Source organism: Bidens hawaiensis, unplaced genomic scaffold (assembly GCF_021521415.1).
Source record: "Bidens hawaiensis isolate Kalapana, Puna unplaced genomic scaffold, B.hawaiensis_p1.1 tig00074962_1, whole genome shotgun sequence".
In the NCBI taxonomy this organism is placed as follows: Eukaryota; Viridiplantae; Streptophyta; class Magnoliopsida; order Asterales; family Asteraceae; genus Bidens; species Bidens hawaiensis.
Window position 1 is genome coordinate 1 of NW_027503008.1, and position 50,592 is coordinate 50,592.

At 34.7% G+C, this 50,592-nt stretch overlaps 3 protein-coding genes and 1 pseudogene across 3 annotated transcripts; all 4 read right to left on the bottom strand.

Annotated features, from left to right (window-relative positions):
* Positions 1-3,079: 3,079 nt before the first annotated feature.
* On the bottom strand, positions 3,080-5,723 carry LOC143606479 (receptor protein kinase-like protein ZAR1 pseudogene; annotated as a pseudogene).
* A 10,247-nt stretch (positions 5,724-15,970) lies between these two features.
* On the bottom strand, positions 15,971-21,333 carry LOC143606482 (uncharacterized). The gene is made up of 3 exons (XM_077082241.1): positions 21,170-21,333; positions 20,793-20,998; positions 15,971-16,544 (listed from the first exon to the last, which is right to left on the bottom strand). The coding sequence occupies exons 1-3, from the start codon at positions 21,260-21,262 to the stop codon at positions 16,247-16,249; spliced, it is 597 nt and encodes a 198-aa protein (XP_076938356.1). The 5' UTR covers positions 21,263-21,333; the 3' UTR covers positions 15,971-16,246.
* Positions 21,334-23,178: 1,845 nt separating this feature from the next.
* Positions 23,179-27,928, bottom strand: LOC143606483 (uncharacterized). Its single transcript, XM_077082242.1, has 6 exons — positions 27,265-27,928; positions 25,755-25,963; positions 25,081-25,324; positions 24,921-25,006; positions 24,719-24,810; positions 23,179-23,878 (listed from the first exon to the last, which is right to left on the bottom strand). The coding sequence occupies exons 1-6, from the start codon at positions 27,493-27,495 to the stop codon at positions 23,670-23,672; spliced, it is 1,071 nt and encodes a 356-aa protein (XP_076938357.1). The 5' UTR covers positions 27,496-27,928; the 3' UTR covers positions 23,179-23,669.
* Positions 27,929-34,962: 7,034 nt separating this feature from the next.
* On the bottom strand, positions 34,963-38,852 carry LOC143606480 (nicotinamide adenine dinucleotide transporter 2, mitochondrial-like). Its single transcript, XM_077082240.1, has 7 exons — positions 38,789-38,852; positions 38,040-38,120; positions 37,237-37,349; positions 37,046-37,140; positions 35,935-36,023; positions 35,757-35,851; positions 34,963-35,238 (listed from the first exon to the last, which is right to left on the bottom strand). The coding sequence occupies exons 1-7, from the start codon at positions 38,850-38,852 to the stop codon at positions 34,963-34,965; spliced, it is 813 nt and encodes a 270-aa protein (XP_076938355.1).
* Between the last annotated feature and the right edge of the window lie 11,740 nt (positions 38,853-50,592).

Below are 50,592 nucleotides of genomic sequence, written 5' to 3' on the forward strand. Positions count from 1 at the left end.
TCAAATGAATTATGCATATTTTGACGTGAATTATGTTTGTCTTGACATATGTATAATATCCGATAATTATTTTATATTATATATATCATGCCCGAGTACAAGCCAAGTACTCCTTAATTGGCCGCCTAAGAACCGCCTAACGAGTTTTACAACACTGGTGTCTGGTATACCGTATGCATGACAAATTAGGTTGAGTTCTATACGGAACAACTATTAATTTATGCGACGAGTAATCAGTGAGCTGCAATTTATTTGAGCGAACATTAATTTTAAATGGAGTGAAATCTAATTTATTTATAGAAATATTTTGTAATCAACTATTAAAGAGAAAAAAAGAAAAAGTGTGTAGCATCTATCGATTAAACTACAGTTTTATAACTAAAAATAACTTAAAATACTGTTTAGTGTGTAACATAATTATAATAATTCCTATTAACATCCTTTGGACATAAATGATACAAAATTTTCTATATAATTAGTATTTAAAATTTGTATTAAAAGTATGCAATATAATAGAAAAAAACAATTCTGTAACATATTAAAATCATATATACCATGTTATTGTGAATGATTGTACAATACAACGTAACAAAAACAGTCTTATAAAATTTTTTACACTTCTTCATGTTTTGGCCATTGTTTTTTGCCGCTAGTTCGGTCAATTAACTAACACGATAACTATCTGGCTGAGTGAGGCACCCTACTCGCCCCGAGTAATATGGGTTCACCTGCTAGGTGTGAAATTGTGTTCAAATTTGAATATCAAAACTCATGGGGTTGGTGTGTCGGTGGATGGAGCAAAACGTCAAGCGAGTACAAGAATTGTGTCCTAGCACTTAGGGGGGGGGGGGGGGGGGTTTCTATTATATCATTTTCTAGTTTTTGGGTCAGAATAATTTATTTCTATATTACTATGGGCTTAAATATCATACAACAGTGGAAAGTGGAAACCAAACTTTGTTTTGGACAAGTGTTAGTGGCCCAGTTCAATCAAACAAAATAGGTTTGAAGCCATTTTAGCACATGAGTCTAAATAAAGGTTGTTTCGCTTTAATTAAAAAGTACTAAAGTTTATATACAAATTATTATATGACATACTGTTTTTATAAATATAAAGTTTACGAGTTCCCATTCTACTAGACCTGTAACGTGTTAAAAAGTGTCGAAATTAAAGAAAACATAAATGAGATAACGAAACTCAAACTAAGGTGTGTGATATTATCATATGAAACTTGAAAGAAATGATAAGTGAACAAGCCTTAGTGACACTTGATAAGAGAAAATGTAGTGGCGACCACTATCATTATTTGTGTGAATATAGTGGTGATCACTAACAACACCAAAATATACGCTAATTACTAATTAGCGACAAGAGAAGTTTTCAATACTATCTCTATATCCATAGCGAGAAGTTGTTTGGGTTTCAAGTTTTGATTTTTTTCACTGTGCACAGTGACGACACTTGAACATTTAAATATGGGGTAAAAATATTAAATTTTAGAATTACGAGCATGTTTGGGATTGAGTTTGAAAAGTGCTTATAGCTTTTCAAAAAGTCATTTTAAAAAGCCAGGATTTGGGGCTTTTGGAAAACTGTTTTTTAACTCTTTCAAAAGCTAAAATAAAAGGGTTTTTTGTGATTGCCAAACACCATTTAACTTATTGGCGTTTTGAAAAAGCCAATATATTAATAAGGTGTTTTCAAAACTCAATCCCAAACATGCCCTACATGTGAGAAAATAAAATAGGAAGGGACCAACTCAACAAACATAATATTTTACAAGTTATTGAACTAGAAAGTTTAAACATTAAATAATACAATAATAATAATAATAATAATAATAATAATAATAATAATAAAACTAACAAAAAATATTATTGACTAGTATGATATGATAGTATTTCTTTTTCAAACACAAGAATGAAGAAAGTGTCATAAATAGGTTTCTTGAGGCATGAATGACGGGTTAATTGTGGAGCCTCAACCATTTTCTAATATTAGTTACATTCCGACAAAAATATCAAATGTATTTGAGAATTATAATCAAAGGATATATCATACTAAAGTCGAAAAAGACATGTAGACTAAGGGGGATGTGGCAAAATATTCAACTTTATTTTTATACTTCTTAATGATTATCTTATGGACTCAACTTTTTATCAAGTGATGTTACTTATTTTTATAAGATAACATACCCCACATCAAATGTTTTATATCAATTCACGACTATTTTAGAATAAGACATTTGCCTTACGATTATGAGATTTCATGGATCAAGACAACTAGAAAATCATAACTTAAAGATAACTGGATTATTTTGCACTTGTGTTTTATGATTAGAAGATTTCATGAATCAGGACAAGATAAAACCATAACTTAAGGTAACTGAATTATTTCTTATGGTTTAATTTAAAACGGTAAAAGTGATTAAACATAACACTACTTCCATTCAAGAACACCAATAAAGACACTCAGTTGACTTTCTGTTTATCCTTTAAAACACTAATTTTTTCTTTAATTCTATATCATCACTATTTTATAAAAAGTTAATTGACTTATTATAATAAGTATTAATTTTACGAGTAAAATAACTTATATGATATAAAGTATTTTAGAAACAGAAATATAAACAGTAAAAAATATATAAAATAATGATTTTATATTAAATAAAATACAGTATACAAGTCATTGAAGTCATTAACTCAATAAATTTCACTAAATATAAAATTTAAACGAAAAAAAAAAAAAAACTTGACCCGGCAAACCTTCAGACGGGCCGTCAGCTCCAACCCTACCCTCCCGTGCTTTTCATCTCACTACGCGCATACCTCATGGGCGTAGGGTTAAAGGCGGTCCGTCTAATTAGCCTGGACAGTAAAACTAGAACCATATTAAAAGTTTAAAACCAAATATGGTTTTGACATCATATACATATTCCAAAATATACATTAAAATTAAAGAATAAAAAACAAACAAAATAATAATAATAATAATAATAATATAAAACATAGAAACAAAATATCACACACCCTTCGACTATCCAAACATACCAAAACCACCCCAACACTTTGAATCTTGTTAACACTCTGTTCTTAACATGCATTCATTAGTGGCTTAACTTAACCTGTCCAAAATATCAGCAACATGTCTCATTGATGGTCTCCTTTCAGGGTTACTTTGCGTGCACCCGATCGCAATCTTTAAAACCGCAATCATCTCCTCTTCTCTATCCACATCCTCGGCCAACCCCGGTCCAAAACATCCAAAAACGGTCTCTTTTCCTCGATACACAACTGGATCCACCGAACAATATCCATTTCCTCGAGGCCATCTTGCACAACGGGCTTTTGGCCCGTTATCATTTCAAGTAAAACGACACCAAATGAGTAAACATCCCACTTTTGTGATGGTTTCACCACTTTGAAAGCCTCGGGTGCTTGATAATACGAGGCGTTGGAAGCGGATGCTGACGTAGCGGTTTCTGAGACCATCCGGTTGGATTGGAGTGTCGGTGTGTTGCCACCGGCTATGTTAGCCAAACGGCTAAGACCGAAGTCGGATATTTGAGGCTCCATGTTTGGACCGAGTAAAATGTTTGATGGTTTTAAGTCACCGTGGATGTATTTTTTCGGGCTGAATTCGTGTAGATAGGCTAGACCTTTTGCGGTCCCTCTCATTATCTTTAAACGTGCGTGCCAAGAAAGTGGCACCAAAGATGTCACACCAGGCATCCCTGAAAACGAAGTTTTAGAATTAAACGGGTTTGGGTTGTCATTTCTAGCCCGTTTTAATAAGTGGGTCGGGTTGACCTGTTTAATTCGTTTAATAAAACGGTTCGACACGTCAACCTGTTAACTTAACCCATTTATTTCAAACCCCTAAATTAACATATTTTACAACTCAATTACTGTCCATCAACCCGTTTAATATGTTTAGATAAATGGGTTAAACGGGTCATGTTTAACTAAACGGGTCGACCACGTTTAACCTTTTTATTACAGTCCACTAACCCGATTATCATATTTTACAAGTTGATTACCATCTGCTAATCCTTTTGACACGTTTAAATAAATGGGTTAAACGGGTCGTGTTCGGGTTAACCCGTCTAATTATACAAGTCGACCCACCAACTTGTTTACAACCCGTTTAACGCATTATTACAACCCACAAACCCAATTAAAAAATTTTACAACTTGATTAATGATTACAACCCGTCAATCCATTTGATACGTTTAGATAACAAAAACAGAGCGCGTTAGATCGAAAATTACCGTGAATCGCGGTGCCAAGATTCCCATTCGGGACATAATCATAAATAAGCAACTTCTCGTCCACCGACCAATAATAAGCCCGTAAAGTCACAACATTCGGATGCCTTAATTTCCCGATCGCTTCAACCTCACTTTGAAACTCCTTAAACCGTTGCGAACCGCCTTCACCTAACCGTCTAACCGCCAACGTAATCCCGTCATCAAGCACAACCTTATACACAATCCCAATCCCACTTTTCCCCAACACAAACGCCGACGCCTTCAAAAGCTCATCCAAATCAAACCCTAACCGAGAACCCAACGCCACAAGCTCACACTCTTCGACATTCTCCGACAACGTCTCCGACCCGTCTTTCCTAAAACACAAAACACTCGTTACCGTCACCGCCCCGACCGCCTCCTTTCTCATACCCGTTACTCTTTCTACCGCAACCACAAACCCTCGAATAACAATACGATAACACCAACCCGATCAAACAAATCCCGATCACATCACTCACGATAATCGCCACCACCGTACCTCTACTCAACCCTTTCCGACCCGTAACACCCGTTTGACCCGACCCGTTGACCGGCCGGTTCGGAAACAAAAACGAGTCATTCCCATTAACATTACAAAGATTCTTCAAAGGCGGCCCGCATAGCCCCGGGTTCCTGATAAAAGCGGTCGGGCCACGGTTAACCAACGCGCCGGTTTGCGGGATCGGGGCGGATAAATTATTATAAGTGAGATCAATGTAAATCTTTTCAGGAATATTACCAAGGGTATATGGGATTGACCCACTAAACATATTATGAGACAAGTCAAGAGTGTCTTTTAAACTAGTCAAATTACCTAAATCTTTAGGGATTAAGCCACTAAACATATTATGAGAAACATCAAGTTTTTCAAGAAAATTAAAATTCAACCCAAACCCATCTGGGAATGACCCGGAAATATTATTATGACCCAACACAAGAACCTTTAACCTTTTACAATTAACTATAGAAACCGGTAAAGACCCATTAAACATATTATCAGATAAGTCAAGTTTCTGAAGGTAATTAAGGTTAAAAACTTGATATGGCACTGACCCAGATAGCATATTCCCATAAAGCACCAAACTTTGAAGGTTTTGAGCATTGAAAAGATGAATTGGCAAGTGACCCATGAACCTATTGTTTCTTAAGTTAAGGTGTCTGAGTTGAGAAAGTGCCTAGAGATGGTGAGATGGGGCCCAGAAGGTTGTGTTTTGGGAGGCTTAGTGAGATGACTCTCTGGTCTTTGCATGTAATGCCGTTCCATGTACATGGAGTGTCGTTTGATGGGTTCCAGTTGGTAAATGAGCCGTGTGGGTCTTGGGGATCGAGTGTTTGAAGGTTAAGAGTGTTAGGCCTTCGTTGTTTAAGGAAGTTGTGATGTGGGTGTTGAGTAGAATCAAGAAAATTGGTAGGGTGTGTAAAGGTTGCATTTTTTTTCAAGAAAACATGAATTTTGATGGGTTTTTTGGTTGTTTTTGGGAAGAAGAGTTGCAGGTTTTAGAGAGAGAGAAGAGTTGTGTGAGTATGGATTGAGTTATTGGAGAGGTGGAGTGCATTGAAGAAGGTAAAGTCAAGCTGGTTTTTGCCTACTAGACATTGGGAATATTGTATATAGACTTTTACAATTGTTTTTTATTTTTTTATAGGATGAATTAATGTAAATTTTAACAGACTATTAAGCCATTTGTAATGGGCGTTTAGGAGGGGAGGAAGGTCAAAGAATATATGTAGTTAAAACGTTCTAGGTATTTTATGTCATGTGGTATCCATGTCATCAATCGACAGTTTTACAAAAGTGGTATTTTGCGTCATGTGATATCCCTGTCATAAATCGAGAGTTTTGCAAAAAGTGATGTAGTGGACAAATCGACATAACTCTCCTACAATAATTACATTTATTCTTCTCTCTCTCTTCCCATGCACAATTTTATCAAAACTCGTGCTACCTTCGCATTTTGTAGAAAACGCTCCCCCAAAACGCCTAGGGGGCGATGTTCCTCAGCGTTATGGAGAAAAACGCTTGGGATACCGCCACCACTACGGGTGGTCTAAGAGCACTCTCGTCCAACCCTCTATTTTATGTGAGAGGTTTTTTTTTATAATTTAGAGAGTGATTTAGAGTGTTATAAGAGAATAATTTTTATATTTTATAAAACGTAGTGATTTTTCTGTATATTTGAAAACTACTATTCACCCTCTATAATTTTTGAATATACTTTGAATATGGTTGTGAGTGAAGGAAAAAGAAATGGTAATTATAAATGTATAAAAAAATATTATTTAATTGAAAAGAAGAGAAAGTGTTTTAGTGTAACAAAATTAACTAAAGCACATTACAATTTGTCTCTCATTTTCAATTAAATAATATTTTTTTATACTTTTATTATTACTATTTCTCTTTTCCTTCACTCACAATCACTTTCAACAAATATTAAAAAATTATAGGGGTAAATAATAGTTTTTCAAATATACAGAAAAGTCACTACATTTTCTCTCTCATATACTCAAAACACCCTTAACCACAACCTAAATTTTAAAAACCCCACTCACAAAATTTTGTGGTTTGAATGTGAATGCTCTAAAATGTCCAGGTACACTGTCGCCCCATCATTTTGGGGCGTCTTGTTTCTTAGCATTTTGTTAAAAAAAGTTGAAAGTTAGAAGAAGGTTGAATCATGAGATTGTGAACCAATGGAGAAAAAGAATGAGAGGGGGGAGGGGGTTTGTTGATGAGGGTGAGGTATTCCTTTCCATCATTACGTCTGGTCTAATAAGAAAAACTTATTTTAATAGTTTAATCTAAACGAATACTTCTAAGGGTTGTAAAACTCATCTCACTCACGTAATTGCTATAGATACTTGACTTAACATCAATTTTGTCCACAATAAAGGTGCGTTTACCCATTTTGCAAGCAAATACAAATGAAAGTTTATGACGATTATACGAGTATTTTAGTTATTGACAACGAAAGTGAAAGTTTAATGTTGGAATACAAATTATGAGCATAAGTTATTATTATTTAATAATATTATAGTTTAAATTATTAAAATGAAATGACTACTTTAAGAATATGTCCTTATAATATAAGAAAAAAAATACTATCTATATCATAAAATAGTTAAAACAATAGAGACTGTGTTGTATATATGATTGATTTAAAAAACAGTATAAAGAATAAAAGGTAATAATTTTTTTTTGGGGGGGGGGGGGAATCCAAAAATTAAATAACTATTAATGAAGATAATCATACGTCTCAATCAAATTAAATTTTCTTAATTACACCTTATATATTTATACAGCTGCTAACACTTAACATAATACCCAGCATCTTGATATAGTACCGACACAAAATACAAAATTGCTCATCCGTAAGCAAAACTCTAAACAAATCTAAAAAGTGCATCTTCATTATAAGTATAATGGGATGCTGGGTATCAACATCGACTGGACACAATCGTAGCTGGTACTGATATTTGTTTTCATGTTTCCGATATCAATACCATACAGTTTTGCTATTTTTTAATATTTTCAATGGTATATGTACGAACACATTCTTTTAGGTTGCGTTAGGTAGATACATATTTAGAATTAAATACTTATCACATTTACAAAACAATATATTTAATTTACATGTCGGTTGTAAATCGTTTGCGTTTACTTCAATCTCTGTTTTAAATTATAGGGATTAGAAAAACCAAAAAACTATCGTATATTCTGCCTTTTTAACTGAAAACGAATAAATCACGGCTATCCTAGATACTCAATAGCAAACATTGATCTCATACGCCCATAATCGTAGACATCACATGATATATAGCCTAAGCCCACCATATATACTATTCCATGAAAAACCGCCGCTCAAATGTCCATCGCATTAAAAGTAAAACCCGGTTGAGATCAGATTCGAACTTGAGGCCTTATAATCTGCTGTATAAATCTCACTTTTCCTCCAATACTAGTTGAGCTAAAATATATATGATTCTATAATATTCAAATGGTTGAAACGTCTATATCAAATAGATATTAGATATATTAGCATCAATCTATAAGTAACTTATAAAGCTTATAAAACAATGATAATAATTCATAATAATCACACGTACAATGTTCCCAACTATTTCATGGATTGCACTTATATTAACAACCACCACATTTTTTACTAATTCATGATAACACCAACATCCTTTGTTGAGAGATCAAATGATAAAACAAACAACATTTGGTCATCCAAATAAACGGTCCTGTTCTTTTGCAGCCTTTGGGTCCATGGGCAACTTTTATATTAGTAATAATTTATATATATAGATACAAGTATACAAGCTCACGAGGGATCATAATGAAAAACCCAACTGTGAAAGAGAGGACCGTTTAGCTGTGTGGGCCGGTAGGGGCTCGTGCCATATATGTGGTAATAAAAGGGAAAACATTTTAATAATAATGAGTATAAAACTTATGAAATGTAAGTAACAATAGTCAAGTGTCAATGGATATTATATAAACGTAAAAGTTTAGTCGTTCGATATTATCGTAGGGCTTGACTAGAATTTCTTTGAATGCTAAAAGCCAGGGCCGTTCTTGAGAACGTTTAAAGTTTAAACAATTAAATTTTTAAATGTGTTTTTCGGGTTATGGTTTGGATTGTGTAATTTTTTTAATGATAATTGGCTTAAATGATTTGGTTAATTGAGTTTAAACATTGAAATATACATTTTTTTTAAATAAGATTTAGGGCCTATGGTGGTGGTTGGTTGGCAGCGAGTCAATTGGTGGTGGGTGGCGGTGTCCATGTGGTGTTTTCCGGCAAAAAAAGTGACTTTTCAGAACAAAAAGTTTTTCGGTGACCTGAAACTAACGGCAATAGGACTCTGTTAATCGCGGATCGTTAAGAACAAATAAGTTAAAAGTTGGGACCACCAGTAGCTAATTCGTTAGCTGGGAACCGCAGTGACCAAAAGAAAATAATAATTGAGATTAATAAAAACCAATATACATACTTTTTATCCATCACTACGTAAAAAACATATAAATTTACTCAACAAAGAATTTGATAGAGAGAATTTATGCCGGTTTTACCCACTCTTATTGCCATAAATTTTCCATCAATTTATTTAAAAAAATAATATTGGTTTTTTAATACTTTTAATTTTCACTCGTGGCTAATAACACTCACAACTTTCGATTTGTTATATACCACTCTCAAGTTTCATTCTATTTGTTTTTGTTACTTCCTCACTGACAGACAACTAACGTCATTAGTATAATCTGTCGAAAATCATACAAGAAAGAATTTGATAGAGAGAATTTATGCCAGTTTTACCCACTCTTAAAAACATATAAATTTACTCAACAAAGAATTTGATAGAGAGAATTTATGCCGGTTTTACCCACTCTTATTGCCATAAATTTTCCATCAATTTATTTAAAAATAATAATATTGGTTTTTTAATACTTTTAATTTTCACTCGTTGGCTAATAACACTCACAACTTTCGATTTGTTATATACCACTCTCAAGTTTCATTCTATTTGTTTTTGTTACTTCCTCACTGACAGACAACTAACGTCATTAGTGTAATCTGTCGAAAATCATACAAGAAAGAATTTGATAGAGAGAATTTATGCCAGTTTTACCCACTCTTAAAAACATATAAATTTACTCAACAAAGAATTTGATAGAGAGAATTTATGCCGGTTTTACCCACTCTTATTGCCATAAATTTTCCATCAATTTATTTAAAAATAATAATATTGGTTTTTTAATACTTTTAATTTTCACTCGTTGGCTAATAACACTCACAACTTTCGATTTGTTATATACCACTCTCAAGTTTCATTCTATTTGTTTTTGTTACTTCCTCACTGACAGACAACTAACGTCATTAGTGTAATCTGTCGAAAATCATACAAGAAAGAATTTGATAGAGAGAATTTATGCCAGTTTTACCCACTCTTAAAAACATATAAATTTACTCAACAAAGAATTTGATAGAGAGAATTTATGCCGGTTTTACCCACTCTTATTGCCATAAATTTTCATCAATTTATTTAAAAATAATAATATTGGTTTTTTAATACTTTTAATTTTCACTCGTTGGCTAATAACACTCACAACTTTCGATTTGTTATATACCACTCTCAAGTTTCATTCTATTTGTTTTTGTTACTTCCTCACTGACAGACAACTAACGTCATTAGTGTAATCTGTCGAAAATCATACAAGAAAGAATTTGATAGAGAAATTTATGCCAGTTTTACCCACTCTTAAAAACATATAAATTTACTCAACAAAGAATTTGATAGAGAGAATTTATGCCGGTTTTACCCACTCTTATTGCCATAAATTTTCCATCAATTTATTTAAAAATAATAATATTGGTTTTTTAATACTTTTAATTTTCACTCGTTGGCTAATAACACTCACAACTTTCGATTTGTTATATACCACTCAAGTTTCATTCTATTTGTTTTTGTTACTTCCTCACTGACAGACAACTAACGTCATTAGTGTAATCTGTCGAAAATCATACAAGATTGCCGTATGCACTTCACAACCGTTAGAACACCCTTGCATCTTATCGATTGGCCCTCTCTTTGCGCCAATTGGAACTTGGAGTTGCTGCAGTCGCCTTCGGTAGATGGAGCCACCTTAAATCAGAGGCCGTCGCCGGCTACAACAGAACTCTAACCGTGTCACACCCTTCTTCTCTGTTTTCGATTGTCTACCTTGCCGGAAAATTGGGATTCGACGGTAAATCGAGATTCCACTAACGACAAAAACAAATATGGTGAAAGTTGATATCGGTGGATATCAAATTGAAAGTTGAGAGTGGTATTAATCAGCGAGTGAAAGTTGAAAGTATTAAAACTAATATCACTACAAAACACACTTTTACACCTATTATAAAAAATAGTATTCGAGTTATTAAAATGTTTAAATATTAATAAGAACAGTGAGATAAAAATGGACATGTGTTTTTGGCAAATAGCCGTTTGTAATCAATGTAATGGGAGCCATATAAGGAACCCTACTCATCACTTTTAACCATTTTTAAGCTCCTTCATGGATCTACTTCGAGGGGGAAATATATAAATAAATAAATAAATACTACTTTCTTTATTTATCATGTCGACAATATAGTATTTGAAAGGAGAAATGATTATAATAGTTATTGATGTCTGGCAGCAATTAAATTTGAAAAACATTATTAAACATCAAACTATTGTTTTTTTTTTATGTTTTCAAATCCCATTTTTCTGTTCACTATAATTCAAAACGTTTATTGTTATATAATATTTTTCAATATTTTTTTAAGGAATATTGGTTTATATTAATCCCAACTATTGTCTTTTGATTATTGCCGGTCCCAACTAACGAACTGGCTGTTAACGGTCTCAACTTTTAACGTATTTGTTCCTAACGGTCCGAAACTAACAGAATCCTAACACTGTTAGTTGCAGGTTGCCGAAAAAAGGTTTTTGGCCGGAAAACTCACAGTTTTTCCCGAAAACTCAACATTTCCGTCCTAAACATCTTGGTAACTTTGTATCGGACATGTAGAAACTTTTTTTCAAGTAAAAGCCCAATTATTGAGGTCTCCGGAATCCTAGAATTATCGTCGGAATAGATTGATGGTACTCAAGTGATGGTGGTTGGTTAGCGGTGTGTCAATTGGTGGTGGTGGCGGTGTTCAGGTGGTGTTTTCCAGCAAAGAATTTGACTTTTCTGGCCAAAAACGTTTTTCCGGCAACCTATAACTAACGACGTTAGGCAACTGTTAGTCGCGAACCGTTGGGAACAAATACGTTAAAAGTTGGGACCGTCAGCAGCCAATTCATTAGTTGGGACCAGTAACGACCAAAATACGATAGTTGAAACTAATAAAAACTAATATACCTTAATTTTATCGACTATATGCCTTTTATTTTGCAATCTGAAGTTTCATTTTTGTATTTAACATCGAACATCACTACTCAAAATGACCTAGGAATAATATTTGTTATAACTATAAGTTCCTTTTAAGTTTTAAAGTGCCTATTTTATTAATACACACAATAAGCATAAAAAAAAGTTTTAGTTTTGCAGTCACTCACATGTCACATGAATACATCTAATAAGGTTGTGTAGTGTCTAGCCGGGATCGCCATACTGGTGGTTGCGGCTCAATGCTCAAACCATGATCGACACTATTTCGAACCAATATGCATCATCCGTACACTCTTTGGTTTCTTAATTTTATATAAATTCAAATTAATAAAAGTCTCATAAACCAAATTTTTTGCTGCTATACATATATGATAACTTATTCTGGAAAAATTTTGGTTGACAGGCTGAGCCATACATATATGATTCTCATGCATATACATTCTTAAAAACCCTATTGAAACAAACAAAATAATAATAAAATTTGGACCACTTACTGATTTCCATAAATGAATGACATGGACAACAGATTGATGGTTGTGCAACAATCAAACAATGTTAGGCAACCTTTTTTTTGTCGAGATAAGTGTTCTAAACTTTATTGTTTTATATATTTGTAATATAGTACATATTCTTAATTAAAAAGTTAAGACTAAAGTATACTCATGACTGGTTTAGAAAGGTACATATTATTTTACCGAGTGGTCACTTAGGAATATTTTACCGATGATCACCGATAATGCTTTACTATTTGATTACCGACAGCTAATTCACCGTTGGATCAACAACGACTATTATAGAAGGATCAACGGCTACGAATTTATCACTGGGCCGGAGCCTGGAGGTATATGGGGTAGTTGAAGAGAGGAGACGAAAAGGGTGAGTTAGTCGTGCGTAGAGGAAACCATGTAGAAAAAAAATATGCTTTAGAGACTCGAACCAAAGCTATGGTAGAGCCTCGATAAGATGAGATGTCGATATATAAAGAAAGTAGATGTATAATTAAAGGGTGATATATTCGTAAACCTAAAATTAAATAAGAAGCCAATAAGCTTTTGTTGAACGTGGAATGTAAGTGATGATTTAAGCTGAAAAACAGTTTAAAACTAAAAATTTCCTTTAGCACCATAAACTAGAGACTAAAACAATATCGAAGAATCAAATTATTTTTTATAAGGACTTAATCAATACATCTTTTTAAGTGAACATCTATGCTTTATTTTATAATATGAGTGCAACTTGTTTTCAAAAAATAAGATGATTCTTGAGATTTATAATATTGTATACCATAAGGATAAGGATGATTTTTATAAATTACTTCTAATAATAATACTTAACAAAAAACAGGTAACTTATATCAATATGATAATTATAATAAAAACCATCCACGTTACGAGTTTTACATATCTTCAAACCAATTTAACACATTAGAGCATCTACAACAGGGTGATAAACCTAAGGTTTGGATCTACGTGGCGTACTAAGGACTTGGTTGTTACAAACTTCTTTTAGTTGTGGAACAAAGTCCATGGGCCAAAGTTTGTTCATGCAAACTAGTGGCAAACTAGTGAGGTGGACAACCTTTCCTCTCTCCATCTCACATACACATATATTATATATTATTTTAATGATGTTTGTAGAGGTTTGTTATTGTGAAATAAATGAAAGTTTTTGAGAAAAGTTTAGAATCTGATGTGGAGCTGACGTGACGGTTTGTACAAGTTTGTTGTTGTAGATCACATTTTACCATTTATGAGTTAGTGCATGTTCCTCCATAAAAGCACGTCTGATACTGCAAGTGTACATCAAACTTTTTGTTAATGACTTAATGGTGTCAAAATTATTTTGTTGTTTAATTAAAAAAAACAAGGGAGGGGTGGTAAATGGTATTAGTGTAATGTATGTTAAGTGTAGTTTTGGAGACTTTGTAGAAGCAATTATAGTCCCTATACGTTTTGAAAACTTACATTTTGCACCAACAAAGATCAGAATATAAATAATACACAAATAGTTTTGATAAGAAAGTATTTTCCAACAAAAAGTAGTGATTTTCATGACATCCTTAGAAAAGTAAAAGGTTATTAACTTATTATAATATTCATGGATCATCAAAACTTTAATTTATTAAAAAAGTTGGTCAGTATTGTACAAGGTAGAGTCTTCCTAATTTTACATAAATCATTATTGTTAAATGGGTGTTAAAATTTACATTCTTTGTAATTACTAAATATATCATTCCTAGACACTTTGTTTGTAAAGCTTTTAATGGATAACATGTTATAGATATTAGATACTACACTTTATTTTGGTTCATCTAGGGATATAAGTTTTATCTAAAATTAATATATATCCTATATAAATTCTATACACGGGACATGACTCAAAATTTATATAGAAATTTAACAAAAATAAACAAATCATGAGGTGCCTGAAAATGTATAAAGTTATTATATATTAAAAAGTATAAAACAAAAAAAAAGTTGTACTTTAAATAATAAATAAAATGTGAAATTAAAAAAAAAAAGTGTCACATAGATCCATTTTGTTGAATTTGATATGTTTCTTTGTCTCAGTTTTGTCTTATTTAATTTGTAAAGCAATACCAAATAATATAATACAACATAATAATCATAACTTATAATGCATATGAGAGAACCAATAAACAAAAAACAGCAATATTTACTTTATAACGAATAGTTAGAAATACATATGGTTTAGGAAATACCCTGCCCTTTTCCAATGAATGAATGGAAATATCTTTTGAAGTTTGCCATATTTTGATAGCTTTTGTTGTCATGATCTGAATCGGTAGAAGATATAGCCATTGATAACCAAGTGCACCAAAAACTATATTAGTGACGAATTTATAGTCACAAAAAGTTTGAAGCTTTGTGTGTAAGAAAGGTTTGCAAACAGAAGAAAAGGATGACTTTGGAATGGCTTTTTAGTTCATACCATTTTACTTTTTTTTAATGATTTTTTAATTTTTTAATAAATAGCTAAATGATAATAGTGATTATTATAGAATCTATATTATCATTGTATTAATATCTTTTTATAGGTTTTATACACCTTTAATACATTGTACGCAACTTGTTACAAGTTGTGCTCTGAAATCAGTTGATTTAAGATTAATACGGTTTGATTCTGATGGTTTAGCGGTTTAACGACCATAATGATGATATATAAGTTGGAACTAGGGATGTCAATTTGTTTCTTAACAACTCGGGTTAGAAACGAAGCGCTTAACACAAGTATTTGACATGAATACGACTCGCCTAACTACTTAATATGTCATGGCTATAAGACTGTTTTAAGTTTTATATACCAATAAGGGAAAATGATGATGTCTAGTATATACTAATTTCAATTATTTTTTTAAATAAAATTGCATGCCACATTTTTTGATTTAACAGGTTTTATCGTCTTTATTATTTATATTTATCTCACTTTTGGAATATATAGTTATGTAGATATATTATAATCATAAATCATTTTTAAAATGAATATTTAACCCAAAAAGCTATTTTAAATGAACAAAAAAACGGATTTAACTCGTCAAAACTGTCAAAACCAAACAATTAAATCGACCAGTTTGGCTTACGGTTTCCAGGACCGTTGTTAAAGATTCAGCCAAAGGGCCGTTAACACCCGAACTTTCAATCCACTCAACCAATTTTTCGTATTGTACATTTTACACAATCACGTAACAAGTACAACTCGTGGTTGAAAATGACGTAAACCAGCTCATTTAGTCCGGTCTAACTAGTTGACTCATCAAGTTTCCGATCCTATCAAAGTTAGTGTTCAACCGAAACACAACCCGTGTTTCATGTTTAAAGTTTAAACCTTGAAAAGCTTGTGAAATCAGGGTCTGAAAACCTTTACATATAACAAAGATAAAAGATTACAGTAGTACATATTACCTGTATTTCAAGTTAATAAACCATACACATATCTTAATATCATAATTCTCTTTTAACTAATATATATAATAGGGGTGTTAAAGTAATTATACCCGTCGTAACTAACTCAAAGCTTTTCAAACCGACCGGCAGATCCATGGTCCTGATTCTCTAAAGACGCCATACCCAATCCTTCACTTTGATGTTTCTCCCACCCACCCGTATCCGCCTTCAGATGGAGCAAATAGTAATATATAGACGCCACCATTGAGATGAATGTCAAGGCGGCCCCGCCAGCAAACACGCCTTTGCGTAGGGTCTCACACGACAGATCACCGCCACCGTAGATAACTTGATATTTAGTGTGGTAAGCGTTTTTTGTGGATCCTGCAAGCAAACATGCTTCTGCCCCGATAAACGAGACCCTGTTGTTCACATGTGAAAAAGAAACAGATCACCAATTAAATGTGGCGATACATGTGGTTCATATTAGCTGGCAAACAGGTCCAAAGGTGTTAAATACGTCAGACACAACATGACACAATAAACTAATTGTGACATTTTCTACAAACACAAACACGAACCTGTTTATAAATGTGTCAACGACCTATTTAATATGATTAATATCACCTATTTAGTGACTGCTCGGAACATTTAAAACAATTAACTAATAATAAGATAAAATAAAGATCACCAAAAATAAAGATCCATAATAATAATAATAATATTTTTCAAGAACAATCTTTATTAAAACAAAAGTTCATAAAAGTCTTAATTAACAGATAATAAAATCTATACTCTCTAACAAAAGGCTACAAGTTTGCCACTTGTCACTCCTAAATAAAACCTCACCGTTTTTAACAAATATATAATAGTAAAATAATACTTGCCATTCTTAAAATTATGCTTCAAAATTTGTTAATTTAATATTTACTTCCTATTTTTTTTTCAAGCATTTGATATTTATAATTATCTTTTACTTTAAAATTGTTTTAAAGACTATTGTACAACGACTGTATTAATAGTGTTTTAACGGGTTTATTGTTTCTTTTATACTGATTATTTATTAAATATTGTATTTTCAAAAATTACTCGTGTAGTACATAGGCCTCAAACTAGTATGTATATATTTTATAAATTATTGAAAATACAAATAGGTCTAAATGTCTAATTGGGTCTAAACAGGTTAGGACCTGTTTAGACATGATTATAATCGTGTCTTAAACGTGTCGACCTGTTTACGACACGAAACCTGGTAAGCTCAAACCCAAAACCTATTTAACTATGTGCCGTGTTAACAGGTCCGTGTCAAAAATTGTCAGCCCTAGACCCTAGTCATATACTTAAATACTTAAAACTCAAGGCCATAAATAGGTTTACGAACAAAAGAAAAATAAAAGTAAAATAGACCAATATCACATGACATTGAATAAGCTAACAGAACAAAGAAAATAAGAAAGACCCAATAACGTACCAACGCATGTTGCACGGAGCGCATGATGTGCATGCCAACATGGTATCAAGGCGACACGGTGAATGATTTGTGACCACACCGCCTTAACACCATGTTGGCGAGCAAACATGCAACCGATGCATCATGGGTTACTAGGTTATCGCATCTTCCTTATTTCTTTATTCTATTAGCTACTTCTAAGTAATGTGCTATTTGTCCACTTAAAATATATTTCCTTTTTATTTGTTAGCCCATTATGAACAAACTCATGAAGTATGAACTAAGCCTAAGTCTCCCTGGTTCTCTCTACTATTTTCTAAAATTCTCTTACAAACATATGCACTTTTTTTCTGTCCATGACTGTTCATTTATCAACAAACTAACATAAACGAACTTCTCGCTGAACAGTTCATGAGCTGTTTGCTGAGCGATCGTTCGTTTACAGCCCTAGGCGTGAATGTGTGATAATCCAATTTGGTACTAAATGATTGATGATTATCCAATCCAAATTTAGCCTGATATGCTACTTGAAAGTAAAGGTATAATGTGATGGATGCAGGGCCGGCCCAACCATTTTGGTGGCCCAAAGCGAATAAAAAATCCGAGGCCTCTATAATTTTTTTTTCTGATTTGTACTTTTCTTTAAATTATTCCTTTTGGTTTCACTTTTAATTAATTGAATAAGTTAGTTATAAAACTAGATAGTCCAATTTCTATTTAGATGCTTTATTTTATGACATAAACTATTACATGACAATGTTAGATTTGTTTCATAAAAAAAACCCAACCAAGTTGCAAATGTGTTTAAAGCACAAGAAGAAATTGCTTGATTAGAGATGTTAGAAAAATCTTGTGGACAACACCACAAATTCAACAACATAATTTACATGGACATTAATTATTATGACCACATATAATCATAATTTTTTTAAGAAAAAGAAAAATAGCATAAAGTTTGATTTTAATCTTCCAAACTTTTGCTACAAGTGAATATAAATATATATTCAGGTTATAAAGTTAATCTATTAATCTTCATTTTAAGATAAATGAAACAAAAATGAGCAAAATGTTTGATTTTAATCTTCCAAACTTTGCTACAAAATGTATATGTAGGTTATTGAATTAATCTATTAATCTTCATTTTGAAATAAATGAAACACATTTGAAATGCTGGAAAGGAAATTATTATAGAATAAATGTTTTTTTCTAGAATAAAAAAACAAAAAAAAAATAAATATGTGGGTGGGATGAGCCTCATTTTTGTTTCATTTATCTTAAAATGAAGATTAATAGATTAATTTAATTACCTAGATATACATTTAAATTGTAGCAAAGTTTGGAAGAGTAAAATCAAACTTTTGCTCCTTTTTGTTTCATTTATCTTAAAATGAAGATTAATAGATTAACTTAATAACCTGAATATATATATTCAATTGCAGCAAAAGTTTGGAAGATTAAAATCAAACTTTATGCTACTTTTCTTTTTCTTAAAAAAATTATGATTATATGTGGTCATAATAATTAATGTCCATGTAAATTATGTTGTTGAATTTGTGGTGTTGTCCACAAGATTTTTCTAACATCTCTAATCAAGCATTTTCTTCTTGTGCTTTAAACACATTTGCAACTTGGTTGGGTTTTTTTTATGAAACAAATCTAACATTGTCATGTAATAGTTTATGTCATAAAAAAAAGCATCTAAATAGAAATTGGACTATTTAGTTTTATAACGAACTTATTCAATTAATTAAAAGTGAAACCAAAAGGAATAATTTAAAGAAAAGTACAAATCAGAAAAAAAAATTATAGAGGCCTCGGATTTTTTATTCGCTTTGGGCCACCAAAATGATTGGGCCAGCCCTACATCCATCACATTATACCTTTTCTTTCAAGTAGCATATTAGGCTAAATTTGGATTGGATAATCATCAATCATTTAGTACCAAATTGGATTATCACACATTCACGCCTAGGGCTGTAAACGAACGATCGCTCAGCAAACAGCTCATGAACTGTTCAGCGAGAAGTTCGTTTTTGTTAGTTTGTTGATAAATGAACAGTCATGGACAGAGAATTCAGTTCGGTTAACTAAATGAACGAACACGAACAGAGTAGGCCATGTTCGTTCAATTGTGTCTGTTCATGTTCATTAATGTTCGTTTGTTTATGTTTGTTCATTGAAGGTTTTTAACACTTTTTAATCACTTTTCTAATCTTATAATATAGATTTAAACAAAATTACCAACTATAAAGCAAAAATATACGAGTACCATGTGATTAGTTTATACATAAATCAACATATGAATATGAATGTTAAAAAAAACAAACTTGATAGCCAACCAAGCCGTTGACACCAACCATCAGTTAACCAAGCCAAATAAAACAGTGTTTCTGTTCATTTGTTTCCGTGAACCGTTCATGAACAAGTTCATTTCCTTAATGAACAAACACGAACAAGAAATTCCGTTTAGTTAGCTATTCATGAACCGTTCGCTTGTCCGGTAAAACTTGAACTGGCAAAAACGAACACGGCCTTGTTCAGTTCGGTTTGTTTACAGCCCTATAACCACGCCTTAATTACACTAACAGACATGAATTATATAACCAAACAAGCAGTTAACAATCAAACTTCGCCCTAACTCTAACAATAGCAGCTATATTCATATACCTATGCACAGTTATGACCTCAGTTCCAAATTCCACTACATAATTATAAATACATGAAATGGACGTATAAAACATGAAATGCACGAAATGGTTTATTAACTTATATACATTTTTTAATTATTTCTATTATTTTGAGAAAAACCTCAAACGAGCCTAAGCTCGGCTTGAGCTCGTGTAGGACCTTAAACGAGCCAAAGCTCGGCTCGAGCTCGTGTAGTACCTTAAACGAGGCAAAACTCGGCTCAAGCTCGACTTAAAAATACACAAGGATCGTGAAAGCTCAACAAGCCTAAACGAGCTTCCCATACAAAGCTAGAGCTCAGGCTTGTTAACTAAACGAGTTTTATTCCAGGCTCGAGCTCAAAAAATCTCCGCTCGTTTCGAGTGTTTTATCGTTCCAAGCTCAGGTAGCTCACAACCAGCTCAGCTCGTTCGCGTCCTAACCTAAACAATATTCACAAAATTCATACCTCTCCGCACAATTAAGTCCTCAATTCCAATTTTCACTACATGATTATAACAAATACTAACTAATTAACTGAACAATAACTCACCACGACAAAACGAAGAAGAAAACCGCCATAGTCCTCGAAAACCCACGCACAAGGCCTTTACCGAAGCACAAACACTTCGTAACGCCGTTAACTACCGTTTGGCTAATCAACAACAGTCCAAACGCCGTTAAACCGTACACTGTAGACGCATCGGATGCGTAGACGCAGTACTTGTAATCGTCATACTGATCCGGTGTCACTTTCGCCTAATTATTATTAAACATTAGTATATAATAAGTTAACTGAATTGAATAGACTACTAGTAATAATAATAATAATAATAATAATAAGTTAACTGAATTGAATAGACTAATAATAATAATAATAATAATAAACATTATATAATGAGTAAACCTAATTAATAATAATAATAATACCGTGCTACGACGTCGTTCGGCACCGATTGCGAGAACGAAGGCCGTGAGGTGGAGAGAGGTGATGGCGACGAGAACGGAGATTGAGACCGCCATTGATGATGATGATGATGATGATGATGGTGAGTGTGTGTGTGTGTGTGTGTGTGTAGTACAGAGTGTATAGAGGTTGGTATTAATGGCTTTATTATTAAGATATTTATTATGAGTTGAATTTGCTTTTACTTTTTGTTATCTGTTATGCTTTTTTTCTTTCTTTTTTCTTTTTTGTTTCTTGTGTTAGAAGCTGGGTTAGTGTGTGTTTGTATTATTATTATTATTATTATTATTATTATTATTATCATCATTATTACACGTTTCGTGACACGAGAAATGGAATAATAAGTGTCGTCTAAATAAGCAAGTTTTCCATTTTTGAAATACGGCAAGTAGGCCTCTTTGTCCCTCCTGGTTCGGCAGCAGAAGCATTCTCAGCTCCCGAAGAAGATGAAGCTACCGACATAGGAATTAGGAGCGGCCGAGAAAGCTCTTGAGAAAGCCAACAATTCTATCCGGATCTTGATTCCGGATATCTTCGATCGAACATCACAAGCCTTATCACCAGAATTCACAACTCACTCCCGACTGAGAAGAGGCGCCTCCGTCCAACCTCGAAGATTATCTGATAACTTGATACTAAAGTGCGTTTTATCAAGATTATGTTATACTGTTGTCAGTTGTCACTTGTCACATTTAGAGGTGGGCAAACGAATCGAAACTGAACCGGTTTGAAACCAATAGAAATCATAGGTTCAAAAACCAACTTGTAATTTTCTCCACCGAACGATAGGTTCAGAACCAAGGCCAGCTTCGAATGGCGAAAAAAATTGGGGTAATCGGCGAAAATTTTTTAGGGCCTTAAGTAAATGAACATTTTGTTGGTTTTAAACAATTTAATTTTAAATAAGCTTACTTGATTATGATTTGAGTTGTGTAAAAAACTTTTATATTGTTGGGTTTAAACAATTTAATTTTAAATGAGCTTACTTGATTATGATTTGAGTTGTGTGAAAAACTATTATATAAAAATAAGCTTAAAAACGTCTCAAATAAAACTAGAATCCACAACCTTTTCTTTAGATGTGATAGCTCTTTGTCACTAGACCAAGCTAGTAGTTATGTAATTATGTTAAAAACATTTATTATACATATTTTTGTTCATAAAAATGCATATATTTAAAAAAAATAATTGAGCCTAGCGGAGTGTCGGGCATGTGGCCGTCGACTACCCTAGTCAAGAAACCGGTTCCAAATTGGTTAACCGAACCAAAACCGATAAAAACCCAAATCGAAATTGATCGTAACCTAGTCAAGAAACCGGTTTCAACCAATCATAAACCAGTTTTAACTTTTGTTAAAAAAAAACGAACCAATGTCAACCCAAACCAGTTTGTGCACCACTAATCACACTCTTATTAGGAGGAATATCCAAGGTGGCTTGTCAATTTGCCCCTTTGGTTTGGATCATCAAGAGACCATTCAATAGCTATTAATTTCATGCCCTTTGGCCCTTGGCGGACACGGTTTGACAACGCATTACAAGTTGGTGTAAAGTGTAAACTCCCGCCTTTCTACGTTTTCTTGATTTCCGATGATATCACGATTTCTTGGCTCATGGTCCATTACAACGGAAGCTAATTCAAGGAATCTTTCGGGTCACAATTTGGAGCATCTGGAGAGCAGGAAATGACAAGATTTTCAACGAAACAAAATACAAACGCGAGTAAAGGTTTTATCTTTCTTGTGTGTGTGACATGTATGATATTTGGTGTACCCTGCTCAATTACCCGATACACGCATACCCTTTTAACATAGCCATTCGGCAGTATAATAATTTTCTAATTCACTATTTTTATTTACACGCTTCTTGAATTAAGAAAATGTTCAAAAATTAAATCTGCTACAAACATTTGAAAGTCTAAACTAGTAACTTTTAATAAGCTAGCACACATCACCGACAATCACACGTCACGTATTACGCCAAGTATGGTACACGGTTCCTTCACCGTCTCTTGTAAATCACAAACTGAACATAATAAAATACGCCAAAAGATGGCTAAAAGCACAAAACACATTCAACGGTATACAACTAATCATAAAGTTAAACTGATACTAATAATACTAATACACTAATCCATAAAGTTACAAACACATCACCAGGACACAGAAAAAATACAGCCTGCTGCTTACATCACTCATATCCATATTTTTTAATAACTTAAAAAACAAAATGTTAAAAAAACAACATCCAACATAGACTCTTACTTCTCCTTTTTATAAATAAGCCTGTCTCACTTCTCTATATTTTTTTATATAATCCACATTTATTTCCCATCATTTTTCTCAACCTTCTCTTTTTCATTCATCTTTTTTTATAACATTAGTGTTCTCTTTTCATTTTTTTTACTTTTTTTATTATTTTTTTATTTTTCAAACATCATATTCTTCGTCGTCGTCGCCGTCATCATCTACGAGAAAAGAAAAGAAAATCGGGGTGGTTAACCTGAAGACTAGCCAGCCAATTGTCGGCTGCCTGCAACAATTCAGTCAGCAACGGGCCTTCATTGTTGATCCACAGTGGCGCTTTCAACTTATATGAAGCGAGACCGAACACAGGTAACAAGATTCTCGGGACCGGGTGCGTGACAGCTGGCGCATGCTCACCTTGATTCACTGCAAAAAAAAAGGTTCAAATTCTGATATGAACATACACACACAAACAACCTATTAAAATATAACTGAACTTGGTTGTGTTTAAAGTTATCTTAGGGGTGTGCAAGAAACTGAAAAAACTGAACCGAAACAAAAACCGACGGTTTGGATTTATGCTTTTGTAAAAACCGCACTAATGGTTTGATTTTGGTTTTGCATGTAAAAAAACCGAACCGAATTTCTAAATTTTTATTTTTTTATATTTTGTATTAAGTAATTTATAAGAATTTAATAAATATGTAACTCCGATATATTTGATCAAACGTATAATAGTCTATTATTTTACAATTAACAAAATTATTTATACCTAAATTCATTATTTTTTGCTAACTTTTTTTTGGCCTAAAATTTTCAAGCTCAAATGGGCAAAAACAGTAAAAACCGAAACCGAACCGAAAAACCCAAACCGAACGGTTTCAAAAACTCCAAAAACCGAAGTTTTGGTTTTCGGTTTGGTTTTAGCCAAAAACCGCACCAAACCGCACCACGCACACCCCTAAGTTATCTGACGTAAAATGTTCATGCTCATGAACTGTCCGTTTATATTGTTAGCACGCGAACAAAAACAAACACGAAAACATTCTTTTTCGTAAGACAAGCAAACAAACACAAACACGAAAACTATATTCGTATAATTCTTCGTGTTTGAACCGTTGTTCATTTAAAGTTAAACGAATGAAAATAAGCACGTGTTTATTCGTGTTTTAATCGTTTGGCAAATTCTGATTATTCAATAAATCAAAACATAAAATGATTTGTAATTTAAAATACTGAACAAAATTTATATAGAAAGATACAAACCTGTGATTGGTGTATGGAGAGAATGAAAAGTCAAAAAACAAGCATCAAGATCTTTCAACGTGGGTCCCATCGGAATCCTATATATCGGGTACCTGTTAAATCGGTCATAATATAGCTCATATTAAAAATTTGTCCATGCGTGATGAATATTATAATAAAAAAAAGTAACAAATAATAACACAAAATGTCACAAAGATTGTACCATGCCACCGATAACCAACTAGAAGCTAGCAAGTCGCAACTTTTCACGCTTTTCAATTCCGGGAAGCAACGAGCAAGATCAAGTATCTATGCACCAAATAAGAATGTTTAATTAATTTATTGCCGTTAAACTTTAGACATTTTTTTCATTAAAAAAAAACCTTGTCAGTTAAAGGCTCTCGACCCCAAGGTTGATTGCGCTCCAAATACTCAAACGTAAGACAACTTTGAGGCCTTGCAGATTCACCCTCGTCACTAGAGAAGCCTTCTTGAAAAGCATTTTGGTAATTTAACGACAGCTGATCTAACCGCTGAGTAATTTCGCTCTTCGGGATGTCAAAATCACTGCTCACATCGCTACTTGAGTCCCTAAACGAGTCAACATCGCTGTCCTCGGTGTGTTGCCTATCACAACAAAAAAAACAAAATTAATGCCTAATAGAAAGAAAATCGCTACGAAGCGATAATATAGAATTTCATACTTGAAATACTCAGATAAAAAATTAAAAACAAAACTTCGCCATGTTAATAAAATATTTTTGGCTCTAACAAATACTCAATCATAGATCAGACTAGTGTATGTTTACCAAAATTAAATAAATAAATAAATAAATAAAAAACATTACAAACACTTAGTCAAGAAATTGCGTTGCATGTAAATTACGTTTTCAGCAAAAAAACATTCATAAATGATGAAACTAAACAACTTAACAAATCATTATCTTTAAACTAAAACAAGAAATGAGTATGTTAAAAATAATGAGTCACTTAAACCGGCAATGTAATTGTAAAGAAAAGATAATGATCAAGCACGAAAGATCAAAAATTTATATACCTTGATTTTGCTGAAGCTTTCAAAGGGTCCATGTACAACTGAATTCCAGACAAATAAGGCACGTAGTACTGAACCACACTATCACTATCATTCAATATTAACGGAACTCCCGCACCATACGCGCTCCACTCTTTAAACGCCTCCCACAAATCACCAAGCACAAAGTAAGGTTGATAGTCATCACTACTTCTCCATCCTCCCATAGCTCTCTGCAACAACACAATTCAGCCATAATCACCATTAGCACTTCTACCTATTGGTTTCAAAAAGCCTAGATTTAAAATAAAAAAAAACGACAAAGTACTGAGCAAGTGTTAAATAACAATGTCAAACAAATCGAGACTTTTAGATGATTAATCACTAGCCGACCGGTGACTGACTGATTTTTAGCTAATCGGCCAAACTAGTCGCTGATTGACCAGATTGGCCGCTCGTCGGGTCTAGTCAGACCAACTAACTGGCCAACTTCCGAACAAACTCTGTTAATTCCGGCCAACCTTTGTAAACTACATATAAATATGTGTGTGTGTGTGTATAAAACTGCAAACTACATATAAAAATGTGTGCATATATGTATAAAACCGAAAATTACATATAAAAATGTGTGTGTGAATATATATAAAACTGAAAACTACATATATTAAAAACTTATATATGTATAAAACCGAAAATTACATATAAAAATGTGTGTGTGTATCTATAAAACTGAAAATTGCACATACAAATGTGTGTGTGTGTGTTAATAAAACTGAAAACTACATTTAAAAACACGTATATATATATAATATACAACTGAAAACTACATATGTGTTTGTGTGTTTATAAAGCTGTAAACTACATTTTAAAACATGTATGTATATAATATACAACTGAAAACTACATATAAAAACAAGTGTGTGTATATAATATAACACTGAAAACAATTGTGTAAATATGTATAAAACATGTATGTATATAATATACAACTGAAAACTACATATAAAAACAAGTGTGTATATATAATATAACACTGAAAACAATTGTGTAAATATGTATAAAACTGAAAATTACATATAAAAATGTGTGTGTATAAATCTGAAAACTACATATAAAAAAGTGTATGTATATAAATATAAAACTGAAAACTGCATATAAAAAAGTGTATATAGTTATATACATATTAAACTGAAAATTACAAATAAAAATGTGTGTGTGTGTATAAATTCCAATCCGATTAATTGCTAGTCCAGTAGTCTTCACCCCCTAACCAGCCGAATAGCTCCTAACGAGTTCTACTTCTACAACACTCTTAAATAAACAATTCTAGATTACTAATTACACACTCAAATCCCTAAACTCCTTAGCTTGCAAGCATGATTTACTTAGTTATTTCGCATACCAGTCGGTGATTAATCATTAATCTAACAAACAACTAACTTGACCATCTAAAAGTCAACCAAAACAATATTATTATTATTATTATTATTATTATTATTATTATTATTATTATGATTAACAAAAAACAATAAACCTTTGAAGGATACTGAGCCGCAACCGAAGGCGTAACCGATTCCAAAAACCTTTCAAGATTACACACCGCCGGCAAATCCTCCACCTGCGCTACCTTCACCGCCGTGCTGACGTCACTTTCCGGCCGCCGGATATTCTCCTGGTTCTGCCGGTTCCTTCTCGCCTTCGCCAAATTATAAAACCTATCCTCTCCACCACGACTCCGTCCAAACTGCAACCCAGCGCCCAACATCTTCTCCGTCAAAACCCTAATTAATTAACTTATTCAAACTAGAACAAATTAGGCGACAAGATTGGATAATATTGAAAACCCAGATGGGGAATTGATTGAATTTGATGAATTGGATCGAATCGGAGGGTGAATTGGATATTTGAGGAATTGGGGGATTTGAAAAACCCTAGAAATTGGGGATTTGGGGGAATTGAGAGATGGGTTTGGTGATTGGATGGAGATTGGATCTGGGTTTTGAATTGATTTGATTTTGGTGTGGTGGATGATGAGGAATTGAATTGAATTGGTTTTGAAATTTGGGGTAAATTGAAAAGGATGGAGATGAAAATGAAAACCAGTGTCTGAAGAAAATGGATGGGTAGGCGAAGATGGAATAATAATTAATATATTAATAATAATATTAATATTAATAACTCTTTCTTTTAACTAATGCCAAACAAAAATTTAATGCAAAAATAAAATATTATTTTTTATTTTCTTTTGAATGGTTAAAAGATTCTTCGAATAGGATATTGGTTAAATTATTAACTTCCGTGAAAACCCATCCAAAGGCACAATAGTGAACAGTGTGGTGAGTTAAACTCGCTCAGTCAAGAATCCAACTAAAGAACACCACATACTCGACAAGTCTCTCTCATCATCATCCGGTAGCGCCAAAATTAAATGATGAGTGCAGAATTCGAACATAGGTTACATGGAGCATCAAGTATCTTCCTTACTATTTCACCACTGGTTCATTAGCCCCGATTTAGTTATTTCTTTCCACAATAACGATGCCTAGGATAATTTTACAAGAAGAAAAATTAAACTACATGAAAGCTTGAAAGAAAAAAGAAAATCTAATGAATTAATGTCATCTATGAATGGTTATATTGATTATGAAAATGTAACGTGCCCTCACCATCCCAAACATAATCATGGTCGTGTTGATTAAGTTCGTACGGACATTAATTTATTTATTTTCTTGTTGTTTGTATCAAATGATTGTAGGCTATGTTGTTTATATATAAACAAGCGAAAGAGATATGTATTGAACGTTAAGATTTTGATATTATAATGAGGCATATTAGTCCTTGTGAGACTAGCCCGGAGGACAGAGGTGCATGCCTCTTAAGTAAAAGATATGGGTTAAATCGAGACATGGAGAAAATTATGGTGTAATTTAGGAGTTGACATGAGTATGGTAACATTCAAGGTTCAAAAGAAATGAGGTGTCCTTGTACGAGGAAGTGGATTCGTAAATATTTTTGATATGTTTTAGGATGTTTTATTCGTGTTTGATTAAAATTTTTATAAGATCAGTTCATCAATATTAATCAAAAGTCAAATAATAAATATATACCTTAAATCCAAGAATATACACGAAGTTAGTCATATAAACAATATTCCGACTGAATTCACTACAAGGTCTAAAAGTCTTTTAAAATCTCACATATATCTCTTTCCTTTAGGCTTATTATGATGTTGTCAAAAAAAATATATAGTATTTTTTGAATGTCATAGGGGATGTTTGGCAATCTAGTGTTGAATTAATAAGAGGTCTGACGGGTTAAGATGTATCTTTAAATCATTCAGCATCTCTATGAAACTTAACCATTGGATGTTTCATAAGCTATTAAGAGGTATAATCAAACAAAATCTACCTCTAACCGACTCAGGTGTAGCATCACCTGACTGCCTCCTTAATTGACTTTGGCAACTCGTTTAAAACAATCGTGAAAAGAAACACATTGAATGCAGACCCTTAGTGTAGGCCTACCTCCACGAGGAAGAACTCAATATCTCCCGTAGGCACACGGACGTTAGCTTCAGTCCATCATACATATCTTTAATTATCTATCTGTATCTCACAATGACCTCTCTATTGGAATTGGTTCACGTCACCTATGTTTCCCGTCTAACTCTAGTGTCAGTTACTCTTTCACATAGCTTAACAATATGGCTCAAAAACTTAATCCCCCTGCAGTTCCTGCAACATTATGCTTCTCCTTTGTTCATAATGAATAGCACGATAACCCTAATCGTCCATTAATCTTTTCAGTTTTAAATAAAACATTGAGCAAGATAGTTAACCATTGGAAGTCTTGATCTCCCAAACATGTCCACGCATATGGTATGTTGTCTAGTCACACTGCCATAGCTCTTTCTATCTTCCTAAGCTTTTTCTTCACCTCTTCTTATGTGGTCCTACGACTAGCGAAAAGCATGCCATTTATTTAAAATATGTTCATTTTGCCCATTTACTTTGACATGTTTTAGGAATGTACATTTTATTTAAAAATTAATAAAAACAAAATAACTAATTTCTTAAAACACATACTTTGGATAAAGTCATAAAACAAATAACAATTGAATGAGATTGGAAAAATCCCATCAACGACATAAAATTTGTATTTAAGTCGTGTTGATTTTTAACTTGCTTTTGTGCAAGTGCCCAAGATCTCAATGTGCACATAATTTATGTCAACTAAAAACATCATTGATCGTTATATAATTTAAATAATTGAGTTGTGTTAAATATTAATAAATTGTCATTGTCATGTATTTTTTTTTTTTTTTGATAAACTAACTTTGTATTTGAATCATTAAATTGTTTTTTGGTTTCAAATTACGAGTGACTAGTTTGTTTTGTGAGCACTTTCAATGACTTATGATATCTAGTGATAGCATTGGTAGATTGTATTTGCATCAATGAAAATTATAATAAAGTTAAGTTATACACTACTTGACTTTGACTTGTTTTTTTCTTTAAATATGAATAGTAGTGAAACGTTTGTTGTATGATCAGTCCGTTTTATTGACATTGGTTCTTCTGTTTAAACAGTTGAGTCGTAAATTAACTCTGGTTCTCGACAACAAACCAGTCCTTTGGGTGGCTGATCCACATAGAATCTCGACAACAAACCAGTCCTCTTCACGCCGGTGACCGTCGTCGTCCGGGGCTGCTCGGAGGTGACAGCCGTCTGAACCTTCGGAACAGCGGTCTCACCACCAGGGTTCCCCGCCACCTCCTAACTTTCGGTCTCTAAGTTAGACCGATTCACCGGATCGGCAGTAGAGGCAACTGTCGCCTTGCCCTTCCCGCCGGCAGCCTTCTTCTTCCTCGCCAACAAAGGACCATCTGCGGATTCCTCATCAGAAGATGACAGAATTAGAGGAATTCCCGCAGAGGTTTCAGCATTCACAGGGCGAGGGTTAAAAAGTTCTTTACCTGGCCGCCTGGCGCTTAGGATCTCGTGGCTTGGCGGGTAGACCTCCACGAACCGATCCGCCGTTTGCTCAAGGATGGGCAACTCGTTCTCATCTAGAGCACGAGTACCCATCCGAGCGGGACCATCAGCCTCCCGCGGGTGCAGGAGCGACTGCAAGTCATTCCCTTCTGAAATAAAAGAAGAAACAGTTAGAAGAAAAACCTAAATCAACAAAGAAGACAAAGCATACCGTAAGGGACATAATTCAAACCGTATTCTAGGACGATGGGAATCTGTGACGCCTCCTTCCACACCCGGCTCATCCCGAGCATCACCATCCCGGACTCCGCAAAGCGGTAAACCGGGGACTGGATCCGGGAAACCGTGGAGAACCATTTCGCCTCCTGGTAATTCAAGGCAGGAAGGTTCGGGAGCGCGCTCCCGTTTTTAAACGTCATCGCTATCGGGATGACGCGAGCGGAGATATAAAAAAACTCCCGCTTCCACGACCGAAGACTGCGCTCGGTTGCGCAAATCTTCAGACCCTTGATCCGGTTGACCAGGGTGTACCACCCTTGGATGCACCTCCAGGAGTAGAAGGTCATCAGGCGGTCGACATGGGGCTCCACACCCATAATGAGGCACACCCATTCGAAATGGCGGATCTTTGCGATCGCCATTGGGTGTACCTCCGTCAAGTGTACACCGTGCCTCTCCAGAACACGGTACACAAACTTCGTCAATGGGAACCTCAGATTCCCATAGACGAAGAATGCGGCGTACACCCCTATCTTGCCCTTGGGGGCATCGTACACCGTCTGATGAGGCTCCGGAAACTCAGGCTCGAAAGGCTCGAGCATGAACTTCCGGACGATGTACTGGTAGAGATCAGTAGGAAGAGCGCACTGGCACTCACCAGCAGTGCTCTTGTCGTCCTTATCGGACGTCGACGTCGGGTTGTCGACGAGCATCTCAGACTCCTCGGCAGCGGCCTCAAAATCACGGGTACAAGACATGTTTTGGATGTAACAGAATGATTTCAGAAGAATGCTCGACGGAATAGTGAGTATTCGCCGGAAATCGTTTACAAGAAGAAGAGAGAAGTGAAAGTGTAGATTACTGTGAACCCTCACCCCCTTTATATACTCATCGCAATAAATGCGATGAATTTAATGCGGAGGAGAGAGAAAAGAGCGGGTGCAATGAAAGTATGACACGTGGAAAAAACAACCTGGCAACAGCTGTTGACGGGACGTGTGCCGTAAAAACCGCACCCACGCGCCCGAAAAATCGCGCCACGCGCCTGAAAAAGCGCCTGGAATGACCATATACTGTCACGTCGTCATAACTTCCTGCACGTCCTGAAACTGTCAGAAGAAACCGTCAGACACTAACGTCCCTTCAACAGTCTGGACTGTTCTTATCCTTTCACCAACTCTTCGAATTTCAAAGAAATTCAAAAAGATTCAAATATTCAAAAATAAGAGGGAATATATCCCCTTACCTGGGCAACCAAGTAACTATAAGACAGGTGCGGGTACAGTGTCAAGGTAAAACCCTTCACATACTTAGCACCCGCAGGGAATGGACGCCAAGAATACCTTGGAAGTAAACTAACTATAAGACGAGTGCGGGTACAGTGTCAAGGCGAAACCCTTCACATACTTAGCACTCGCAGGGAATTGAAACCAAGAAGGATCTTCTGGGCCATGCTCGCGGAAAGGGAAATAACATCCCCGCATAGCGGGATCGTTGACAATTTGTTTGAAGCTCCAAGATGGAATTGGTTGTTTAACATAATTGATCACTATGTTAAAACTACCAAAACCTCATGGAGATTCTACACAAGTGAAACTCAACGCTCCTGACTTGCGAGGTTACAAACCTACCCGCATCATACCCAAAGATCAAGCAGAAAAGTCGGGAATTTCTGCGTGACATTAGGAAAACCGCGGGAAGAATCCCCACGGAAAACCTTAAAACCAAAAACCCTTTTCAAAACCTCTTGCTAAAGTCCAAAAGTTCACCTCACTTATTAATAATTCATGAGAAGAACATTGGACTGGGGGGACTTGAAGAGGTAGGTCCCAGCAGAGCCCAGTTGGACCTGCAAGACTCACCTTGAAGAGGGACGTCTGCGCAAGGACCAACTGCTTCCGCAGGACCGACCATGCTCAGAGATGAAGACCTTACGCGCAGTATGCCAGCTGTTCCCGCAGGGAAAGCCTCCCAATGGTGAAGTACCCCGCCTGTTCCCGAAGCTGCGGATACAAGCCATCAGGGAAGGCTACCTGCACTAATAGCAAGGCTACACGCACAAGGCACTAACTCTTGATACTTCAGTAATGTCACCTGAAGGAATGAGCAAGGCGGGAATACTCCCGCCCAAATGAGCCAGTCCGTATGCTTCTGGAAGATCTTTTGTACTATACCTGCCAAGGTATGGACAGAATAGACAAGATCTGACCAAAGCAGCCCATGAACCAATCACAGGGTGACAGCTCACCGACAACAGTACGAGGAGGAGCACCCTCTAGTACTGTTTGTCACTATTAGCCGCTGCCTACTCACCAACCCTCACTGTGGGACAGTGCATAGCCGGCAGTAAAGGAACAGTATACAGCCGGCCTTGTCACTATCAGCCGCAGCCTATCCACCAATCAGCATGGCTCGTGCGTAGCCCACTGTTGGTAGAACAGGAATACTATTCAGCCGGCTGTACCTTCTTGGAAACCTACCTTCGGCTATAAATACTCCAACACCTTGGAATGGTAAGGACATGAGGAGATATCTCATTATCTTATCTTCTCTAGCAATCTCTTAATATACACTTATATTCAGAGCAATCTAGTCTGATTCTCACACCGGAGGGTGGTCACAAGGAGGAACCCCCCCTTCTCAGTGACGAGCTTACGGTGTCTGTTTTGCAGGTCACCTGAAGAACAACTTTCTTTGCTGGACCTCATCCTCGTGGGAAACATCTATTTAACCCCCAGATTATCCGTAATCTGCCCGGGGTCGATTAGTGTTTCTTCAGCACTCCTCCCTTGTTGAAATATGGATCGTCGTATTGTTACAAGAACACACAATTCTACCACCGTTTCTGTTCTTATAACTTTTCTTTGTATGCAAACCGAATTCATCTGATTAGGTTAACCCGAGATAGCTCGGTTTCTATTATCAGTTAATGTAATTCCTCAAATTCAATAAACTATCTTTTTCTAATGAAATTCTTTTAGCTTTAAAGTTTAAAGAAAATAAATAAAGTTAAAACTGAAAAGGTTCAATAATATAATGATAAAACCTTAAATTAAGGCAAAATAAACCTTGTTTTCATTTGTAATTTTATTAGTTACTGTCTTTATAGTAGTCATAATTTGACCGCTAGTTTTGAACATTGTTAAAAGTTAAATTCAACATAATCTGATAAATCACTGGTTGATTAAAAGTCGGTGTCGACTTGCCCCTTTCAACTAAGATTATTTTTTACATTCATTTTCCAATTTTATTTAGAAAAAAATCATGAAACAAATTATTAGACACGTTATGTAAAGAGTTTTAAATAATTGGATCTTGGAATGTAAAGATGTTAATGATATGTGTATTGTGCATATTAAACTCAAGAAAGAAAAACCTCTATATATATGGAGATCAACAGTTTCTAAACAACTTACACGAAACAAACATAATATATATATATCTCGTGTGAAATGCATGTCAATTTAAAGGTGTTTCGTACGCCGATAAAATGCCGGGTTGGTCGCTAAATAGGTGTTGTTAAAATTGTCTCGCCATGATGTCAGTGGACTGGAAAAAATGTATACGTAACTCATGTAAACGTGTAATATGTTTAAAATAAATATAGATTGAATCGCTGCAAAAAGAGAAAAAGCGATTTTTGGTAACTCGTATCTTTTAAGCAAATTACCACATATAGTGTGTAAATGGTTAAATTGAAGCTCAAAAGTACATAAAACTCCTAATTTTCAAACTTGAGATTAGTATAAGCTTGACTTGTTTATTATTTCCAACTCGGGGTGAAACTCATAAAATGCTAACCAAGCTAGCGTAGCTCAGAATTTTCAATCCGTGCTAAAATTTGAGCTCATAGTCAGCTCACGTGAGCACGGATTTAATATTTTCAATTTTATACAAGTCTTAATAAAAATTAACAGCAATCTCAAACTATACAAGTCTCAAATATTAGAACACCTATACAAGTAAATCATTGCTATAAATTTATTCTAAGTGAGCTAAGGATTGCACTACCCTTAACTCAAACTCGATTCGGTTTCATCACACCATCATCGGGTTTAAAAGGGATATTGTTATGAGGTGGATGAACATGATGCAAGAATCTATTAATCATCTCATAACTAGTGAAAGTAATCACAGCTGATGGTGTTGTTCTTAAGAGATTAGTTCCACACCCTCTATAAAAACCCCACAAACCTTCTTTTGCATATATTTTTTTTACACAATCGATGACGCCTTTGTAACGCGTTTCTGAGTTTGTCGCGTGCCCTTGTTCTTGTAGTATCGAACGAATCACCTAGCACATGAACATTGTAAAATATAACTTCAATCTAATTTTTAAGGGACGGTTTTTATATGCATTGTGTGTAACTGATTACGTTGTTTTTAAGCGTTACCTCATATAATCAATTGTTTGTAAAAAAATTATTATTAAAAAAATTAGGTGAAATAATCAAGAAATGTAACAAAAATTCCCGAATCTCACAATATAGGGTGCGAGTAATTTTCTGTCGTCTATGCCAGCATGTCTGTCATATCATACGTGTCGTATGAGGTTATATGTCCTGTATAATCTGTTAGTATAACATTGTAACTAGGGTGTTCGAATTTGGATATCCTAAATTTTGGATAGCTGAATTCAGTGTCCGAATAATATTATGACTCATGATGTGTCAATAGTGTGTGAATAATGTGTTAGTGGTGTGTCGTGTGCGTATAGTCTTGTCCAATAGAAAGATTACTTGTATAGTCTATTTCAAAACTAAAATTCGAATATCACTAAACATTTTGAGTTAACGAGATTAGTTAAGTCACCTCGTGTGGGTAAGTAGGCAATGAAGCAAGTATTTTGGACACTGATGAAGCAATAGCAAGTTGCCCGGGGCTTAGATCTTTTGTGGTTTTATTATCTGCCAATTTGAAATGTACATAATCAACATTACTACTTTCAATGAACGGTGTACAACTTTCAATGCGGTAACGTATTACTTACCCCTTTCTGCCAAGTAGAATTTGATATTTTCATAGGCTGGAAATTGTATTGCAACATGACTAATTCCAGCAAGAGAAGGCAAGAGTCCACTGTTGTAAAAAAATTAACCACAAATTGGTATTAAAATAAACGCAAATATATATATACACGGAAAATGACTAAAATGTTCATTAGAACAGTTAAAGTTAAGATTTCAGAAAATGTCCATTTGACCAGCTTTTTCCCATAATGTTCACCCACAATGTGGTTGCCCTACATAGTTTTTAATTATTACGTGACATGATTTTTAACCAACCAGATCCTGTCACTTGACCAAAAATATCTTCCGATACCAAATAAAATATCGTCCGATACCAAAAAAATGTCATCGGAAGCAGTGTTGCAAAAATCGCTAGTCGGTGGTTGGGCAGTGGGGTGGGGACTAGCGATTAATAGGGATTAGTCGAGATTAATCGGGATTAATCGGATCGGACTTTAATGTATATTTTTCAGTTTTATACATACACATACACATTTTTATATGTAATTTTCAGTTTTATACATACACAAACATATTTTAGCCGGAAATTGGCTTGGAATCTCGCTGGAAACCACTAGTTTTTGCTGCAATCTCGCCGAAAATAGTTGATTTGGATCGGAATCTCGCCGGAAACCATTGATTATGGTCGGAATCTCGCCGAAAATCGTCGGTTTTGGCCGGATTTGACCGTTAACCGATTAATTAGCCGACTAGCCCAAAATTAATCAGTGAAGGGGGACTAGCGATTAATCGGGATTAATCAGTGACTAGTCGGGATTTTTGCAACACTGATCGGAAGCCAAACAAATCTCGTCAAAAGCCAAAAAAATCTTGTCGGAAGCCAAAAAATCTCATTCGAAGAAAAGAATTTCGGCAGACGCTTAAAAGTCCTGTCAATATGACGCATGACAAAATCTTGTTAGTTGAAAATCTCGTAAGCTAATAATTAAAAGTTGTGCGAGTCGACAAAATTGAGGATGGGCATTACGGGAAAAACTGGTCAAATTAACATTTTGTTTACTTTATCTGGTTAAATGGATATTTTGATCATTTTTTCTAGTTTATAATAGAAGTACAACTCATAAAGCGTACCTGTACAACCCAATAAAGCCTTCCTTATGAATTATATGCCTAAAGGCAGAAGATATGCTTGTATACTGCACTACACCAACTCTCTCCTTTTGTGTCTACAAGAGAAAAAATATATATAAATTATAACAAAAAACTTCATATTCTTTATAACTTTACATACTTAAAAAACAAAAGGAAAAAAAAACACATACTTGGAGTCTTGTTTTGATAACCCACAATGGATTTATGGTGATCGCGGTGGCCGCTCCAGCGACTGAAGCAGCTACTACGTTCGCCCCAAGTGTAAGATGCCCATTGTCGTCGACTGCAGTTGTTTTTAAAAGTTAAAACAATATATCAAGTTAATTGTTTAGACTGAAACGTTACGCTAGAAAATAATTATAGTAACTAGTAACCAACCATGTGACTCAAGAAGCTCTTTGAGTTGCCCCATAAACAGTAAAATAGACCTATATAAAAAAAATTATTTATACCCGGATTAAAACTTATATATAAAAATCAGAAGTATAATAATAATAATAATAATAATAATAATAATAATAATACTCACAGCCCAGTTTGGAAGTAATGCAGCTAATGTGGGTGAAAGGCCACAATATAGTCCCCTTGGTCCATCATTTCTTATAATGGCTTGTAGGCTTGTGACAATAACACTGCCTAATCAATGTCAAATAATATAAATTCGTATAATTGTCCCAAAGATTTCATAAAATATGTATACAACTTTTGTTAACGAGTCGTCATCAGACATAATTTCGCCTCATAATGACACGCGTCATGATATGATTTGTCCACCTTATAGGCTTAAATTTCGTATATCGTCTAAATGGTCATTGAAATTTTTTTATTGAGCGGAAAAAGTTAATGTTTATAGTTAACATCGGTTTAGTCAATGTTCATTTTGATAAATTTTCATTTATGTCAAGTAATAGTAATCAAGTTTCAAAACTTGCATTATTATTGTATTAGAGTTTAGACACTAGGATGAAATTACCTTTTACATCAGGCCGGCCCAAAACTTGCATTTTTGTCTTAATCACGTCCAATGGGCTCATTAGTGTGGCAGCAATGGCCCCTACAAGTTATATTGCAAAAAAAAACAATAATTTTCTCCTATAATGTTCATTCCAAATTACTATGTAAACAAGCCTCCTTTTCAGTTTTTAATGATACAATTGTAAGATGGTAAAATACTTGATTGATTAAACCATTCAGTAAATATTAACATGATATAGAGATCAAGAAACCTAAATTGTGTCCGTAGGCTCGTAGCCTCGTACTAATAAACCATAAACAGCAATATGTTCAAATAAAAAAATTGCATGGTAATATGATGTCAGTTGACAGTTTTAAAAAAAATGAGAAGCGCACAAAAGCGACAAGGTCTAAAACCGAAACACAAAGGTGTTAGACGAGTCATGTTCGCAAGTTGGTAGGCCTAACATGTTATGAAACCGAGAATTTGAAAATCATGTTAGACAAATGAACCCAATCTTGACATGGCTTTCACAAGATAAAACAAACACAAAAACCATGTTAGCCACATGGACCCCAACAAAACGTGAGTTTTCATAGGAATACACGGGTTATCGAAATGTTTGCAAATATACAAAGAATACATATATGTGTAAACAATTTCATTTTAAGTTTTACACTATAAAATCTAATTTTTATTCATCTTTAATCCTTTTGGCATAAAGTACTCATTTAACTTTATGACGTAAAATACAAAAGAATGTATACCTGCAGAGGCACCGGAAACATCGTAGATGACATCCCTACCGTTTCGTGGCTCCCCGGATGTCATACTCCGACGAAATAGTCAGACTGAAATTTCTTCTAAATAGATTGAATCCAAAACTCGAATAAACCAGCATTTATTAAAGTTGCAAGCCAAGTTTTGCGTGTTCAAATTGTTTGATCTAAAATTGGAATGTTTCAACTTTTATTATTAAGTCCAATTGCCCCATGTTATGTTTTGATGAGCCATTTGAAATATTATAACCTCTAATTTGTACACCCTTTGGGGATTATTTAATTCCTATAACAATTTTATTTTTAATCCTATTTCCAAATTCAAATCATGTTCTCAAGTGGCTTTCGCATTGAAAGTTTATATCACAATTTGTATGTGTGTCGTGTCTTACAGATATGTCAAATATGAATTGTGTTTGTACTAAGGACCTTTTATTCGTGTATTAGACTTTAATCTCATAAGTTCATACATAAATGTATGTTCTACGCGACTATAAGTCACGTATTATCCATTCGCTTGTGAGGTATCAGAAATCATCAATGGTTTTAATTGTTATAACTTCTTAATATTATTCTTACTTCTATTTATCATGTGAATGTTCTAGCTTGTATGCAAACGCTATCTAAACAATATATTTATACATTTGATTTTTATAAAATATATATTGATCAAGTAAAGTACAATTGTACAAACGTTGACAACATCTTTGAGTATGGAGAGAGAGATTCCAATGTTGGATCGAAAGTCAACAAAATCACATGGTTTTCTTATAATTTGCGTATGTGGAATAGGATGGAGACTCCATTGTGAATGCGCTAATTTTACTACGAAGATGCTCAAACAAAGAATAGAATTGCTTCCCTTTCCTTTTTCTTTTATTTATTTTTCTATTATTATTATTATTATTATTATTATTATTATTATTATTATTATTATTATTATTATTATTGTTCTATTGTCGAATCTAATAACTTTGCTTGACAAAACTAACCAAATTGAAAGTTTTATTTGGTCGTTTAAAAAAAAAACTAACCATAATTTTTAAACCTGTTTAAAATTTTAGCATGAAGCCATGAAGGTGCCACAGGCCCACGTAGGCCCAATAGTAAATAAAAAAAACATAAGTAGCCAGAGCCCATACAACCTAAATCAGATTTCCATGATTCCACCTTGTTTTTTTTACACCCATGACCCATCCCACATTCATGATTCATCTACTGCGAAGGTTTTCTTTTTCTTTTCTTTTTTTAAAAAAAAATTCACATGAAATTTCGGTTAAATAAGGTTTTAAAAGTTTGTCTCCTGTTTAGTGTTTCTAGAACCGCTCCTAATCCACATATGCTTAACCTTGTAGGATTTAAACCCTTCACTTTTAAAATATACGGAGACACCTTACACCATAATGTCCTTTAGAGACGTCTCTTGTTTAGTTAACAATATTAGTGCACTAAATGACCGGTATAGTTTGTGTTTATACAAGTATACAACCGTTAATAAATCCTTAGCCAACATTATACAAAATCGAAATGCTAATAAGACTTCAACAAATGTCGACTTCAAATATAGAGTCAATTTATTCAATAAAAAAAACTCGGAAACTGTATTTAATATAAACAAATATTCATCACCCGTACAACTAAAGTTTTTTTATCATCATTTCTTTCTTTTTTTAGCCAACCAACTCTTTCTTTAATAAGATTCTTAGATCCGTAATTGATGATCAACATTTTTTCTATAAATTTTCAAGTGTGTGTTTATGTGTGTATATTGTAGGTGTATATGTGTGAATGCTATTATGCTAATGTGTAGCACTATTGATTTATTTATTTTGATGTGTGGGTTGTACATTTACTTTATTTAGTTATAATATATAATTAATTATATTATGGAGAAGAATAGATATGCTTTATCATATGACCAAATTCACCTTTGGTTTGTTTGTGATGTATATGGTCATGGTGTCTATAGTTTATTGAAGAAATGTGTGGAGGGCATAAGCATTCCACATGCGGGTACCTTTTTGTAATTATTAATTATTTTACCAAGATTATAATTTTATAAAAATCGACTTTATTCTTTATTTATTTTATCAAAGTTCCTTAATTGGAGATTTGCAATGGTTGTCGTTATTCGTATTTATATTAAGGTACTTTGTTAGAGTATCTACTAAGTGAGCACGCTTGATTAATAATTAAATATATAAAAAGTATAAAGCCAACATGTAATGAGGTTGAGCATGGATTGGAATGGTTTGGATTAGTTGGGTTATGGTTTAAAACCAAATCAAGGATATTTCGTTAAAGTTATTATTATTATTATTATTATTATTATTATTATTATTATTTTCTTTCTTAGAATGGCTAAATTCATCATAAACAACTTGCAAGAAGCTGGAGAACACTCGAGTTTTCATCTTATCGTGTGATATGTCAAAGAGTTCTGCTCTTGTGGCGGTACAACGACGGTCAAGTAAAACTGATGGTATGGTTTTTCCGGCGGAACGCTCAAGCCAAACTCTAAAGCCAGCGTGGGTCCGGTTAAGACAACATAGTCCTGGTAGAGTGGGCATCGGAGCTCCCCAAATTTGAAGAGTGTGGTAGCCTAAATACAAGGAAATCATCTTTCAAAAAAAATCTAGAGAACACAAACATCACGAAAAACGAAATCTTTATCCAATCTAAAGAAGACAAGCATTTAAAAGATCGGTTTTTATCCAAAGATACTTTAACGTCCGTATGTCTTTGAAAGTCTTATTTAGGTTTCCTGGCTTTTTATCAAAGACAATTTTGTTTCCCGTTTTCCATATACAACAGCATGCTCAATACCTTTTTCTCTCGATACTCGAGGTTAGTAGTTGTATGAATCGAGTGGTCCTGCACCGAAAAGGCAAAGATATGCGGTATTTTGCACCATTCATTAATAAACGGCCAAACCAGAGTAGCGAAGTGGCACGAGGCGAGGAGGTGGGTGGAATTTTTATTGACTTCTGCGCATAGCTTAGACTCTATCAAACCATATTTATATTAGCTTACCAACTACTAATAAAATGTCAAACCAAAGTAGCTAATTGTTTTGGTTAAAAACATTTCGTTGTCTTATTGAAAAAGATGGTTTGGTAAGGTAAAGTTATGTAACATCACGTAAATATCGGGTCAAAAATGTCAATTTTCAAAGTCAAGGGGACCAGAATTGCTAAAATCCAAACTTCAGGGACTAAAATGAAAATTATGAATTTCCTGACCCATCGCGCTACGTGATGGATCAGATGAGCACCCCATCGTGTACCGCGATGAGGTATCTGGACACGCAGGGTGACACGTGTGCCACGTGGCACACGGTGGCAACGTCTGCCGCCACGTGTCACCACGTGGCAACACGATTCGCCACGTGTCGCCACGTGGAACGGCGCCTGCCACGTGTCGACACGTGGCAGGTCTAGGGTGTGACTGGCCAGGCCTACGTCGCGTACCGTGACGGGCCAGCCAGGGGACCCATCGCGTACCGCAGTGGGACCCAATTTCAGCCCTATAAATAGCAGCCTCGGGTCTTCACCATTTCACATCCAAAAATCACATACTACTCTCTCTCTAACTTCTCTCACTACCTTGTAAAACGTGCCATTAATCCACCTCGAAAACAGTGCCCCGTTACCTCGTTTTCCGTGTCCATTATCCCGATATACGTACCACTCCCTGACGACGTTCCAAACAAGAAGAAGGTGCTGCTCCGACGTCCCGACGTTTACCTCGAAGTACTTGCTAAGAAGAGTTGGTGTCCTCGATATGCGTGTCAAATGATTGATCAAGCGTGTGTGGATAAGAGAGTTAGAGTCGAAGTGATGCCCGGGTGTGACGGGTATTTCTAAGCCAAACAAGGTAGGCATAATGCCTAACCAAAATAATAAAATATTATAAAGGCTTAATATCCCAAGTCGATATTATTCTCGATAAACAAAGAAAGATATAACAAAGAAAAATAAAGAAAAGAAAGATAATATATATATATGAATATGTATGAGTATATAACATTATTCTTTGTTATGAAATATATTATTTAAGTGTAATGAGTATACTTAAATAATAAAGAAAGAAATACGTTTCTTAATGAAGAGAAACGTCGGGTTTTATGAATAAACTAAAGGTTTTATAATATTACTTTTCAACTAAAGGTTTTAAAGTAAAAGAGATTATAAACTAAAGGTTCATCGAGATAAATAAGACTAAAGGTCTTAATCCGGATCGTGTATCCAAATAACAAAGGTTATACTCGTACTATAGGTGCGAGATAGCAAGAAAGACTCAACGGACGGTGTTGGAAGCCGATCCCATTGAAAGGTGAATACGCCCCACTTTTACAAACTTGTTTTTAAACAAACAAACGTGTTATGTGTAAAACTTTACATGAGGACTAAGTGTCTCTAATAACATTGTAAATAAGAGTATAAACCTGGCCCTCAGGCTGTGGTATACGTTTGTCTGGATCCTTACATATGTGGTATGCGGTGGGCACATCGCACCACGCCTGGTCACGACCTCCAGCCACGATGGGCCGAACCAAAGTATGTTCGAGTGAGAATGACCTATGTATATTTATGGTACCTAAGTACGTCGAAATGCCGTGCGGTGTTTTGCTGAGGTGACCTAGTGTAGAGACTCGAGTTTATAATGATTGTTTAACTTGATTATTCCTAAGCCAAGATGGGCCGAGGCTTACGTGGTCTCGAGGGGTAGTTAAGTAAAGAAAATATTTTAGCGTTAGCGTATTCACAAGCATTCGTTGCTGACGTATTTTTATAACTTTTTTGCAGGTAATCAAGATTAGAGCTTGTGGAAACGAAGAAGCTCAAGAATCCGATGGCTCGGATAATTTTGTTTAAATATTAAAATATAATCTTTTGTAAAACATATAAACAAGTAAATACTAAACGAGACTTTCGTCTCGTCTTTTGTATTGTAAATATTTTTAAGAAAGATCCTTATGTTTTATTAAGTCTTCCGCATTAAACCCGCCACTCTGATTTATTTACAAATATGTACCAACTATTGATCACACTCATAGGCCCTAGATGGGGGTGTGACAGGTTGGTATCAGAGCCATCGATCTTAGCGAATTATGTATCATAAAACAATACCCAAGCTTCGATTCAAGCATAGGAAAATATTACTTGTTGGGGATAAGATTGGTTGGTAACCATTTTCTTTCCCTCTCCTCAATCTAAACTACCTATCAAGATGTCTTATGAGAAGGTTAATGGAATACTATGATAATGAAGCAAGAAGAGTAAGGAAGAATTACAAATTTTCACGAGGCATCATGAGCAAGGATTACTTTGAATCATTTTTTAACTCCAACGAAGAATACAATCAAAACCCCAATCCAAGTCCAATTTACCATCTAGATAACACTCCACATCAAGTGTACCAAGCACCAAGACATTCCAGCTACCATCCAACAAGTTTACCGATGTATCAACCATCCGAGGTCCCAACATATCTTCCTACCGAGATACTGACATATCAACCAACCGAAATTCCACCATATTACCCATCCGGAGGATCAACACATTTACCACCAAATCCTCATCCTTCGTATGCTTTCCTCTCCAATATACCAATCAAGGAGGAACCCAAGTCTCCTTCATCCGACTGGATGCAATGCCACTCCGATCAACGAAGGTGGCATACCGGCACTTCAACTATGGATTTTGCTGATTCCCGCATCAACAAGAAGGGCAATCTCATAAGCCCAAGATGAGAGTGACGATGCCATACGAGAAAATTCACATACCGACAATGAATGAAGCAGAACTAGAAGAGGAACCGAAGAGGAAACCGACCCCGAGGAAGAATATCCAGGCAATCCAAATGAAGTAACTACGCCGGAGGAAGAACCACACTCCACCCCAAGCTATGGTTCGGTCGACCCGTATATGCAATTTCTCCATGAATTCAAGGGTAAGGCGTCATCAAGTTTCCCGCCATACCAAGGTGAGATTCCATCCATTGAAAAACAGGCTAATGAGATTCGTGAGCAAAATGAAGTAGCCGATACATTCTTCAATTATTCCTCCGATGAGACTGCAACTCCATACCCTGATCCCAAGAACCACTATGACATTGTGATGATGATTTACCGCGACCCACCTCCAAGATACGGGTATCCGACTGACATGCTGTCACACCCCGACCAAAGGCGGAACATGTCGGGGTGCAACGTGATTGGACAAATACACAAGACACTATTTAAAGTGACAATATTTAATCAACTCATTTTATTTCAACAAATCAATAAACAACACATCTCGTCCACACAAACAAGTTGAATACAAGTAGTCAATTATGTTGTTCGTTTTACTAATATCCTAATAGTCTTGGTAACGTTTTCATCAAGTCCTCGAGTCAACAAAAGTCGAACCTGTAACATTTCATAAAATAAAGTTTTGTCAACACAAGGGTTGGTGAGCAATTCATAAGTTTGAGCATATAAGTATATAGTAATAAAAACCACAAAACTTGTATACAAAACAATAAATAAAAGCAACAACTTGGATAAATTGACAATCGCTAATAGAATTACGTTAGCGCCACCTAGCTACAAGGGGTTGCCAAGTAGTCTAGGATTTAATAGAATATCGTTAATTGCATTAAATTAACGACACCTTGCTACAAGGGGATGCCAAGTAGTCTAGGATTTATAGACTTCCACCAACCAAAAGCGATAAACACATAGACAATTAAGCATAGAACACCAAATCGAGCAATTATTAAGTAAGCTATACAATCACGTTTGTGGGTTTAAGATTCAAGTAAATAAAGCATTTAGTTTTATAGGTATGAAATGTCACCCCAAAACAAAAGATGGAAAAAGGGGTATGAAAGTACTCACCTCGACTGATGAACCGAGAAATAAATAGAATAATAAATGAAGCTCGAACGGTAAACGAACAGATCCGACTTGAAACGATAAACAACTTAGCTAAAATAAATAACGTAATATATATTAATGAACTTGAAACCATAATGAAACTATATTGGAAACATTGAACGATGAGGTTCGGTTGTAAATCGGATTATCGGTTGATTTGTTAACGGTTAGGGACTCGTACTTAAATGACACTTAATAAAATAATATTATTTTATTGGGCTTTTAAATAACTAAACCAATAGTAAATAAAAACAAGACGAGTTTTAAATCAAGGGTTCGGTTTTTTATAGCAATGAATTGATAATAAAGTTTATAATAATATTATTAATGATAATATAGTAATGATAATAATAATGTTAAAAGATATGTTAGATATATATATATATATATATATATATATAGATATATAAGATAATGATGTTAATAATAATAACAATAATTATTTTAATAATACTAATATAGTATAATAATTATAACAATAATTATTATTAATAATATTAATATTAATAGTTGTAGAATTGAAATTTTGGTATTAATTATAATGTTGTTGATATAAGTGATAATAATAATAAATAATATTGATAGTAATTACGATACCAAACTCGATGTTGGCTCGATTTCTAAACGAGTTCACTAATAATATTATTGCTAATAATTATGAATAAAAATATGATTTTACTAAATGATAATAATATGATTCTTTATTAATAATAATAACGACTTTAATATTTATAATATTAATGATAAAAATAATAATATTATTAATAGATACATATAATAGTAAGTTAACCATAAAATACTAATAATAATTCTTATGTAGTAGTATTAATACTAGTAATAACCATTATTTATTAATTATAAAAATAATACCAAAATCGGTCTAGGATGAGACGTGAACCCGAGACCTCTAGTTTATTAACTAACGTACAACCCAAAACGAAAAAAAAAGATGACGGTTGTTAATTAAACCCATAAGAACTTATTATATCTATTACCCGACTACTCATCTTTTCCCAAATCAAACAATTCCATATCGAACCAACTCGTTTCAAAGTATATAACCAAAAAATATAAAACCGGTTACTAGCAAATTTAAATCTAAAAATCGACATAAGAAAACTAATAATACCAAACCCCGATGTTAATTTACCTATAAACGAGCATGAGGTCGCCGGAAAAACGGAACAAAGAGAGAGAAGGAAGAGAGAGGGAGAGCTGCGGTGAGAGAGAGCGAACGGAGAGAAAGAGAGAGCTGCGGTGCTGGGAGTGACCACGGCTGCCGGAATTCCGGTCGCCGGAGAAAACGAAAAAGAAGAAGAGAGAGAAGGGGTGTTCGGTGGTGGTGGCTGCGGGTGAACAGGGGAGAGAAAGACAGTGGCCGGAAACGCGTCGCCGGCTTCCTGCCGGAATCTTGGACTCGCCGAAAAAACAGATACAAGGGGGTTGGCGGCTGTGTTGTTGTGTGTGTGTGTGTTAGAGGTGGTGGCCGGAATGGTGGTGCTCGCCGGGAGGCGGCGGCGGCAGCGGCCGGAGTAGAGAGAAAGAGATGGGGGTTTATGTTTAGGGTTAGGGTTTATTCTATTTATATGGATGGTGTACAAAAGTTACATTTTGGCCCCCTCGAGTTCTAATAATGGCTTAATACATGTTTAAAGGTTTCCAAAGCTTGTAACGAGTTTACGAAAATCTTTTTAAACTCCTTATGTTTTTCTTAACGACTCTATAGTGTGACAAACATCGATTTATTGGTGATCGAGATATATAATAATTAAATAAGGTTCTAAAATGTTGAGTTGGGTTTACGTATTAAAAGTTTACAAAAACGAATATAATTCGAGAATTGAAATTTGACGAATGTCACACATGCCTCAGTCCCAGGAGGAGCATTTGGACCGAGCCTTGCACGAAACTGATGACCTTAGGAAGAAGATTGCTGTGGATGAGAAGAAAAAGAAGAAGATAGGGACAAGCTTCTTCGTAAATGCAACAAGTTGACAAAAGTTGTGAAGAAGTTCATGAGAGATCAAGAAGAATGATGGTGGCGTAAAAAGAAGTTTATGTGTGTAATATAGTTTGTATGTTATGTGTGATGTATGTATCATATGAAATAAGGATAGGATCTTATATATCGCTTGAACGATATATAAGTGTGTTGTAAAATAATATACATATCATTTATGATATGTATATGAATATGAAATAAATAAATTTGTATATTAAAGAAAAGAAATATGTTAAATTTCAGATAAAAAGAATAAAAGATAAAGAATGTCTAGACAAAGTGATAATCGAGAGGTTTCCCGAAAGGAAGCGAGAGACGAGAAGCAAAAGGGAAAGGTCCCGAGAAAGAGGAACCAATCCCTGACAAATATATAAATCAAATACAACAAATGATCAGAAAAGCTGTTCAGGAAAAATCTGAAAATAGATCCCAATCTAGACAAACAAAACATACTCACTCTGAAAATCCTTCCCGCAAATCTGTTTCTAAACCCCGTACTTGACCTTCACATGAGGAAGAAAGTGAGCATGAGTCAAATGCTGATGGGGGCGTTAGAAAAGAATTTAAGAAACTTAAGATTGGTGGATGCTCGTTTAAAGACTTTAAGTACTATGGGCCAAAAGAATTTCATGGCGACAAAGGAACCATCATAACCGTGAGGTGGCTCGAAGAGATGGAGACGATAGTGATTACAAGCAAGTGTTCAAACAAAGAAAAGATCCAATACTCCGCCCTGATGTTCAAAGGCGAGGCACTAGAGTGGTGGAACACGCTGATGATGAGTAGAGGAAGGGAGATGATGTATAGCTTAACTTGGAACGAGTTCAAAGAGCTGTTAATGTCAAAGTTCTGTCCAATGCACGAGACAAATCAAATTCAAACCAAGTTTTTGACTCACAAGGTGATTGGAACAACCTTCGTGAGTATAATACGAAATTTTACGAATATTGTCGTTTAGTTCCACAGTTGGTTACCCCTGAATCCAGCAAAGTGACACGTTACATTTGGGGACTGCCACGAGAGATTCGTGACATGGTGAGATCGCACTTACCACAAACCGCTGACTCCGCGATGGAGTTGGCTGGATACTTGATGGGCGGAATGATCCGCAACAAAGAAGAAGATAAGAAGGTTGTGACGACACAAGACTCCAAGAAGGAAGGAATAACCATTTCAAAGGTAAGGGAGTTGACCAACGAAGGTCTGGGTTCAACCCCGGCATCCCACAATGCAAGATCTGTAAGAAGTATCATCGGGGTAGATGCCTTCTAACTCCACGACTTTGTGAATCATGTCACAAACCAGCCACGCTGCGGCCGATTGCTGGAAGAAGAAGATGACTTGCTATAATTGTAAAGAGATGGGACATCTTAGCTTTGAGTGTCCTAAGAACAAGCCCGCGACTGGTGGTGCGGGAGGTAGCGGTCAGAAGAACGAGCCCCAGAAGGGCAATGCAAGAGTCTTCGTCCTCGATACGAAGAAAACGGCCGACACACCGGAAACTATCACCAATACGTTCCTTGTTACAACGCTTATGCTAGAGTCTTGTTTGATTCGGGAGCCAACTTAAGTTTTATAGATTATAACTTTTGTAGTATATTAAACGAATCTTTAATCAAACTCAATAAAACTCTAAGCGTCGAGACCGCTAGTGGCGAAACAATTAAAATCTCCGAAACTCTAGAAAACGAAAAATCTTATTAGCCGGTTATGTTTTGCCTATTCAATTGTTACCCATGACTCTTGCTGGTTTTGATGTTGTATTGGTATGGATTTATTATCTGACAACTATGCTTATATCCTCTGCAATAGCAAGACCGTTGAACTTCAAGCCCGGATAAACGAACTATTCGAATTGAAGGGGATAAAGACGTTGGCCGAGTTACCCTAATCTCCATGATAAGAGCTAACAAATGTTTAAATCAAGGATGCTTAGCATTCATGGCCTACGTCACCGAAGAATCAAAGCCCAAAGAAATCAAAGACGTTCCCGTTGTTTCCAATTATGCCGATGTATTTCCTGACGAACTTCCCGGCATTCCTCCCGATCGTGAAGTAGAGTTTAGAATTGTTCTTATTCCCGATACTGCTCCGATCTCTAAAGCTCCATATCGCCTCGCGCCAACTGAGATGAAGGAATTGAAGAAACAACTGGACGAGCTTCTTGAGAAATGAATTATACGACCAAGTTCATCACCATGGGGAGCGCCGATACTTTTCGTTAAGAAGAAGGACGAATCCATGCGCATGTGTATCTACTATTGAGCTCTCAACAAAGTTACAATCAAGAATCGATATTATAACACCCCAAAATATTAATCGAGTCGAGTATGAAACATGAAAAGTTTGAAACACGTAACTAGGATAATATTCAACCTAGTTAGTACTCAAGGTAATAATGGTGAAATATTTATATATTTCAAAAAGTCTTAAACTGGATAACTTATTAATCATGAGGGGTTGAAATTGTCCAAGTTGGAAATTAGAAACACTAAAAGAGAAAATAACTAAAAACACACACACTGGGTGGGTGGGTGTGTCGATCATCAGGGGAGAAAGAACAAGAGAGAAGAAATCTTGTTCTTCAAATTCATCAAATTGAAGGCAAATTGGAAGATAAAACCGTGCATGTGAGCAAAGTTGTGCTCAACTCAACTTGGTGAACATAAGGTATGTTCAAATATCTTCAATTGTGAATAATCTCAAAATTGGGAGAAAACTAGTTATGTTGAATAACATGAAATTGAGCATGTATATGTGTTAGTCTAGCTTTAAATGTTAAGATTATTGCTAGACTAAATGAAATTGTGTGTTTTAAACTTGTTGATGTTGAATAATAGAATTTGGATGAGGAACAAGGTAATT

Bases quoted from the DNA above. Each gene is read 5' to 3' on its own strand.
- LOC143606483 (XM_077082242.1), bottom strand. From the start codon at position 27,495: ATGTTGGGCGCTGGGTTGCAGTTTGGACGGAGTCGTGGTGGAGAGGAT. The intron at 24,811-24,920 runs GTACAATCTTTG...CCGATTTAACAG, and splicing joins AGTTGGTTATCGGTGGCATG to GTACCCGATATATAGGATTC. The intron at 23,879-24,718 runs GTTTGTATCTTT...TTTTTTTTGCAG, and splicing joins TCTCCATACACCAATCACAG to TGAATCAAGGTGAGCATGCG.
- LOC143606482 (XM_077082241.1), bottom strand. From the start codon at position 21,262: ATGGCGGTCTCAATCTCCGTTCTCGTCGCCATCACCTCTCTCCACCTC. The intron at 20,999-21,169 runs GTATTATTATTA...AATAATAATTAG, and splicing joins CCGAACGACGTCGTAGCACG to GCGAAAGTGACACCGGATCA. The intron at 16,545-20,792 runs GTGAGTTATTGT...TGTGAACAACAG, and splicing joins TTCTTCTTCGTTTTGTCGTG to GGTCTCGTTTATCGGGGCAG.
- LOC143606480 (XM_077082240.1), bottom strand. From the start codon at position 38,852: ATGACATCCGGGGAGCCACGAAACGGTAGGGATGTCATCTACGATGTT. The intron at 37,350-38,039 runs GTAATTTCATCC...AAACAACTGCAG, and splicing joins GGGCCGGCCTGATGTAAAAG to TCGACGACAATGGGCATCTT. The intron at 37,141-37,236 runs GTATGTGTTTTT...TTTCTCTTGTAG, and splicing joins TTATCAAAACAAGACTCCAA to ACACAAAAGGAGAGAGTTGG.